This window comes from Eulemur rufifrons, chromosome 8 (assembly GCF_041146395.1).
Source record: "Eulemur rufifrons isolate Redbay chromosome 8, OSU_ERuf_1, whole genome shotgun sequence".
NCBI lineage: Eukaryota > Metazoa > Chordata > Mammalia > Primates > Lemuridae > Eulemur > Eulemur rufifrons.
The window spans coordinates 103,725,370-103,785,205 of record NC_090990.1 but is presented as its reverse complement, the minus strand read 5'-3'; the positions used below and the strand labels follow the sequence as shown (position 1 = coordinate 103,785,205).

General features: G+C 42.8%; 2 protein-coding genes and 1 non-coding gene across 8 annotated transcripts; 2 read left to right on the top strand and 1 right to left on the bottom strand.

Annotated features, from left to right (window-relative positions):
- Window positions 1-1,236: 1,236 nt before the first annotated feature.
- On the top strand, window positions 1,237-40,519 carry PIP5K1A (phosphatidylinositol-4-phosphate 5-kinase type 1 alpha). 5 transcript variants are annotated; one of them, XM_069480600.1, is made up of 16 exons: window positions 1,295-1,762; window positions 5,018-5,083; window positions 21,644-21,678; window positions 23,532-23,612; window positions 25,703-25,833; window positions 26,588-26,705; window positions 27,524-27,676; window positions 28,381-28,680; window positions 31,015-31,220; window positions 32,334-32,417; window positions 33,256-33,304; window positions 33,518-33,602; window positions 34,649-34,795; window positions 34,972-35,101; window positions 39,289-39,334; window positions 39,582-40,519. In XM_069480600.1, the coding sequence occupies exons 1-16, from the start codon at window positions 1,675-1,677 to the stop codon at window positions 39,582-39,584; spliced, it is 1,722 nt and encodes a 573-aa protein (XP_069336701.1). In that variant the 5' UTR covers window positions 1,295-1,674; the 3' UTR covers window positions 39,585-40,519. The 5 variants fall into 5 exon arrangements, with proteins under 5 accessions (XP_069336703.1, XP_069336702.1, XP_069336706.1 ...); XM_069480602.1 differs by lacking the exon at window positions 5,018-5,083 and having other exon boundaries at window positions 1,237-1,762; window positions 21,647-21,678; XM_069480601.1 differs by lacking the exon at window positions 5,018-5,083 and having other exon boundaries at window positions 1,237-1,762.
- Window positions 40,520-47,826: 7,307 nt separating this feature from the next.
- Window positions 47,827-57,742, top strand: PSMD4 (proteasome 26S subunit ubiquitin receptor, non-ATPase 4). 2 transcript variants are annotated; one of them, XM_069480607.1, is made up of 10 exons: window positions 47,827-47,899; window positions 53,768-53,908; window positions 54,609-54,723; window positions 55,089-55,175; window positions 55,420-55,488; window positions 55,642-55,857; window positions 56,258-56,366; window positions 56,564-56,695; window positions 56,772-56,839; window positions 57,439-57,742. In XM_069480607.1, exons 1-10 carry the CDS (start codon window positions 47,874-47,876, stop codon window positions 57,607-57,609), a joined length of 1,134 nt encoding a protein of 377 aa, XP_069336708.1. In that variant the 5' UTR covers window positions 47,827-47,873; the 3' UTR covers window positions 57,610-57,742. The 2 variants fall into 2 exon arrangements, with proteins under 2 accessions (XP_069336708.1, XP_069336707.1); XM_069480606.1 differs by having other exon boundaries at window positions 56,258-56,375; window positions 57,439-57,723.
- LOC138391151 (small nucleolar RNA SNORA70) lies at window positions 50,493-50,627 on the bottom strand. Its single transcript, XR_011234766.1, has one exon. It is a non-coding gene; the product is annotated as a small nucleolar RNA SNORA70 (small nucleolar RNA).
- Window positions 57,743-59,836: the final 2,094 nt, after the last annotated feature.

The following is a 59,836-nucleotide window of genomic DNA, read 5'->3' as shown; positions in this document are numbered from 1 at the left end:
CATTCCTCTTTATTTATTCATTCCACAAATTGGGCCCCTACTATGTACAAAGTCATGGGAGGAGGTGGAGATAACAAGAGTGAACTAACACAGTCCTTGCTCTCCAGAAGCTTATAGTCTGTTCAGAGACAGGTCTTCAGATCTCCACTAGGATTCACGACCTACAGGGTACTTTGTTAAAACCCAGGAGAATTAGTATGAAGACTAGAATGGCAGAAATTTCTCTGTGCGTCTCCATATCTCCATGCCCCTTGGAGCACAGATAGAAGGGCTTGGATGGCGGGAAGGTTGTGATATGGTCTCATGGCCTTCCGTGGTCCTGTTTTTGTTTTTTTGTTTGTTTTTGACAGAATCTCACTCTGTTGCCCCGGCCAGAGTGCAGGAGTGCAGCAGCGACATCGTAGCTCACTGCAACCTCAAACTCCTGGACTCAAGAGATCCTCCTACCTCAGCCTCCCGAATAGCTGGGACTAGCTGGGACTACAGGCAAGCGCCACTATGCCTGGCTAATTTTTCTTTTCTTTTCTTTTGTTATAGAGACAGGGTCTCACTCTTGCTTAGGCTGGTCTTTTATTATTATTATTATTTCAGCATTTTGTGGGGGTACAAAAGTTTAGGTTACATATCTCCTGCCCCGCCGGCTTAGGCTGGTCTTGAACTCCTGGCCTCAAGCAATCCTCAGGCCTGGGCCTCCCAAATTGCTAGCATTACAGGCGTGAGCCACAGCGCCCAGCCTATGTGCCCAGCATTGTGCTTAAGGCAAACAAAACATAGATCTTTTTCGAATGTCTTTAAGAGGAAGGTAACACATGCACGCATGTTAAACTAAATAGTAAACATGGCAGTAAAATCGGGAAAGGGCAGGAAGGAGTTTTTGGTGGCATATGATGATGTGTGATATTCGACAGCTTAACGTCCCTGACTTGACTCCAGTCCTTTAGTCCGAAGTTCTTTCCTGGGCTGTGAATTTGAGAGGACCGGCCCGGCCAATTCTTATGCCGAGTTCAGAGCTCTCAAAAATCCTTCCAAAGAGCCGAATCGAAGTTGACCTACCAAGCCACCGTAGGGGCTGTCAGCGGATTGGGGCGCGCACATCTTCAACCTGAGGATTAGGGCTTGATGGACCCGCCTCACGTGACCATCAGCGGCCTCCGGATTGGCTTTGCTTCTCTCCCTCCCCATTGAAGGGGTGGAAACCCTGAGAAGATGGTCGGGCGCGCACGCGCAGTGTCTGGATTTCCTTGGCCACCGGGAGTTGAGCGGAGGGGTTGGGCGAAACAGGCTGTGGCCAGACTGGAGGGGGAGGGGGTGGTTGCTCCTCCGGTACTTCTGATGCCTCGTTTTTCTTTTAGGTGTGGTTCGGTCCGGACGCAGGGTCCTAGCAGCCGGCTTGAGCTTACTCCTTTGTGAAAGCGGAAAGAAGCTACTGCGGAGAGCGGTTAAAGTTTCGAAGTGCGAGTGAGACGGGCGTTTTCCCCCATGCCAGGCGAATGGTGCGGCCCTGAGTTGGTCTAGGAGCCGGCTGGACGTGTCTGAGGGAGGCCCCTGAGGGGGCGGCGAGGTGGTCCGCAGAACGCCGGTTCTGTGAAAAGACGTGGGGAAGATTCGATTCCGAGAAGAGGAAGAGCCGGATTGAAAGGCAGCCAGGCCGCTGAGGGGGAGGGGGCTGCCAAGATGGCGTCGGCCTCCCCTGCGCCGTCGGCGGTCGCGGTCGGGTTTTCGTCTTCTGATCCTGGGGTCCCTTCCTGTGCCTCGACTTCAGGTAAGCCGGGCAGAGCGTGGGCAAAGGGCTGGTGAGGAATGTATGATGGGAGGAAGAGCGAGATCTGTGAGGGCACTTGTAGCTGGGAATGTCCTAGGGGTTGCCGGTAAGGAGGGCAGAGGGCGGGCTTTCAGATGGCAGAGATTTCTGAACTGGCAGGCTGAGTCTGAGGAAAGGATGAGTTTAACTGAGAAAAGAGAAGATGTCGAAAACGGTGGCTATCTTTGAGGAGACGTGGTTGTGGACCTTGAGGAGGAGGGATGGAGATTGAAGATGGGGTAGGAAGGAAATAGAAGAGAAACGGAAGGCAGTAGGGAAACTAAAGTAAATGGAGGCCTGATAAGTAGAGAGGAACTACTTGGTGTGAGAGGCAGGTAGAATCCAAATTGATTGTGGGTTAATTGGATTAAAATGTTGATGAGAAGCTATTGGACTTAAAAGGTATTGAAGAGTTACGGGATGCTTTGGTCCTGGGGAGTTAGGGAGTCGTGAGTTTTGTTGGGTAGTGGGAGTTGTTAAATCGTCGTTTTCCTTAGAGACTCCCCCTAACACGTCATTTCTTCTCACTTGGCACCCCACTCCCCAGACGCGCGTGCACTGACACACATACATACTTTCTCAAACTAACTCCTTTGGTGACTCCCATCTCTGGACAACCCAAATCTGGGAAGGAATGGGAAGTTTTGAAGAGATCCTGAAGAATGTAGGAAATGAGGCTCAAAAGACTCTAAAAACAGGCTAGGCGTGGTGGCTCAAGCCTGTAATCCCAGCGCTTTGGGGAGGCCGAGGCCCGAGGATCGCTTGAGGCCAGACCAGCTGAGCAACATAGGGAGACCCCCGTCCCTACAAAAAACAACAAACTTAGCCAGACGTGGTTCTGCGCCTGTAGTGCCAACTACTTTGGAGGCTGAAATAGGGGGATTGCTTGATTCCAGGAGTACCAGGTAACAGTGAGCTGTGCTGGCCTCACTGTACTCCAGCGTGGGCGACAGAGCAAGACCCTGTCTCTAGGAAAAGAAAAAAGAAAAAAAAGACAAGACCCTAAAAACAGATGGGAAGAAGATAGAATGGAGTCTTGAATTGCTGTAGAGACTGAGGAAAGTGATATTGGGAATTAGGGCTAAGTAAAAGAAAGATACGTGGGGGCTAGCTGTAAGTGCTGTAGGGGAATATTGCATAGTAATAGATGGACTGGAAGAATGCTTAGGCTGTATCAGGAGATTGGAACTTGGAGAAGGGAACCAGGTAATAGAGCTCAAAGTAGTTAAAAACTAATGAAGATTGAGGGAGGAAGGGCTGAGGAAGCCCACAAGAAAAGAAACAGATTGTGTGTAGGAGGGAAAATGTGTGTATGTTGGGAGGGGAGCGGGTGAGTCAGAAACTGTTCCAGAGCTTCCATCAGAAATTTCTGGTGTCCTACAGTAACTGTTGCCTCTACACTGTGAATAGGAGAGGCTGCCAGATGTTGGATGCTTTACTTGAGATTTTGACATTTCTTTAGGCCTTGGATTGCATCCTTACCATTTTGAATTGGCTAAATAGGGGACTCTACCTTTTACATTCCAGCTCAGGGAATACTTAGTCACTAGTATCTTCTTTATAAGCTGCAGTTTTGTTTACGTACATTTATTTTTAGTTTCTTGAGAGGTGAATTTTTCCTTTTCTATAAAAGCATTATGGGCTCAAAGCAATTCATGCTGCATTGTAAGCATGAAAAAGGATAAAGTAGAAGTTATAAGTTTTTTAATACAGTAGCTCCTTAATTTGAAACCTGCTCTTCCTCCCCGACCCAAAAAGAAGAATGGTTGTGTGTGGTCCTTAAGCAGATTTCTGAAGTCAGGTATTTGCTCTGTTAGAAGCCAGGTTAATCTTAAAAGCGATGTGTTTATATTCCAAAATCTGATTTAGCCACTATCTCATATAATTACCTGCCAGGTATACTGGTTTAGGACTAACAAGGAAATATTTCTTTGTTACTTATTGATACATCTTCCTCTTCTGTCCCTACTCCTATTTCAGATGGTGCTAATATCTTTTTTAGATGTTACTATTTGATATTTTTTAGGTTTTTTTTTTTTTTTGTCAGATCCTAGGGCTAGCAGTTAATACAGATTGTATGAATGTTTTTGTTTTAACCAGAAAGTCAAATATTAGGCTTCAGTGGACTTTACAGTTCCTTGACCCTATGTTTGTATGTGAAGTCGAGGTGTAAAAATCTCTTAAGTTAAAAATAAATGGCCTTGGATTCCTTATTTGTTTTTTTTTTAACTTTTGTTTCTCACAACCTTGTTCTCTGCTTCTTTGGCAAATATTGAAATAGTTGGATTAAGACAAATTCTGTTCATAAATATACCTAAAAACATTATGGAATTATTGTGTGCAGATACCAAAGTGTTGAATTTTTTGTATGTATCTGCATGTTTACTTAGGCTTGGGCTTAGTGAATTTAGTAGAATTTTTCCTTTCAGGGATATATTTTTGAAGAGTATAAGATGTTTGATTCTGATGCAAAAAAAGGCTGTTAAGAAAGGGTTTTATCTGTGATTGGAGGAAAGTCTTCCCTGTCTGGATGATACCAGGAGAATTAGAAAGTTGACAGGAATAAGTGATGGCTTATGATTTCCTAAATTCTTAAAGGCCTTCTAAGGCTGGCCTTGTAGAAATTCAATGTGTATGTGTGCTTCAACCATCCTAAAACCAATTTATTGTTCTTCAATGTTTAGCTCAACTCCACTTAAGTTTTGGTGAAACCCTGAAATTCTAAAGACAGGGTTCTCTGGCATGGTCAAAAAATTGATATAAAATAAGAATGTCATAGTTCAGGGACAGATGGACTGACATAGTTTTAGATTAGCCACTCATTACCTTTGGGGGCTCAATCTTTTGGCATTCAAATTGAGAAGGAGAGTTATTTAGAAGAGTTGTTCCCTGCTAATACTAAATCCCTGTCCAGATTGTTTTACCATTAAGCCAGAGCCAGTCTTTTATACTGCTGACAAGTGAAATACAGAGGCTAAAGCAAACCATAAGCTCTAAGAGATGTTTGACATCTTTTCCCACTGGAGTAATTACCATGTTTGGATTTGGGGGAGGCAATTATAAATTAATATCAGCTTACAGCAGCCATGATCATGTGCTTGTTCTTACACTTTAATTGTTAATAAAAGATGATGCAGTTTGCTGTCTAGTCTCAGCTGTTTGGTGTATAAAGAAAGTTGATTTGTTCCCTTCCATTCTCCCCCATCATTTGGACAGTGACACCACTTAATAATGAAATCAGCCCTGATGACATTCTGTTGACATTGCAACCATCTGTCACCGGTGAGTAGAGAGCCTGTTTCCCTATCTCTAGGTTAACTTCCTTTAGTCCATCAAGACCTTGAAATTCAGCTGTTTAGTGACCCTTTTACCACCATGAAGAGAGTAAAGAGTTTCTGTTTTGGAGACTTTGGAAGTTAGTGGAGGGCTTAGAAAGGAAAGTTACGATGCTAAGGTGTCCACTGCTCCCCTGGAATAAGAGCTGTGCTATAAAATCACGTGTGACTCTCCCAAGGAAAGAAGCCTTTGGAACCATAGATGATCATGAACTGTAGCTTCTGCTTCAGACCAGAACATTTTTGAAATTGTCACCCCTCACCTATATGACTTTATCAGGAACACAAATATTTGGAGGTAACTTTACCAGCTCCTTACCCGACTTTCCCCCCTGCCAAGTGCTGAGGGAAACCCCAGAGGATACAGGATTGAAGCATTTTTGCTTGGGACCTTTATAGTAGGGCCCCTCTCATTCCATGATTCTGGTGGCTTTGTTCTTCCCGTCAGAGCCCCACCAGTATAATGATAGGGGTTCCTGTTGGTGATTTTTTGGTTTGTGTTCTTTATATACAATGTAAGCCATTTATTTGTAGGCTCTGTGCTCTTTTCCAGTTCTTCCACTCTAGTGAAAGTAAAGCAATTTAGACCACTTTACTTGAGTGAGAAACTGCAATTTGGAAATGTAAAGATAGAACACAATGTAATGTAGTCAGAATATCACCAGATACCATTTTGGTTGATATTTTATAAGCAGGGAGAGAGTTTTCTGCTTGCTTGCTCTCCCATAGGGGGTCTTTGATCCACCCCCACCCTCCTTTTCTTTTGTTTCTTTGGTAGATTCTGCTGGAAAACTGACATCAGAATGTCATTGTTTCTGATTAACCATTTATTTCTGCTATGGCTGTTCAAGTATAATTAGCCTTATAGGTTATCTGGTATCTGATATTATTAATTGGTAATGTGTACTTACAAGTTAGCTTTGAGTATCAAAACAGTGTTTTGCTTCTTAATGTCAGTGGGCTCTTCTGGGTTGATAAAAACTCTTCTGATTAATACCTTTCTCAAATATGTGTTAATAGCTGCTAAGTATTTTATTGGCCTGTTTTTCTTTGATGATATAATAGAAACTATAGCCTATGAAGTGGACAACAGAGATAACACAAGACCAGCAGCAGAACTGAGGAGAGGGAAGGTAGTTATTTTATTCTTCAACCTGGACATTTTCTCTCCTAGAATTTTGAAGTATTTTTAATTGACATAAAGTATGCAACAAGAAGATCACTGTTGTCAGTTTCTTTTTCTCTCTTCCTTTTACTGGGTACTTCAGGAAATATGCTGTTTCCTGATAGCCAGGTCTAGGGAATCTCTGTTTTTATATGTTCCAAACCCAGTCCGTCACTGATTCTCAAAGACACAATGTTTGGACTAATGGTGTTTCCTAGAGGAAACCCCTTCCTAGCCCATTTCCCCTAATGTACCTCACTTCTCCACCCTTTCCCATCAAAAGAAAGTTAATTTCCACGTGTTCATCCTGTTTTGTTCATATGTCCTATGAGCTTTTATTCTTTTACTTGTTTTCTGTTTGAAGTGAACTTTTTTTCCCTCAATCCCTCCATCTTGTTAAACTCTGTCTCCAGTCATTTTTCTTTCACCTCCAGTGAAATTCCAATGTGTTTATTTGTAATGGCTGTATTTATTTTTTTTATTTTTTATATATATATTTTTTGAGACAGAGTCTCACTTTGTTGCCTGGGCTAGAGTGAGTGCCATGGCATCAGCCTAGCTCACAGCAACCTCAAACTCCTGGGCTTCAACGATCCTACTGCCTCAGCCTCCCGAGTAGCTGGGGCTATAGGCATGCGCCACCATGCCCGGCTAATTTTTTCTATATATATATTTTAGTTGGCCAGATAATTTCTTTCTATTTTTAGTAGAGACGGGGTCTCGCTCTTGCTCAGGCTGGTCTCGAACTCCTGAGCTCAAACAATCCACCTGCCTCGGCCTCCCAGAGTGCTAGGATTACAGGCGTGAGCCACCGCACCCGGCCCCATAATGGCTGTATTTAATATGTATTAATTTATAAACATCTGATTCGGAAACTCTCTCTGTTGTTGGGATCTGAGGAAGACTTAGGCAAAAAAGAGAGGAGGGTAGGTCCCTTCTAGGGAATACAATATATCTTATTATTATTTTCCTTGTGTACTTAACTAAGCAATATGGAATTAACCCAGAATAATCACTATCCCAAAGAATTAGTGATGTTGGTGGGAACTGGGCTCAGGGGAGATGAGCAAGGGAAGTTGAGGGGAGGGAATGGGAAAATGGGAAGAGGTTTTTTTTGTTTTCTTTTTCCCCCCTTTTTAGGATGTTTAAGATAGATAATTAGCTAGAGTATGTTGGCCTTTCTTTGCACAATGTAGTTAAACAAATATGGTAAACTTCAAGCTCTCATTGACAAGAACCTGTATAAAAGGGACCTGATGGTAGGGAAGTAACTTGGCCTTATTTCCTTTGGTGGGGGTTAAGTATATAAGGCAAATAATAATTGCCTATAAGTGCATTCTTGGGGCAATTAATGCTTATTATGATATCATTAAATATCATTAGGCTTTCTCTGCTGAAATATGAACATTCTAACCCACCAAAATTCATTGCTTTTTTTAAGGTAGATAGAGCCAGATTTGGAAATGGAATTGAGAGGTGGCAATCTGCCCCAAATCTCAAATGCCTCTTGGCCATGGGTGGGCTGGCTATTCAAGAGACCTAGGTCTTTTAAGGAAGGACTTGAATTTTCTTCCTAATTTCAAGCAAAGTTTTGGTGCCAAGGGATACATATTTTAGGCCTGAGAACCATGAAACTTGCTCTTATAGAACTAGAAGCAAAAGTTCCATAGAGGGAAATGTGGAGGTATTTTAATTTAACCCCCTCCCCATTTTCCAAATTAGGAAGCTGAGGTTCAGAGAGACTGTTACTAGTGGCAAAGATGTATACGTAAATGATATATATTATTGAGATGAATCTTTTTTTTTTTTTTTTTTTGAGACAGAGTCTCACTCTGTTGCCCAGGCTAGAGTGAGTGCCGTGGCGTCAGCCTAGCTCACAGCAACCTCAAACTCCTGAGCTCAAGGGATCCTCCTGTCTCAGCCTCCCGAGTAGCTGGGACTACAGGCATGTGCCACCATGCCCGGCTAATTTTTTCTGTATATATTTTTAGCTGTCTATATAATTTCTTTCCATTTTTAGTAGAGATAGGGTCTTGCTTTTGCTCAGGCTGGTCTCGAACTCCTGAGCTCAAACGATCCGCCCACTTTGGCCTCCCAGAGTGCTAGGCGTGAGCCACCGCGCCTGGCCTAAGATGAATCTTAATAATAATAAATTTGGGTCTCATTCCTTGCTATACTACTTTTAGTTAGCTATAGCTGAGGTGACCCCAGGAGTGGTAGACCAAACTGCTTTTCAGCTTTTGTTTCTAGGAAGATCTTTGCCTTTCTGACTTTTTCCTAGAAGATCCTTTAGGAAAAATTGACAACTTCTAGGAAACAAAATTTAACTTTTTCTCTGAGCTGTGGCTTGGTTTTCCTAATTGGCTTGGTTCAGTTATTATTGAAAGTGTAGTGATGGCACAATTTTTTTTTTCTTTTTTTTTTTAACACTGTTGCTTAGAGCTATGTCTCAGCAATACTTCTCAGAAGGCAGGCTGACATTTCAGAGTATTTTCATTTGGAGAACATATTGTGCCTCCCACCTGTGGAGTATAGTTAGAATGGTTTTCAGTATTCCAAGTTGAATAGGACCAGAGAGATTGCTTCAGATATTCCAGCAAACAACTGGGTTGATATTATTTTTGTTTTGTTTTGTTGTAGGGGGTTTTACTTTTGCTTTTTTCTTCCCCTTTAAAATCTCTTGCTGTCAGTCTTACCAACCAAGAGTCCACTAAGAGTTAGCATTTTGCTTCCCAAAAGCCTGCTTATCTTTTTGTCAAACTCCTGACCTCAAGCCTTCCTCCCGCCTCGGCCTCCCAGAGCACTAGGATTACAGGCATGAGCCACCACACTCCGCCTGCTTATCTCTTTGTTCTCTGTGTAGGAATTACTGGTATATTTATGTAGTAGTGTTGGTAGGTAATTGAATTGGATTTCTGAAATTGCTTCTCTATGACCTATTCAGGCAAAACTCCAGTTGTCTGAGGAATGCACATCCAGCCAGCCTCTAGCATCCCAAATTCTATGTGTACTTTAAACATTGAAGTCAGTCACACACTGCCTCTTAGTTTCTCATCTGGTAGGTGATGTCATCTTGTCTCCGACGGAAATGCTTCTGCTCTGAAAGCTCAGGGAGAGGCTCTGCTATTAAGGCCAACTCTGTTTTGTTGCACAGGCCAACTCTGTTTTGTTCCACAGGCTAGAGGGGGGAAACAAGTTGTTCATAGCTATTCATTGTCTGAAATATGTTTGTCAAATTATTTATTTTAATGCCAACCCATTCCCTTCTTTGAAGTTTACCTTTTTCACACTTCTCAGAATTATATTAATGGTTTTTCTTTTCCTTCCATTTTCTCCTTCCTCTCAATAGTGAATCTTAGTCTCCAGTGGCTTCAGTAGTAGCAAGTAAATTTATGGAGAATAACAGTGGTATTTTGCCAAGTGGCTAGAAACCAGCTCTTCCAGTACTTTATTCACCACAAACACAATTGCGGTGGGGCCAAAGACCAACATGGAATGCTTCCTTAAGACTAGTACAAAGTTACTCAGAAAAAATTTCTTTTTTTTTTTTTTTTTCCTTTTTCCCTTTACCCCACCGCAACAGACACGTACTCAGAAAAAATTTCTGTGACACAATGTGATGATTCAACTTTGTATTATAGCAAGAATTGCCTGGGTTGTTACCACTTTGGCATTTGACTTGACTGGTTATGGTGTTCTGAAATTATCTTAGTAATATTAGTGATTTCCCGGTTTATTTTCATAATTTACAGGCTAGATCTTTTTTTTTTTCTTTCACCAACAGCATTTCCAGAAGCAGATAGGCTAGATCTTTAAGATTTTTTAAGTCTTGGTATCCAGGAGATATGCTGAAACTGGATATCCTTGATTTATAGGAGACCATTAGTATTCTGAGGGATATAGTTCCCTTTCTTAGAGAGAACCTTTTATCATATGTGCTGATACAGATTTGTTTCAGGTTATATAGGCATCTCAAAGTAACATGTATTTGAGAAAGAGACTGTGAGAGTATGAGAATCATACTTATTTTTAGCTTGGGATTCTCAGCAGCATTCTAGGCATTTTCACATTTTTCCTTCTAGCTTATATTTGCAACAGCATAATATGATTATAATGAGCTTAAGTTAATGTGTGTATAGGGAGTGATGGTGATTTTTATGTGTGGGACTGTTAAGTTGTGGTTTACTGGGAAAAATGGGTTATAAAGCAAAGAAAATGACAGTAAGGCTATCCCTGTTTATCCCTTTTTAATTGTTAAATTGTATATGTATTAAAATAGTTATAGAAAGTTCATATAGCTAAGGAAAAATAGAAATGTTACAAAATTAACCTAATCTTGCTATCCAGAGGTTCTTATATATTTTTTTTTTTTTTTTTTTTTTTTTGGAGACAGAGTCTCACTCTGTTGCCCAGGCTAGAGTGAGTGCCGTGGCGTCAGCCTAGCTCACAGCAACCTCAAACTCCTGAGCTCAAGGGATCCTCCTGTCTCAGCCTCCCGAGTAGCTGGGACTACAGGCATGCACCACCATGCCCGGCTAATTTTTTCTATATATATTTTTAGCTGTCCATATAATTTCTTTCTATTTTTAGTAGAGATGGGGTCTCGCTCTTGCTCAGGCTGGTCTCGAACTCCTGAGCTCAAACGATCCGCCCACCTCGGCCTCCCAGAGTGCTAGGATTACAGGCGTGAGCCACCTCGCCCGGCCAGAGGTTCTTATATTTTAACGTTGTTGGCATACAGTCTAATGAACTTTTTTTATGTGTTTAAGTACATAAAAATGTATTGATAAAGATATCATACTATGTAATTTTCTTAAGCCACTGGATTTGTGGTACATACCATGTAATTTTTGACCTTTTTCCAGTCAACACTTTATTGTGACATCCTATCCAAAAATGTATATAAAAATAATGGTTATATGGTATTCCATTTTATGATTGTACAGTGATTTATACCACCAGTCCCCTCGTATTCATTTAGATTCTTTCCAGTAACAGTATCTATGCAATCATAGTTATATATGTAATGCTACGATGTATATACATCTTTGTCCACTTGACTATTTTCTTAGGATAAATTACTACTTTGGGATCAAATTTTAGATATTTTTTATTTTATACTTTTAGAGACAGGTCTCATTCTGTCACCCAGGCTGGAGTCCAGTGATGCTAATGTAGCTCACTGCAGCTTTGAACTTCTGGCCTCAAGTGATCCTCCTACCTCAACCTCCCAAAGCACTAGAATCATAGGTGTGAGTCACTGTGCCTGGCCTACATATTTATTTTTTAATTTTTAGTTTTTTTTTTTTTTGAAGCGGAGTCTTGCTCTGTGACCCAGGCTAGAGTGCAGTGTGTCATCGTAGCTCACTGCAACCTCAAATTTCTGGGCTAAAGCAATCCTCTTACCTCAGCTTCCTGAGTAGCTGGGACTACAGGCACGAGCTATCATGCCCGGCTAATTTTTCTATTTTTAGTAGAAACGGGGTCTCCTCTTGCTCAGGGTGGTCTTGAAATCCTGAGCTCAAGCAATCCTCCTGCCTTGGCCTCCCAGAGTGCTAGGATTACAGTTATAAGCCACCACGCCCAGCCCTATATATTTATTTTTAAAGCTTTTTGCTAGATAGTGCCAAATTGCCCTCAAGGTGTAGAAGACCACTGAACAAAATGTACATGCAGAAGCTTGCTTGCAGAGGAACCTTATAAGTGAAAAATTCTGGCAATCTGAATTCACTCCAGAGTGAAATGATTTGGGGGTACAAGTTTTGTGACCACTCCTGGAATTTTTGTGCCACAGCTTCTCCTTCTGTCATTTTTTGGACGTTTATCTCACATTTCACGGTATGATGCTAGGGATTGGACCAGGTCCAGTTCATAATTTTAAACTTTAGAGTTTTTATTAAAAATATGCTTATTCTGCCGTAAGAAATAGAACCCGAGAAGTAAGTGATAACTTTCTGTTTTTCCTCATTAGGTTTCAACTTTCTGTGCTGTGGGGTCAACCGTAAGAGAGGTAGATTTGTTGTGTATCTGTGCTGAAGAAGCATGAGCTCCTCGCAGTAACTGGCAGCCAGCTCCTCTTGCCCATAACAATTGTAGTCTTTTTGTAGTGGTAGTGCATGGTCTTCTTCTGAGAAGGCTGTGGACGTCCTGCAAGCATTATTTGACTATAGTTCCCATGTTCCTCTGCTTTGTTCGGAAAAGATGTTATCGTAACATACAGTTCTCACAGTTCTCCAGTATAATATGAATATTGACTACCTTTTGTCTCCCTCAAAATTTTCCTTTAACTTCATTTCCTTTTGTTTCAGTAAACTAGTCTCTCAGTCTTTTCCTTTTCTCTTTCTATTGTACCTCTCATTTACCCTGACCCTTCCCATCTTGTAGATGGGGTTTCATAATTCACAATGATGATGATAATTGCTAGTATTTATAGAGTGTTTACTATAAATTAAGTCTGTACATGACTTGTTTAATTTTCAGTCCCATGGGGTATGTGTTATTATTTCTACATTTTATAGGTAAGGATAACCAAGGCTTAGAGAACTTTTAAGCAAACTGTCCAAGGTTACCTAGTTTTCGTATATATTGGATCTAGTATTCAAACATAGCAAACTTAGGTGTTCTGATTTCAGAGCCCACATTCCTGCTCACTGTGCTGTTATTGCTCCCCTCACTAATTTGAAAGCCTGTGTCTGAACTAACTTGACTTTAATCCAGATTAAATATTTGTTGCTGAATGCATACTGTCTGAACCAGGAGTCTTTGGTGAACTTCTTTCTCACCTTGGCCTTCCTAAAAAAGCAAAAAAAATTCTGAGCTCCTCAGTGCATAGTATGTGGAATAATTGATCATTCTTTCAGAAACTATTTTAAAAGTTAATGTGGACTTTTGCCAAGGATTAACTAAATCTGTGGTCAATTCTAAGATCCCTAAGACAAAACAAACTTTTGGGTTTGCTTATGGGAAGTATTCTTTTTGTCCATTTCAAATTCAGTATTCACAGCCTTATGCTTTTGATCAGAGCAAGTCATGGTCCTACATAACACCCCCCAAAAACTGATAGTCTGGCCAGGCCCGGTGGCTCACGCCTGTAATCCTAGCACTCTGAGAGGCCGAGGTGGGCAGATTGTTTGAGCTCAGGAGTTCGAGACCAGCCTGAGCAAGATCCAGACTCCGTTTCTACTAAAAAAAATACAAAGAAATTATCTGGACAACTAAAAATATGTCAAAAAAATGAGCTGGGCATGGTGGCGCATGCCTATAGTCCCAGCTACTTGGGCGGCTGAGGCAGAAGGATTGCTTGAGCCCAGGAGTTTGAGGTTGCTGTGAGCTAGGCTGACACCACGGTACTCTAGCCTGGGCAACAAAGTGAGACTCTGTCTCAACAACAACAACAACAAAAAACTAATAGTCTGAGATGAATGGAGTTTTTTCCCCCCCTATTTAAATTAATGCTTATTACAAAGACAAAAAAGTACTTTCTACTACTAGTAAGGACTATAGTATCTATAAAATCCAAACTACTCCTTCAGGTATCACATTTGAAGGACAGTTTGTGCTCCTAGAATACTGGCATTGTCTGAGTTAGAACAAAGATAATCTCAGTAAAAGAAATGAAAGATTGGCAGGGTGTGGTCGTTCAGGCCTATAATCCTAGCACTCTAGGAGGCTGAGGCGGGAGGATTGCTTGAGCTCACGAGTTCAGATCAGCCTGAGCAAGAGCGAGACCCCATCCATCTCTACTAAAGATAGAAAAACTAGCTGGGCGTAGTGGCGTGTACCTGTAATCCCAGCTACTTGGGGGGCTGAGACAGAAGGATCGCTTGAGCCCAGGAGTTTGAGAGTTTGAGGTTGTGGTGAGCTACAAAGGCACCACTGCACTGTAGCCCAGGCAACATAGCGAGACTCTGTCTCAAAAAAAAGGTACTGTCTTACTATTTTTGCTAGTGTTATTGATAACTATTGCCAGAGAAGCAGAGTAGTGTTACTTTATGGAGAGAAATTGAAGGAGGACTATACATTTAATCCTTTATCAGTGAAAATGAAAGACAAGGATACTTCAAGGGAAGAACATATGTGTTCATATTGTCCATTAGTAAATCTAAGATTTATTTGGTTTGTTAGAGCATTCTAGTTCCCTTGGTGCTTCCTTGTCGCAGCAATACTGAACAGGAAATGAAAAACAGAAGATTTAGAAGAAAGAGAGTTGAACTGGGGATAGGAATATGGGTTCCAATTCTGACTCTGTCACTGCCTTTGCTTGGTGATTTTGAGTACATCCCCTAACCTCTGTTCCTCTTTGCTCTTATTTATAAAAAAGAGGATTAGACTAAAAATCTCAAAGGTCCTTTCTGAATTGTGAATCAATAATATAAATGGTTATTGATTTTTTAGCTTGAAAAGTGGCAGGAGCTTCATTTGTGCCTCAAGGAGCTAAGTTCTCAACTCGGTCTGTTTAAAAATCAACTTTCATTAACAGCTATAGAGTTCAGCTAGACTGAGCATGCCCTGGCCAGAATTTTAAAATTATTTCCCAAAGTGAGTACACCCTTGCTCTTGGAGGTCTTTTGCATTCTTCTTACTGCAGAGGAACTGGGGTTCTAAATTACCAAGGTTGGCTCTGTATCATCTATTGACCCATTCAAAACCAAATTATTTTGAAACTTTTTTTTTAATGCAGACTATTTGTTGTGGCTTTATTTTTTGCTTCTAATAAAGCAACATTAGCTAGTTTTTTAGAATGCTTTCTGGCCTAGGGCCTGTTAATACAGTTGGAATCTCACAGTCATGGAAGAAACAAACTCTATGGACATAAATTAGGAAGTTAATGTAATACAAAAATAATTTCATTGTTAGAAGTTTATCCTTGTGGCAGCTTACTTTTGCCTGAGAATATCTTTCAAAAAGAAGCCAGCTCAGATGAAGAAGCTTGCTTTATTTTATTCTGTGGTATTTTTTCTTTAACTTTTTTTTTTTTTTTTTTTTTTCTTTTGAGACAGAGTCTCACTCTGTTGCCCAGGCTAGAGTGCCGTGGCGTCAGCCTTGCTCACAGCAACTTCAAACTCCTTGGCTCAAGCAGTCCTCCTGCCTCAGCCTCCCGAGTAGCTGGGACTGTAGGCATGGGCCAGCATGTCCGGCCAATTTTTTCTATATACATTTTTAACTGTCTATATAATTTCTTTTTTTAGTAGAGACGGGGTCTCGCTCTTGCTCAGGCTGGTCTCGAACTCCTGAGCTCAAACGATCCACATGCCTTGGCCTCCCAGAGTGCTAGGATTACAGGCATGAGCCACCGTGCCCGGCCTTCCTTAACTTTTTATTGTAAAAATTTTTCAGGTATACACAAAGTAGAATAGTATAATAAACCTCCATGTACCCATCACTAGGTTCAGCAGCAACATTTTTGCCAATCTTGTTGCATCTATACCTTCCCATTTCTGTACTTCTGTCCCCTGGAATATTTTAAAGCAAGCCTAGTCTCCGTGTGATTTCATCCATTTTTTTTTTTTTTTTTTTTTGAGACAGAGTCTCACTCTGTTGCCCAGGCTAGAGTGAGTGCCGTGGCGTCAGCCTAGCTCACAGCAACCTCAAACTCCTGAGCTCAAGCGATCCTCCTGTCTCAGCCTCCCGAGTAGCTGGGACTACAGGCATGCGCCACCATGCCCGGCTAATTTTTTCTATATATATATTTAGCTGTCCATATAATTTCTTTCTATTTTTAGTAGAGGTGGGGTCTCGCTCTTGCTCAGGCTGGTCTCGAACTCCTGAGCTCAAACGATCCGCCCACCTCGGCCTCCCAGAGTGCTAGGATTACAGGCGTGAGCCACCGCGCCCGGCCGATTTCATCCATTAATACTTCAGAATGTATTTCTACAGATAAGCAGTAGGGGTGAGGGAGTATAACATAACCACAGTAGTATTGTCACATCTCTAAAATAATTATTTAGTTTCTCTTCTCAAGGCTCCTTTTTCTGAAATGGCTTTTTACAGGTTTTTTCCTCCTCTAATCAGGCATCCAAATAAGTTTCACACATTATATTTGGTGGATATGTCTCTCTTAAGTCCTTGATTAAAATAGTTCCCACTCCCAGTCGTATTGTTTTGAGGGCCAAATGAGATATATTTGTAAGCTTTCAAAGTGTTTTGCAAATATAAGTTGTTTGGTCATGGGAGAGAAACAACCTTTCTAAAAATCTGTCAGCATTGCAGTTTAGTGTTATAGTCAGCATTAAGGAGAAAAATGAGAGTATAGTGATGGAGGAAAAAGCAGAAATAATTTGGCATTGAACTGGGGCTGAAATGTATTAAAATTGAGCCAGCGAGGAGAAGCTGGCCTACGACCTTCTTTGTAGCATTGATAGCCAAGCTATCAGCCTGTATACCCACCCTTGGGTAACAGGCTCTCATGTGGTTCATGCTACATTTCCAAGTGTGGACTAATAATGTAGACATTTAAATAATGATCCTTCAGAGTTTTGACTTAGATGGGGAAAGACAGATCCCAAAACCCACAGAAGACTTTTCTCCTAAGGAAGAGTAAATGTTAATTTTGAAACTGTCCTATGCTCAGTTTCTCCACCTGAAAAGATAATGACATATGTGGATCATAGATATGGATTATAAAATAATAATATATACCTACAATATTTTTCACAGAGATGCCAGAAATTATTATTTTTTTTGAGACAGAGTCTCGCTCTGTTGCCCAGGCTAGAGTGCCGTGGTGTCAGCCTAGCTCACAGCAACCTCAAACTCCTGGGCTCAAGCAATCCTACTGCCTCAGCCTCCCGAGTAGCTGGGACTACAGGCATGTGCCACCATGCCCGGCTAATTTTTCTATATATTTTTAGTTGTCCAGCTAATTTCTTTCTATTTTTAGTAGAGATGGGGTCTTGCTTTTGCTCAGGCTGGTCTCGAACTCCTGAGCTCAGACGATCCTCCCGCCTTGGCCTCCCAGAGTGCTAAGATTACATGCATGAGACACCGTGCCCAGCCCGAAAAATTTTTTGAATGATATTCTGATCTTAGGGTGGGTGCGGTGGCTCACACCTGGAATCAATCCTAGCACTCTGGGAGGCCAAGGCGGGAGGATCGCTTGAGGTCAGGAGTTTGAGACCAGCCTGAGCAAGAGTGAGACCCCGTCTCTACTAAAAACAGAAAAAATTAGCCAGGCATGGTGGCACACGCCTGTAGTCCTAGCTACTTGGGAGGCTGAGGCAGGAGGATCGCTTGAGCCCAGGATTTTGAGGTTGCTGTGAGCTAGGCTGATGCCATGGCATTCTAGCTGGGCAACAGAGGCAGACTTTGTCTCAAAAAAAAAAATTTGTGATCTTATTTATAGGGTGGTTTTCTTGTGTTTTTTTTCTTTCATTTGTCTTCCTCCTTCTCCTCTCCCTCTTCTCATTCCCACCTCTTTTCCTCTTCCTCCTCCTCCTCCTCCTCCTCCTCCTCCTCCTCCTCCTTCTCTCCTGATAGAAGAGAAGGCTTGGTTATGAGGTGAACAAGTGCAGTGCTGGTGACTCTGCAGTTTCAAGGACTTCCTCAGTAAATGAATTCTCATTGACAGAGCCTTGGGCCAAATGGTCAAGCCTCGGCAGATGGTATCTGGTTCCTTGTACTGTCACTCTGCTCTTCACTGGGTTTCTGGACCAAGCTGAGTGTTTCACCAACAATGGTAAAATTCTCTAGGTATTTTTCTCTTCTCTTCCATTCTTTGGTAGGTTAGATATCTCATTTGTGCCATCCACTAGAGGCAAAACTTCAGGCAAAGAAGAAAGTAAGTCTTGTGTCCTGATTCCCTTCTTCCCTGTGTCACTTGGTCTGAATGTTATTACTTAGACCCCAGTATCTTTTTTTTTTCCTGCTTCAGCTGTCTGTGCTCTTGGAATTAATTTTGTACTTGTAGATAGCTAAGCAACTGGCTCCAAAATTCCACTGAGTCAAGTCCTTCCATTTTCATTCTAGGTTCTTTGTAAGAGTGTAGCAGCCCTAAAGCTACATGTTTGTGTGATAAAACTAGGAAAGGTAGCAAAGTAGAACTTCTTAGAGAGTAAAGAAGACTCAAACCCACTCTTTTCCTTGAAATCACTTATCTGCTTTTTTCTCCATTGTTAAACTTTGTCCAGTGACTTTTTGCATACAGAGGAGCTTATTTTCTAGTTGATTAACGGCCAGACTAGGACTGGATGCTGGCTCTTCTTGGTTCTATCAAGTCCCCTCCAAACCCTTTCCTCTGGGGTAAAAGAGGAGGGATTAGGCCAAGCACTGACCAAAGAGTCTAGAACCAGTGTTTGCTTCCTCAACTGAAAGCATACAGGTTTCCTCATTGAGAATCACGGATTCTATGGGTACAAGTATGCACACACATATGGGTATGTTAGGGGACAGGACAGCATAGCTGAGGGGTTTGGCAGGAGCCAAGTACTTTGAGATGCTAATTAGAATTTCATGAAGGTCTAGGTAATTGAACATTAAACCTTGCTGTGGGCCCAACTTTGCTCTTGCAAAAAATAACATGTAACAACATATTTGTCTAGTTAATTTACATTCTATAAAGTATTTTGATTTAGTTTATCTCATTTAATCTTTACATAAGCCTTATATTATAGGTTCCTCTTCCTTTTAGTTAAATACAGGAAACAATTTGCCTGCTGTAACAGGTGGACCAAGTCTTCTGATTTTTAAATAGCTCGGCATTTTGACTATCAGCCTAAAAGGTTGTAAGATGTAAGAGGTTTGACTTTTTGTTGGTGAACAACCTTAAGTTCTGCAGTAAGTTATCAGCAGTTTTAACCATAAATTTGAGTTCTCCTGGCTTATTGTTCCTTGAAAGCTTTAATTTAGGGTGTCAGTTGTAATTTATTATACTTAGTCATTCACCCAGCTAAAGTTGAATCTGATTGAAGAGGAATCATCCTAGAAAAGGTATAGATTTTTGGGCTCTGCTGGAGAGAAGTATCAGTGAAAATTGGTCTGTTTTTCCAATTTTCTAGGTTATTTTCTGCAGCATATCTTCCTAACAGCTATATGACATTGCTCATGCCTCCTTTTTTGAGAAGAGAAATGAAAACCGTCTTACCCATTTTTTGCTACCCTCCCTATGAGGAAGGAAATTTTGCTGCTCTGCTGACTGGTACCATAGACACATAGTGCTTTCTACCGCTAAGAGCTATTACAGTCTATGAGCCCAGCTATTACATATTCTGAAATTCAGGGGGCCCTTGATCATTTTTGTTTTAATCATAATTAGAGCTTTACCTGACTGTTCTTAATCCTGTGTGTCTTTATTGCTGCCTCACCATTAATTCATATATGCGGACTGGCATCTTCCTACTCAGATATTAACGTATATTGTTGAAGATCCATTCCGTTCAGACTCTTCTTTTTAATATTCTTTACCTAATCTTTATTCCTTTGAATTCTTTTTAACTAGTCAAAGTGATATTTCAGTAGTCCTTGAAGATAAAAGCCAATCTTCTCCAATATGAGGGCAAGAAAGTCTGTCTTTCTGATTATGTGATCATGTGTTTCTAGTGTGATCATGAGTGAGGGTTATGGGATTGCAAACCCTTAAGAGTTGATTTAACCTTTTAGAGTAGATTTTCTATAGATATAACAATTTAGTCACTTTCTAAACATACTTCCTATTTATTCTTTTACATATATATATATTTATTTATTTATTTATTTGAGATAAGGTCTTCTTGCTCTGTTGCCTGGGTGTGAGGGCAGTGGTATCATCATAGCTCACTGCAACCTCAAACTCTTGGATGCAAATGATCCTCTTGTTTCAACCTCCTCAGTAGCTGGAACTACAGGCATGCACCACGTGCAGCTAATTTTTCTATTTTTTGTGGAGATGGGATCTCACTGTGTTACTCAGGCTAGTCTTGAACTCCTGGCTTTAAGTGATCCTCCCACTATGGCCTCCCAAAGTGCTAGGATTACAGGCATGAACCACCACGCCCAGCCTAAACATACTTATTCTTGAAGTCTTTCCTAAATTTAAGTGGATAAAAGTCATAAATAATACTTGTGAGATTTAGCCACAGACATATTTTATACATCTGCACTGAATAAATATTTAATAAGTAAACTTTAAATGCCAACGAATTCCTGTCAAGTTTATAGCAGAATTTCAAAATGGGGATGTGGGAATACAGGATCAGCTTCTTCCTGCACTGAATACTTCTTCATTATTTTTTGACAATGCATTTTCTTATCCTTAGCTCTTCATTTCCATAGACCAACTCTTTCTCCTGAAATAATTAATACAGGAGCAAAGTGCCATGGATATGCTCTAAAAATTCTTACCCTTTTAGCTCTAAAAGAAAAAATTATCAGTCAAGCTCCAGTGTCTCCAATGAGTCTTGGGTATGTCTCGTTGCCCTTTCTGTTTCTTTTTCTTTTTTTTTTTTTTGTGGAGATAAGAGTCTGGCTCTAACACCCCTGCTAGAGTGCAGTGGCATGATCATAGTTCACTGCAACCTCAAACTCTTGCTTCAGCCTCCCTAGTAGCTGGGACTAGAGGTGTGTACCACCATGCCTGGCTACTTTTTTCTTTAGGGTCTTGTTCTTGCTCTTGCTCAGGCTGATCTTACACTCCTGAGCTCAGGGGATCCTCCTGCCTTGGCCTCTCAGAGTGCTAGGATTACAGTTGTGAGCCACTGTGCCTGCTCCCCCCTCCCTCCCCATCCACCTTTCAACCATGGTATCAGTGAGCCCCTCTGACTCTGATGGTTAATTGTATTAAGAATAGTTATTGGCCAGGTGCAATGGCTCACGCCTGTAATCCTACAACTCTGGGAGGCTAAGGCAGGTGGATTGCTTGAGCTCAGGAGTTTAAGATCAGCTGGAGCAAGACCAAGACCCTGTCTCTATTAAAAATAGAAAACTTAACCCGACATAGTGGCAGACACCTATAGTCGCAGCTACTCAGGAGGCTGAGGCAAGAGGATAACTTGAGCCCAGGAGTTTGAGGTTGCAATGAACCATGATGACACCACTGTACTCTACCTGGGGCAACAGAGTGAGACTCTGTCTCAAAAAAAAAAAAAAAAAAAAAAAAAATAGTTATATTTCCCAGAGAAAATACGAATACTTGAGTAAGAAGAGGGGTAAAACAAGAATGGAATATACATAAGGCCTCTGTGAGTATGGAGGAGTAGGAGGAAGGGACATTTAAAATCACTATCTGGTAAGGATCTGGTATCACAGAGGCAGGAATTTATGCTCATGTTTAGTTTGACTCATACCCTGATTTTTTTCATTGTGTTTGATAGAGATTGTGTGTGTGTGTTTGTGTGTACATGCTTATGATTGTATTTTATTTATTTATTTTAGCAGCATCTGGAATTAAGAGACCCACGGCATCTGAGGTGAGTTTCATATTGATACAATGGTTACTAAGACTTTAATCTGGGATAGAAAGATACCTATTTATGACATCTTTATTTTTTTCCTACTTAGGTCTTAGTATATGGACAAGATACTTACCTCTTTGGTAGGCTAGAAATTATACAGCTCTACTTTTGTTGTAGTTTATTATGAATATTAACAATATCTCACATTTATTGAACATTTTTTATGTATCAAAGGCAATGTGTACCAAAGAGTAAATACTGTCCCTAAGTGCCCTTTATAGATAGATATTTCTATTTAATCCTGCTAACAATCCCAGTGAATTAAGTACTGTTGTTATCCATGTTTTACAGATCAAAAAAGTGAAGGTTATACAGTTAATAAGTGGGATTACTGGGATTAAAACTAGGCAGTCTGACACTAAAGCTCACTGTCTTTGATTTGCTGTTACTGCCTCCTAGTCGCCATAATTTCCAAAGTTTCTCTTTTGTGCTCAGAATATCTTCAGCTTGCTTAACTTTCTTCCTATGGAGTATTTCCTAATCTTTCTCACTTCTTAAATCTCTCCTGGTTTTTGTGGCAAGGGCCTCAGAATGCTGGCCCTTTCAGCCTGGAACTTCAGGCTATTCTTTCAGAACATCTTCCAAGATCTGTCAGGTGATGTACTGAGGATTTTCTGGTACTAAGGGCCTTTGCAAGAATAATAGAATTTGAATATCTGGTCTTAAGATTATGACATCCTATTTCTAATAGTATTTTTTGCCTCCTGGCTTATTAACTTAATGAGTATGGACATTCATGAAGAGTATCTTCATGTCTGTTGTGCCGGCATCTTGGCTCTTGGGAATAGCCTTCTAGACTCTGCTTTACCGATCTTACTCCTCTGTTATTTCAGGGGCTGTCGTGTAGGTTGAAAACAATGTTATGTCATGTTCTCAAAAATCTTTTCAAGAAACTGAAGTCTTTATCTCAGAGAAGCCATCTTAATGCCTCAGCCTTTTAATTCCTGGGATAAAGAATTAGTTGGATTTGCCAGTGGCTAAATCATTTCTGCTAGTGAATTCAGTTTGAGCAAATAGCATTGAGGTTGGGTTGAGGATTAGAGGGATAGTAATTTCTTCAAGGAAGCTGGTAAAAAAAAGAACGCGTCTGTGGAACTTCACTTCTAACCTGCCTTGCTTTTGTAAACTGAGGGGTTTATCCTTTTTTCTGTGGTTGCTATTCCCTACTTCCCCTGTTTCTACTTTTCTTTTTGTTTATTTGATGTTTGAGACATGGGATCTCTGTTGCCCAGGCTATAGTACAGTGGCATCATCATAGCTCACTGTAGCCTCAGACTCCTGGGCTCAAGCAATCCTCCTGCCTCAGACTCTTGAGTAGCTGGGACTATAGACATGCGCCACCACATCTGGCTAATTTTTTTATTTTTTTGTAGAGACAGGGTCTCACTATTGCACAGGCGGGTGTCGAACTCCTGGGCTCAAGCAGTCTTCCCACCTCTGCCTCTCAAAGTGCTAGGATTACAGACATGAGCCACCATGCTTAGCCTCTGCTTTTCTTTAATGCAGCATATCTTCCTAACAGCTAGATGTTAGTTATTTTTATTTTCTCTGTCATTTTTCTGAGGAGCAAAGATGAAATGTATGTCCCTTGGAGTTTTCTTCTGTAGTCTTTTAGGTAGTTAATTCATTGGGAAGCAACATTAGCTGTGTGTTTGCATGGGGTGGGTCTTCTGAAGATTTTATAAAACGTTCTGGATCTAGAAAGGGTATGTTGAGTGTTTTGGTTTATTTTGTTTTGTTATACCTTCATGGTAGCTATTTGGTATATTACATGGGAATCATACTAATCATTACTCTTCTTCTTCTAGGTGCTTTATACCTCTGGCATGCCCATCAAGAAAATAGGCCACCGGGGTGTTGATTCCTCAGGAGAGACAACATATAAAAAGGTGTGTCTGGATGGAAACTTCTCATTTTACTTCAGCAACCTCAGCACTGTCCGTTTGATATTACTCTTCACATCCTATCCTATTTTTTGATATTCTGAGTCTTTGCACATCGTACAACTTGGACTTTAGAATTTATTTTACAAAGGGTGAATTGTCTCCTGTTTGTATATTTATGTTTAAATGAGAATGTTTTTAATGAACAAATCCGGTCTTGTTTGCTATTTCACTGAGCTGAAGAAACTGGGTTTTCCTGTTAGGTATAAACATGTAAATAGGTCCTGAAGGCCATTCTTACCTTGCCACAGGGAACCATGTATCTTGAAGTCTTTTCTATCTTTCCTCCATTGCTGGATATGCATGAATTGAAGGCCAGATTCCAGCCTGGTGATACAGGCAGCAGGTCAAATGTTTTTTTCTTTCTCTCTCTTCTCTTTTCCTTTCCCTTCCTTCCTTTTCTTTCTTTCTTTTTTTTTTTTTTTTAACTTAAGATTGTCATTTCAACTGGTGAATAGTGCCTAGAACACCTGCTTTTTTGAGCTCTAGGTATCAAATGGACGTGAAAGGTAGTAGTGATAGCCAAGAACAGGAGATCGAACTGGTGAAGGGGAAACAGGAAGGAAGCATCCTGGATCCTGGGGTGATCCCAGTTCTTCAGTTTGGACTAATTTGGAGATGTTTAGGCTTCCCAAGGAACAGTGTTCAACCTCCCATTTAGCATCTGTACTTTATCAGATATAGATCATAAAGATTTCTTGGAGTCCTGTTTCTGGCCCATGTAAATTTTGTGTCTGTTCTCTGCCTTTATTTCATTGTCTCAAGTAGCAGAGATGGACTAACTCACATTCTTACGGACCTGACTATCCCCAAAATGGGTTGTGAGGCCCACATCAATTCAAGAAACATTTATTGAGCTCTTTTTATGTGTTGAACATTGAGATAAAAAGATGAGTTTATAATCTAATTGGGGAGGCAAACACTTTAAATACTTAATATAATTTTTAATGCCCACTGAGGACTAAGTAGAAATATGAGTAATGTCTGGTGGAAGTTGGGGATAAGGGAGATAATTTAGAGTAAAGCTGTCCAATAGAAGTTTCTATGGTGAAATATGCTATATCTGTGCTATCCAATATGCTAGCCACTAGCCACATTTGATCTGTGGCTACTAAGACCAAGGAAGTGGTTTTTATTTCATTTTAATTAACTTAAGTTTAAATAGTCATGTGTGACTAGTGGCTACTGTATTGGGCAGCACAAATCTAGATGATGTAATATTTTCCTGTGGGATTAGAATCCTGGATTGTAAGAGTAGGGCTCTAGTATTTGTATTTTAACCATATTACAATAATTCTAAATTCTTTTTTCAGAAATAATTTGAATCTTTCATGCTTTCTTCTTCAATTAGCAGTTCTTTTTGCCATTCTATTGTCCTTGAGACACTAGTCAGACCCTTCCTTAGAGCAGCTATCCCCAACCTTTTTGGCACAAGGGACAGGTTTCATGGAAGACAATTTCTCCATGGAAGTCAGGGGAGGGGTGGTGGTGCGTGTAGTGGAGCTCTGCAGCCTGGTCCCTGACAGGCCACAGACTGGTACCAGGTTGGGGACCACAGCCTTATAGGACTCAAGCTTTTGTAGCCAGGTAGTCAAATCAGAATATTGTTTGATTTTAGTTACATTCTATATGAGATAAATGTTTGGAGGGCCCCAGATATATTCTGGGGGCAGGAATTTTAGGAATGAGAACTAAGATTATTGTTTCAATACAATGTATCTTCCAAATATAGATACAGAACTTTTGTTTAGGCAGGCTGATAGAAAGGAACACATTGCCTAGCTGAGGCTGGCTCAGATAGTCCCACCTTTGCTACTCTGTGTATTCACTGTCCTTGCAATCTTTGCCAAGCCTAATTGCAAAGTAAAGCACAAGGAATGGATAAGCTAGATAGTCCCAGTTTAGTCTGAATAGTAGTTCAGACTAAAGGGCATTTGCTTTCAAGTGCTCCTTCTAGCTCCTCCATTCTGAGTTTTTATTTTTATAGTCAGATTTAATACTAGGAACTTTCCTCTCATTTCTTTTCTGTTTCTTAGACAACCTCATCAGCCTTGAAAGGTGCCATCCAGTTGGGCATTACTCACACTGTGGGAAGCCTGAGTACCAAACCTGAGCGAGATGTCCTCATGCAAGATTTCTACGTAGTGGAGAGTATCTTTTTCCCCAGGTACCGAGGTTAATGTTCAATGGAACGCCGTGGAAAATCTGGCTTCTTCATAGCAACCCAGGGCAATTTTTGTGGTTCTGGTCTGACTAATCCTTAACCTGGTCCTAATCAGGGTGATAGGTGCTGGAGAGTTTGGAGAGCAGGTGCTATCCTCTAGATCAGTGGTCCCCAACCTTTTTGGCACCAGGGACCGGTTTCATGGAGGACAATTTTTCCACAGATGGCAGCTGGGGGAGCTCAGGCAGTGATGTAGTGGGGAGCAGCTATAAATATAGATGAAACTTCGCTCACTGCCTAGTCGCTCCTGCGTGTGCTGCCCGCCCTACACCCCCAGAGTTGCTAAGTTTCGTGGAAGACAATTTTTCCACAGACTGGGGTGGGGAGCCTTGAGGGCGGCAGAGCTCTGTGGCCCACTCCCTAACAGGCCACCAACCGCTACCAGTCCACAGCCTGAGGGTTGGGGACCGCAGCTCTAGATGCTTCCGTGAGCCATACTTCTGGACTGTGGAGTGATCCCTAAAAAACAGCCTAATGCATTGGGTAGTAGGAAGTATGATCCCCTATGCCCATGTCTTGTTCTCCGTGTTGTGCCTTTGTCCCACTAAGTAACTCATCTAAGCCCTCTGGTTGTCTCAGGATGGAAGTACACCCCCCCGGCCCGCCCCTGCCCCTGTGACTCTGAGTGTCTTCTTAGGGAAGACTCCCTAGATGATAGGGACTGGGAAGTTATATCTTTTTCTATTTAACCTCACAGTGAAGGAAGCAACCTAACGCCTGCTCATCACTACAATGACTTTCGTTTCAAGACGTATGCACCTGTTGCCTTCCGCTATTTTCGGGAGCTATTTGGCATCCGGCCTGATGATTATTTGGTAAGCTTCTGGATCTCAGGACCCTGAAACTCCAATATCAAAGGGATATTTCATTTTTCCCCCCTTTTTTTTTTTTTTTGAGACAGAGTCTTGCTCTGTTGCCGAGGCTAGAGTGCCATGACGTCAGCCTAGCTCCCAGCAACCTCAAACTCCTGGGCTCAAGCAATCCTCCTGCCTCAGCCTCTCAAGTAGCTGGGACTACGGGCATGCACCACCATGCCCAGCTTATTTTTCTATATATATTTTTAGCTGTCCATATAATTTCTTTCTATTTTTAGTAGAGACGGGGTCTCGCTCTTGCTCAGGCTGGTCTCGAACTCCTGAGCTCAAACAATCCACCCTCCTCGGCCACCCAGAGTGCTGGGATTACAGGCGTGAGTCACCAAACAAACAGGGTTTGCTCTTTTGCCCCAGCTGGAGTGCAGTGGCACAATCATAGCTCACAGTAACCCAGACTCTTGGGCTCAGGTGATCCTTCTGCCTCAGCCTCCTGAGGAGCCAGGACTATAGGCGTGCACCACCACTGGATAATTTTTTTTTTCCTATTTTTTTGTGGAGACCGGGTCTTGCTATGTTGCCCAGGCTGGTCTCAAACTCCTGGGCTCAAGCAATCCTCCTGCCTTGGCCACCCAAAGTGCTAGGATTACAGGTGTAAGCCACTGCACCAGCCAGAGGGATATTTCCAAAAGAAGAGGCCTTCTCTCCCCACAGCCTCACTCTAGTTTTTTTTCAGCACAGAATTGCATCTGTAATTGATTTCTCTGTTGGGCAGGCCCTGGTGTGTCTGGATATCTTACTCTTTTCTCTCTTTGCCGTAGTACTCCCTCTGCAGTGAACCACTGATTGAACTCTGCAGCTCTGGAGCTAGTGGTTCCCTCTTCTATGTGTCCAGTGATGATGAATTCATTATTAAGACGGTCCAACATAAAGAGGCAGAGTTTCTGCAGAAGCTGCTTCCAGGATACTACATGGTAAGGGGGAAAGGAGCACTGGCTGAGTGTGCTGCCTACTCCTGGACAAGGCTGGGGAAGGGGAAGCTACCTTAACGGGGCAAAACAATGTCATTGCTTCTGTCTTAAGAATGTAGTTCATTTTTGTGCTTTTTACCCTGTTTTGCCTCTCTGTGGTTAAAAAGAGTTTTGTTTATCTGTTCTAGTTAAAATGTTATTTGGCTTAGACTATCCTGCCCAGAGGCAAGATTCAAGATGTTTTTGTTTTCTGTTCTTTAGTCCAGTTCCTAGTTTGGGAAATGAAGTGAGTACTTTCTTAATATTACTCTATACAGTCTCACTCTGATAGCTCTTGGAAGTTCTGGAAAAGTTAGGGAACTCTCTTTGTCTCCCATAATACTCCCAAGAATATACTGTATACCAAGGGCTAAGTAAGGGTATAGCCTTCTGTTAAATCTCTCTGAAGGAATATATCAGTCATATGTTTGGTATCCTGACTGATTATTATATCAGAGGGTCTGTGGTTCAGCTTGGTGGTGATCTCATCATTGAAATAGATGCATTAGGAAATTTTAAACAAATATGATGTGGGTTTATGGGCAGACAGATTGTGTCTGAATCCCACGTAGGAGAGAAAGGGAGGATGGGTGGCAACTTTTGTCCTTGAGTTTCACTGAAAAATAGCTAACTTGTTCTCCTACAACTTTTTACTTTTGTGCTCTCAGAACCTCAACCAGAACCCTCGGACTTTGTTGCCTAAATTTTATGGACTGTACTGTGTGCAGGCAGGTGGCAAGAACATTCGAATTGTGGTGATGAACAATCTCTTACCCCGGTCAGTCAAAATGCATATCAAATATGACCTCAAGGGCTCAACCTACAAACGACGGGCTTCCCAAAAAGAGCGAGAGAAGCCTCTCCCCACCTTTAAAGACCTGGACTTCTTACAAGACATCCCTGATGGTCTTTTTTTGGATGCTGACATGTATAATGCTCTTTGTAAGACCCTGCAGCGTGACTGTTTGGTGAGTTTGTCATATTTCCCTCTCAAGTACCATAAATCTCAATCACCAAAACAGCTTGGTTGTTCTTCGGTATTAAGTCTGTGGGAGATGGGACTCTGTTCCTTAGCTCCATATGTCCCAGACTTTATTTAAAATAACCTTTAATTAGCTCATTGCCATACCTTTGCATTTTTACTTTATTCCATTTATCCTCCCACTGGGCTTTCTTTCCTTCTCTAGCTAGCCTGTGCCTCATAGCCAAATGTTCTGCTGATTTTCATACCAGCACCATTATCCCTCTGGTCCTTGCCTGCCAAATCCAAATTTACATTTTGGAAGCTAAGTGCTACTGAAGAAAATCACACAACTGTGTATACTGGCATTTCTACAGATGTATGATATCCATCCCCACCTGGGCCTTTAGTATTGCTGTTCTGTCCATTTCCTGTTGCTCTCAACAGGGATTTCAGATGTTTGACACTCTCTTAAAACCATTTCTTTTTTTCTTTCTTTCTTTCTTTCTTTTCTTTTTGTTTTTCTTCCAAAATCTCTTCTGGAATCTTAAAACCATTTCTAACTCCCATCTCCTCACCTTTGTTTCTCAACAAACTGCCTTTGTATCCTATTTAATCCCTTTATGGTACCCCCATCACCAATTTATAAATGTATCTACACTTAAAAATCCTTAATCTCCTTTCTTCTCAGCTTGCTAGTTTATTTCAAGTCAGTCCTTTTTCTGTTCTAGATCCATTTCCTCCTGCTTCTTTAGGACCTCATTCACCACTTCCTTCCTCTCCCTCCTCTAGCTTTAGTCCCTCCTGGCTCTTTTCTTTCCATATACAGGCAAGCTAGTCCTTTCTATCTTAAGTTTAGGAGGATTTTTTTCAATGCCTTTGACTAATTGATGGTTCCATTTCTCCTTTTTCTTTCTCATCTCTTATTCCTCCCTCAACCCTTTGTGTCCTGGCTTTTGCTCTCACCACTTCAAAAGAACTACTCTCCCCAACGACCAGCTAGATGCCAAATAGAGAGTACTTCTCAGTCTTTCCTTGAATTTCTGCAGCATTTGACAGTTGACTATTTCCACTTTTCTTAACATATTTTCTTTTGAGTTTTGTGACACCTTTCCCTACTGTTTTTTCTGCATCTCTGCTTTTTTTTTCCCCCCCAAACTGCTTTCGTGGGATTATCTTCCTCTACTTAGAGCATAATGTTATCCATCTTTTTAACCTTGTTTGCTCACTCTGCATCTCTCTTTAGGATAATGCCTATTTCAGTTTGTCTCCTTTGATTGCAAGGAATGGAGACTTTTCAGCCATTGGGGCCATAGGTTTTTCAGACTGCACATAAGAGTCAATGCCAGACTCACTTTATCCCCTATTCCACCCACCTACCAAGACATACTTAGTTGAGCTACACTGCCAAAGTGAGCTACTGGAACTTACAGGAGTATACCCTTTGCCACCTTGTTCTCAGGTGCAGAAGGGGTTGAGAACAATAGGATGTGTAGTCCTTGGACCTTAATATGACCCATCACATCATTGTCTTAGATATCATTTCTTGACCTTCTCTATACTCCTCTGTCATATAAATACTTCTATTGTACATAGTAGACTATACTGCATTTATTTTACATTTGTATCACTTTCTAAATTTATAATATCCTCGAGGACAGAAACTCTTTCTCAGGTGTCTTTATATCCTTATAAGCAGGCACAGTGCCTACACATGGTGGGTATTCAATAAATGTTGAACTGAATTGGAGCTGGTCATACAAGATCCTGCAACAGATCTACTCTTTCACAAAGTATACTTTTACTGGACCCTTATTGTGGATTCTTTGTAGCACAAATATGCATTCCTTGTTCCCTTGAGAATGTAGTGTTCTTTTCATGAAAAGATTCATGAAAAGAACAAAGAGGGTTTTATGGGTTAGCCCTGTGGTCCCCAACCCCTAGTACCAGTGCATGGCCTGTTGGGGACCAGGCTGCAGAGGTCTGCCAAACCTCCCCCTCCCCACCATTACCGCATCCTCGCCCCAGTCCATGGAAAAAGAGTCTTCCATAAAACTGGTCCCTGGTGCCAAAAAGGTTGGCGACCACTGGGCTGGGCAGTGGGACATGAAAAAATAACTTGTATTTACTCAAATGAGAGCCAGCTAAGGGGATGTAAATAAAGACTGACCAAAGAAGATTAACATACTCTTGTCTAAGAAGTGGGAGGAGCAAAAGATAATCCTATGATTAGCCCTAGAGGTTTACCATCAACAACAATTAGATCATGAAAGCTGTCAGATCCTTAAAAATATCCTTATATTCCGCCAAGGCTCAGATCATGTTTTTTTCCTTCCATTAGGTGCTGCAGAGCTTCAAGATAATGGACTATAGTCTCTTGATGTCAATCCACAACATAGATCATGCACAACGAGAGGCCCTAAGCTGTGAAACACAATACTTGGTTGACACTCGCAGACCAGCCCCCCAAAAGGCTCTCTATTCTACGGCCATGGAATCCATCCAGGGCGAGGCTCGACGGGGTGGCACCATGGAGACCGATGACCAGTGAGTGGGCTCAGGGGCACCAGGAAGGAGAACATAGGCTCATAGCACCTTTTGTTGAGGAAGGGACCCCACTCCTGGAAAGAAGGAGTGGAGTGGTATTAATTCAGCAGTTATGTCAGCAACATTAATGCTTATAGAGCTATAGAATGAACTCTTAAGAATATAAAAGGAAAGGAAGATGTCTTTAATTTGGGGTTTGTAATACATCTGGGAAGGAGATGTATTTTTAGGATGAAAAGGCTTAAAAATTTATACTCAGTCTTAGATATGTCTGCAAATTATATTAGAATATCAGAAACTATTTATTTTATTTATTTATTTATTTTTTTTTGAGACAGAGTCTCACTCTGTTGCCCAGGCTAGAGTGAGTGCCGTGGCGTCAGCCTAGCTCACAGCAACCTCAAACTCCTGAGCTCAAAGGATCCTCCTGTCTCAGCCTCCCGAGTAGCTGGGACTACAGGCATGCACCACCATGCCCGGCTAATTTTTTCTATATATATTTTTTAGCTGTCCATATAATGTCTTTCTATTTTTAGTAGAGATGGGGTCTCGCTCTTGCTCAGGCTGGTCTCGAACTCCTGAGCTCAAACGATCCGCCCACCTCGGCCTCCAGAGTGCTAGGATTACAGGCATGAGCCACCGCGCCCGGCCCAGAAACAATTTATTATAGACTTCTTTGTAAGGCGTCTCTCTACATCATGTATCTAGTAAACATAGTTAATGAAATATCATAAATGTCTTAGGTGGTTTCATTTTTAAGGTTCCTATAATATGATTCTCAAGAAGAGTGTCTTAGTGGGCACAAATTAAGGTATGAAAGTACTGAGGAAGTTTAGAGGTAATTCGGGGAGCATTCCCAAAATTGCTGAGTAGTGGTGACTAGATTCTCTTTGGGGTGGGAGAGTTAGGCAAATATTTGGAGAAAATGAGATTATAATACTTACTCCAGAGTGGTTCCTGGGATTGGAGGAAGAGTCTCACTCTCTCCAAATTCATGGAGGATGAAACAGTTAAAGTTTAGGTCTTTTCCATATCCTGATTTGACTCAAGGTTGGGAGAAGCCTCTACCAACTCTGGCCAACAAATTTTCTTTTCTCTTTTTGTCTTCCCCAGTATGGGTGGCATCCCTGCCCGGAATAGTAAAGGAGAAAGGCTCCTGCTTTATATTGGCATCATTGACATTCTGCAGTCTTACAGGTGAGGAGCATATGGATCCCAAATTAGGAGACAGTGGCATGCAGATAGCCACTCATATTTTTCTTTTAGATGGGTTGGTCACCAAGTTCTTCCTGAAGCAAGAACAGTGAGTTGCAGTCTGGCTTCTTACCTCATTGGTTTTCCAGTGTTTTATTTCCTTGGTTTTTGCCTCTCTCCCTAGCTTTCATACCCCGTTATCTCCCCACATGTAATGTATGCCTTCTGTGGAAAGCTGAGTCAGTCCTTGGAAGCACCAGGGTGGAATATGCCATCTGTCTGGCTCTTTGTGAAAAACCTGTGAGATGAGTCATGCTCCACATTGGGATATAGCTGGAAACATGTTCCCCTTTTTCACAGAGGAAAAACAAGAGGGTAGCTGTGTTCTATAAAAAGTATTAGCCTATGGAACTAAGAGATAGTGAAGTAATAATGATGAGGGAGGAGCTTGAAATGTTAGACCCCACTTTTGTTCCTGTAAGGTTTCAGGTACTAATGAGGACTGGATGATACCTGATTTACTGGTTCAGAGTATTATCCAATTTTAACTACCCATCTCCAGGTCTCCTTTTATAATAAATATTCTTGTTTGTGATTTGGCACAGAAATATAAACTACCCTTTTCCCATGGGGGAATAATTGACTTACCTAGAAACAATATTGGTCTCCATGCTGAACAAGCACTGCCTGTTCTTTGGAAAGCCAGTGTACCCCAGTGGATGTGCTTTCCTGGCTTCTGTCTTTTTTGGGTTTTCTATTACCATTGCCCCTCCTTAAGTAGAAAACTATTAAGGTCATTCATTGAAAAACTATGAGTGTGATACAAAATTTTTCTTGGCAGGTTTGTTAAGAAGTTGGAGCATTCTTGGAAAGCCCTGGTACATGATGGGGTGAGTAGCAATAGCTAGATGCTCTTCTCCCCACTTCTGCATCTGCCACTTGTGATTTGCACCCTCAATTTCTTCCACTTATTTATTTCATTTGTAGATTTTACCCTTCTGCTAGAGTCTCAGTCTAGAGGGAAATGGCCCTTGGACTAGAGTTGGTCCTTTTGCTGGGCCTCCCTCTCTCTTAACTCTGTAGCCATCTCTTCTGCTTTGTAGGACACCGTATCGGTACATCGCCCAGGCTTCTATGCTGAACGGTTTCAGCGCTTCATGTGCAACACAGTGTTCAAGAAGATTCCCTGTAAGTGATTTCTACCAAATGACACCCCTCCCCAATGGCTCCCTTACTCCAAGAGTTAGGGGGCAGGACACTTCTGTCAGAGAGCTGCCAGGGCCAGAGGCCTCTCCTTCTCTACCTACCCCCCTCCAGAGCTGCTTTTCATCCTCATGTCAGGCACTCTGTCTGTCCAGTTGTTTCCAAGTTGCCGCTTTTCCCCGGCTCTCCCTACATGTGTCGTGGAGGTGAGGGCCATTTCTGGGGAATTGGTGGGATTGCAAAAAAATGTGTAGTTGTGCATGTAGGATCCATGTTCATAGGCTAAGATAGGCAGAGCCAGACTTGTATGTACAGAGATAGGTGAGGATATTATCAGTGTTCTATTTTCCATGTGTATCCCAAGTGCCAAGGAGTTCTCAGACCTTGGAGAAGTGATTTCTGCTTAGCAGGTGTCCTTAGTCCTTTCCCTCAACTTTCTTGGTTGGGAAGGGCCAATGTTTTTTTTTTTGTTTTTTCTTTTTCTTTTTTTTTTACAAATCTAAAATGCTGCTTCCAGTCTCCTCATCATAGGCATCCAGAGTCCCTTAGTGAGGCAAAGAGGACCGAGGCATACCGGACAGTCTTAAGGGACACGAAAAAATCATTTTAGTCTTTTTAAAATGGTTAATAAACAATTGTAAATTATCACAGTGCTGCTTGCATGAGTGCTGAGAAGATGTAGAGTGAAAGAGTCTTTGTCAGGTTTTACTGGAGTATACCATTAAAGAACAAGGGAATTATGGAATGGAGGACATTTTATCAGGTGGAAGCAAAGCCATCAGGGTTGCTTGTTGGAGGGGGGAGATGTGTGTATATCACCTTTCCTCTAGGTTTTCTGCTTCTTTCCAAAGTGAAACCCCATCCTCTCAGTAGTAGTTCATAGAGCCCACCTTTGTTGACATTAACCTTTCCTCTCACTTTTCAGAAGAACAATTTTGGGTGTGTGTTGGGGACACTAGCAGTTTGTATCTGTGTCTTGGTGATGGTTTCTGAGGTGGGTGCTAAGGAGGCTCTCTCTTTCCCTTTTGAAGTGAAGCCCTCTCCTTCCAAAAAGTTTCGGTCTGGCTCATCTTTCTCTCGGCGAGCAGGCCCCAGCGGCAACTCCTGCATTACTTACCAGCCATCGGTCTCTGGGGAACACAAGGCACAAGTGACAACAAAGGCGGAAGTGGAGCCAGGTCAGCGCTAGGGCTGGGGTCCCCAAGTGACTGGGTACTCCCTGCCTGTCTTCCTTCTGAGCCCTTACCTTGTCTGGCCAGGACCTCTCCTCCCCATTTCCATGCAGGAAAAGCCAAGTTGCTACTTATTTTTCCTTGCATTTTCCCCACCCCATCTTTTCCTCTCTTTTTTCCAGGCGTTCACATTGGTCGTCCTGATGTTTTACCTCAGACTCCACCTTTGGAGGAAATAAGTGAGGGCTCGCCTATTCCTGACCCCGGTTTCTCACCTATAGTTCGAGAAACATTGCAAATGCTAACTACAAGGTTGGTTTCTTGGCCCCTTTCTTCATGTAATCTTATCTCTCTCTTCAGGTCCTTGGAAAGCTCCATAATTCTCTTTTTCAAGGGATCATTGTCTTTTGCTCTTCACTAACATATTGTACAGATTCATTTCCTAAGAGCTCGTCTTTAGCTATATGGAAAAGTGTGTCAACATCTTTGCATCTTTAGAGGGTGGGGGTAAGCCTCTGTGTGCAGACTTTTCTGGTATTCAAGCAAATATCCAGACTAACCCATCATCTTTTGATGAGTTAAGTGAGAATTTTCAGTTTAGGATTTAAGGCTGGAAAGATTCCTGGGTGGTAAAAACAATGAACATCAATCTTTCAAGAGTCTGAGTGTAGGAAGATCATGACGTAATTTTGTTACCTAGTATATTATCTATTGCATCATAATAAATTACTCCAAAACTTAGTGGCTTAAAATAACAAACTGCCTCCATTGTTTGTTTATATAATAGTTTCTGTGGGTCAGGAATCCAGGCACAGCTTAGCTGGGTCCTCTGGCTCAAGGTTTACCACAAGGTAGCAGTCATGCTGTTGGCCAGGGCTAGGTTCTTGTCTGAAGGCTCAAATGGGAAGGTTCATTTCTAAACTCACTTATGTGGTTACCAGCATGATTCAGTTCCTTATGGGTTGCCAAACTGTGAAGGCCTTAGTTCCTTGCTGGCTGTTGGTTGGGTGCTTCTCTCAGTTCTTTGCTACATGGGCCTCTCCATAGGACAGTTCAGAATATGGCAGCTAGTTTCCCTCATAGTGAGCAAGAGATCATGTGCCTAAGCAGAAGCCATAGTCGTTCTGAAACCTAATCTTAGAATTGACGTTCTGTTAACCTGTGCTGCACTCTATTCACTAAATGTAGCCCATACTCAAGAGGGAGGAATTATCCAAGGGCAGGGATCAATGAAGGCCATCAGGCTAGGTGTGGTAGCTCACACCTATAATCCTAGCATTCTGGGAGGCTGAAGTGGGAGGATTGCTTGAGGTCAGGAGTTTGAGACCAGCCTGAGCAAGAGTAAGACCTGTCTCCACTAAAAATAGAAAAATTAGCCAAGCGTTTTGGCGCACACCTATAGTCCCAGCTACTCAGGAGGCTAAGTCAGGGGGATTGCTTGAGCCCAGGAATTTGGGGGTACAGTGAGTTATGATGATGTTACTGCACTTTACCCGGGGCAACAGAGCAAGACTCTGTCTAAAAAAAAGGTGGGAGGGGGACATCTTAGAAACTGCCTGTCATAGTCTGCTTTCTGGCCCCCAGTGATTCACATCACTCTGTGCAAAATATCCAAGGTCTCCAAAAGTCTCATCCCATTATAGCATTGGCTCAGAGTCCAGAATTCTGTTACCTAAATTAGGTCCAGGTTTGGATGAGCTCCCTAGGTGTAATTCCTTAAGCACAGCTCCTCGTGTACTGTTCCTCTCAATTTGTGAAACTGAAGAGACAAGCTATCTGCTCCCCACATGCCCCGCATACAGTGGTAATGGGTATTAGATAACCACTGTACACATTCCTATACAAAAAGGGGGAAATAGGAGGCACAGAGAAGTCACTGATTTCATTAGCTATTCCAAAATCCAGGAAGTGTTGGAGTTTCTTTGATCAGGCCCCAAAGCAAAGGAATAATTCTCTATAGCTCTTGTCTCCACTCTCTGGACTCTTGGTTTTGTCTTCTGAGTCTTCCTTTTTCATGAAAGCTAGAATGTGTTTGCAACTGAGTAGTTTTCTTAGCCTGCTTCTTTCCAGTAGAATTTTGGATCCACTGGTTTCTTTTCACTTCACACTGTTTCTGTCCCACTTGGTCCAAGCTGGTTTGTTTCTGCTGATTTCGATTTTGTAGAGGCTGGGCATGATGTCTCGCACCTATAATCTAACATTTTAGTAAGCTGAGGCAGAAGGATTGCTTGAGGCTAGGAGTTCACAACTAGCCTGAGCAACATAGTGAGACCTGTCTTTACAAAAAAAAAAAAAAAATAGAAAAATTAGCTGGGCATGGTGGCGGACATCTATAGTCCCAGCTGCTCAGAAGGCTGAGACAGGAAGATCACTTGAGCCTGGGATTTCCAGGTTGTAGTGAGCTATGCTGAAAAGATTCTGTGGGCCTCCTGTGAATTTCCTTGGGATTCATACCATTAGAAAAAAGCCACGCTCACGAATATCTTAATGAGCTTTAAGCTGCTTAGAGACCCTATTTTTCAGTTGAGAGGATCTGTGAAACATACCCTTAATCCTTTTTTTTTTTTTTTTTTTTTTTTTTTGAGACAGAGTCTTGCTTTGTTGCCCGGGCTAGAGTGAGTGCCGTGGCGTCAGCCTAGCTCACAGCAACCTCAAACTCATGGACTCAAGTGAGGATCTCCTGCCTTGGCCTCTCAAAGCACTAGAATTACAGGTGTGAGCTACTATGCCCGGCCACCTAACTTTTTGTTTAATAGTCCTTCCCTTAATTCCTTAATTTGTTTCTCTTCTTTTATATTTTACGATACGCATCGAGAAGAAACCAGGAGGCATCATTAGGACTTTGCTTGGAAATCTCCTTAGTTAGATCACCCAATACATTAGTAGGCATATACTCTAATTTTTACGTAACTACATATGTCTTTTTTTTTTTTTTTTTTTTTTTTTGAGACAGGGTCTCACTCTGTCACCCAGGGTAGAGTGCAGTGGCGTGATCATAGCTCACTGCAACCTCAGACTCCTGGGCTTAAACAATCTTCCTGTCTCAGCCTCGATTAGCTGGGACTATAGCCGTGCATCACCATGCCTGGCTAATTTTTGTATTTTTTGTAGAGATGGGGTCTTGCTCTTGATCAGGCTGGTCTCTAACTCCTGACCTCAAGCAATCCTCCCGCCTTGACCTCCCAAAGTGTTACGATTACAGGCATGAGTCACTGGGCCTGGCCTTACGGATGAAATTGTTGCTAAACTTTGTGCTCCTATATTGCAAGGATTTCCTTTTCTTCAATTTCCAGTGAAGTTTTTCCTCACTTTCTTTTAAACTGTCACAGGCAACCCTCTTTAAGTCCAAAATTCTACATATTGGGCATATTCAGGACACTAAGTTTTCACTAAAACTCCCTAAAGCCATTCCCACATTTTAGATTTTTGTTACAATAGCATCTTATTTCCAGGTATAAAAATCCGTATTATCTATTATAAAACAAATTACCCCAGAACTTAGCAACTGAAAACAATAAACATTTACTAGTCAGTTTCTGTGGCTTGGGTGAATGCCTTTGGCTCAGGGTCTCTCAGGAGGTTCTAGTCAGGCTGTCAGACTGAAAGCTCACCTGGCAGAGGATCAACTTCTAAGTTCACGTATATGATTGTTGGCAGGATTCTGTGCCTTGAAGGCTGTTGGACTCAGGGCTCAGTTCCCCACTGGCTGTTGGCCAGTGGTAATCCTTCAGTTTCTTGTCACATTGCTCCATCCATAGGGCAGCTCACAGCATAGCAGCTGACTTCCCTCAGATCAAGCAAATGAGGGAACATGTGTCCAGGAACCTTTTTGTAACGTAGTCTCAGAATTGACATTCCATTCCATATGCTGCATTCTCTAAGTGCAGTCCATACTCAAGAGGAGAGAATTAGATGAGGGCACAAATATCAGGAGGCAGGGATTATCAAGGGTAATCTTAGAGGCTGCCTACCACCCCTGGAGATTGACAAAAAGGGTACTAGGGGCCGGGCTCAGTGGCTCACGCACTTTGGGAGGCCAGGTAGGAGGATCACTTGAGGCCAGGAGTTCGAGACCATCCTGGGTAATAATATAGCAAGACCTCGTCTCTACAAAATATATATAAAAAAAAAAAAAGAATTAGCCAGTATACCTGTAGTCCTAGCTACTCAGGAGGCTGAGGTGTGGGGGTCTCACTTGACTTAATGGCTGCAGTGAGCTGTGGTCGGGCCACTGCACTCCAGCCTGGGTGACAGAGCAAGACTCTGTCTCAGAAAAGAAAAGGGAAAATATTTTATGGTTTTCAAGAAACTAAATAGTTAATTAAAATAATGTGCTTCTAAATCTAGTAGCTGCTTAGTCTCTTCTTTCTGAATCCTAAATTGATTCTGAAGTGAAATACAGAGAAGCAAAAGGTAAGATTTGGCTTGAGAGGAGAATTCTTTTTTATCTTCTAATTCTTTTCCTCTCTGCCTCCTTTTTTTTTTTCTTCTCCTGTTAGTACAACCTTGGAAAAACTTGAAGTTGCAGAATCAGAGTTCAGCCATGTGAGTGTCTGGGATGTGGGGGAGGTAAATGCTTTGAAGGGAATAAAGAGAATCACTGAAGAAATGGAGCAAGAAGTTAAATCTTGCTTTTTTGAAAATTTTGTGCTTTTGGTACCTTATAGTTGGAAGCTAAGGCTGAAATAGAAGAAAACTTAACTTTGCCAGCCAGGTTGAAATTAACCTGAATTTCATTCCTACCTTATCTCATACTCCACATCCTTAACTTTACACTCCTTTCCTTTTTCAGTGAGCAGAAAACCTCAGAAGACCTGGAATAAGATTCTACTATCTCTGTGATCCAAGATGTCAGTCCTTGCTTCAGCAATGCTGAATTTTCTTCTTGGTCATCAAAAAAGGAGATAATGGAAATGCGTGGAGCTCTCCATCACTTTTCTGAAGAAAAACCTCTTCTCCTTCCCCTTCCTCATGAATGGGCATCAGTGCCTTGGACAGTTGAAGACAGCAGCATCCCTTCCACTCTAGAGTTGGGTGGCATGAATTTTCAACTGGCTAACCTTGGCTTCTACAACTGAATATTTTTTCAAACCCCCATTCTTTATGCTGGAAGTAGAGTTGCAAGACTTGACGGTTTTCTTCCTCCTCATCTACCTTTCACCAGGAGCTGGACTCTTAGTTTCCTCAGGATAGACTAGCTGGCACATTATCCCCACTTTAGTCTTTCTCTCTGGTACCTGAAAGAAGACCCCTTTAAACTTCGTAAAGGTTTTTTTGTGGGGGAGTATGGGTGTTTAACCACCTCCCAGCCTTCTTTTTTTTTTTTTTTTTTTTTTTTCCTTAAAAAAGGAAAAGAACAAACATTACACAATTTCAAGCTAGTTTCAGATCAAAACTCTAGAAGTGTTGAAGAGATGCCTATGACCTATTCATAGGGTTCTCTCAGAAGGGATCTGGTGTTTATGAAGCAGAAGTGTGGTGGTTGCCAGGAGCAGCTCCTCTTTAACAAATCCTCTCTTGATGAATTTCTTGCAGGCTGAAGGAATGGAGAGAGGAGACATGGGGTAATCTTTATCCCTTTTGTTAAAATGGTAGAGCAGTCATTGGGCTGAGATATCAGAGCCCTTCCTAGGCAGGACCCTACTCAACTGCCAGGCCATAATGATTATTACTATTTTGCAATTTGAAATATATGCTGGTTGTTTTTCTAAATATGAAGACTTAATCAAATGAATTTTAGATCATTCTCCAAAGGAGATTTTGCTCTTCCCATCTTTTCCAGCAGTGTTCTGCTGTTCATGGAGCTAAGGTGGAGAGGGGGACACCTGTGTCTGTTTAACAGGCAGTCCATATCTATGAGGCTAGAGAATATTTTCTTAAATTCATGGAGAGCCAGCAGACTTTTGCCTTGGTGAGGTCATTGCTGTGCCACATGTCCTGTCCCCTGTCTTCAAGCAGGGAAGTTGGAAATGGGGGCTACATAAGCTTTCCCCTCCCCATCTCCAAGAGTTATGGTCCTCCATCCTATCCTTCCGCTCTTGTCAGGGGAAGAAGGGGGCCTGGTGTCTCAGGCAGATTGTTGAATTCCCATACTATCCCTTCCCCACCCCACCCTACCTTGATAGTAGGTTAGCCCATACCCCAAATAACTGTCTATATTAGACACCCCCAGCCAGTTTCTGGCTGCCTGTCTTTGCTGCCATGTTCTTTTTTACAAGAAAGAAAGAATTCTTGCTATTTTTTTTTTCGTAATTTACTATTTATGATGTATTTAAGTGTTTTATTCAGGACAGAGTTCTGTAAGGGGTGGGAGGGAATATTTGAGGGAGGGCTGGGTCTTAGGGAAAGGAATGGGGAATCAGCATTTTTATGAGGTGTCACTATTTGCCTCTAGTTTGTATTGTTCAGAAATGGCGAATGCAGTATAAGTGATAAATATCTGGTTTTAATGTATTAAACTTTAATCAGTTATTTAGATCTCTTATTCTTGATTTTTTTATATACTACCTGCTCCACCCTCCTACTCCACCACCCAGGCTTAGTTTTGTACATGTTGCTCTGAACAAAATCTGTATCCTTTCCCATTTTCCTCACTCCAGCTTCAGTCCATGGCTTCATTCCCTATTTTTCAGCCACCCACCATCTTTTTTTTTTTTTTTAATTTTATTATTTCAGCATATTGTGGGGGTATAAAAGTTTAGGTTACGTATGTTGCCCTTGCCGCCCCTCCCCCAGTCAGAGCTTCAAATGTGTCCATCCGCTAGACAGTGTGCATCACACTCATTATTTATGTATACACCCATCCCCTCCCCCACCCCACATGTGCCCGACGCCCGATTAATGTTACTCCTGAATGTGCTCTTAGGTGATGACACCCACCATCTTAACAACTTAACAGGGAAAAGCTGTGAGTGACTACGAAGGGAATTACTATAGGTCTCTGGCCTAGGTTGCAGCCCAATTAAACTGAGGGATTTGGAGATCCAAAGCTCAAAGTTTACTCAGGTTTAGGAGGAAAGGAGAGAGACACTGGGAAAAGCAAGTCTGAGGTCAGGATTCTTTCCCTTTTCTTCCCCTGACCTGGCCCTATAGTGTTACTCTTAGAAAATCATAGACTGCTTCCCCCAGCTCTGTGTTTTCCTCTTCCATGAGGATGAGCTTAGGCTCTTTTATTTTGATAGGAAACTGGACAAAAAAGGGTGGGAGGAGAGCTCTTTCTAAGGCATGAAGGTGAGGAAGCTTTGGAGAGAAGCAAGTTAACTAAACATTGTTCCTTTCCATACCACTATTCTCTATCTTGTTAAGATCATTCTATAAATATTTTATGTAGCAGCTGATGGGCAATGCACAGGGGAGTTGGAGGTCAAAAGAAGTAGTTGTCCTTCAAGAGTTTCTAGTGTCCAGGAGGAACATACATGTGATACAGCCAAGGATTTAAGTTCTCTGGAAGAGTGGTACAGAACATAAAAACGGAAGGAAATTAGAGGTTACTGTGTGCTAAAAGTTGTGGAAAGTTTTACTTCAGCACAAGGACATAGAAGCATGAGAATGGTCTGTTTTAGAGAACAAGGAAGAGACCGTGGTGAGAATATTGGAGTAGGCGTGGATGGAGGCAACATTGGAAACCTTGATTGCTAGGCTGAGAAATTTTTACTTTAAACTGTAGGCAATGGGGAACCATGAAATATTTTTGCCCCTAAGTAGGATATGATACAAAATAATTCAGAGACAGGCCAGGCATATTGGCTAATGCCTATAATTCCAGCACTTTGTAAGGCTGAGGCAGGAGGATCGCTTGAGACCAGCCTGGGCAACATAGTGAAACTTCCTCTCTACAAAAAATTTAAAAATTAGTCAGGCATGGTGGTTCCTGCCTGTAGTCTTAGCTACTCAGGAGGCTGCGGCAGGAGTATGGCTTGAATCCAGGAGTTCGAAGTTGTGAGCCATGATCCAGCCATTGTACTCGCTGGGTGATAGCGAAACCCTGTCTCTAAAAAAAAAAAAAAAAAAAAAATTCAGGGACTAATCTGTTAAAGCTCTATCAGAATGGGTAGAAAAAGCAGACAGGTTGGACTAATAATTAAAGTGTAAGGTCATGTGGCTCTAGGGTGATAGTGACAACAATTGGAAAGGAAGGGAGAATATTGAGATGGTAAGAGAAAAACAACTTTAGGATAGAACGAGTAATTGGAAGAGGAATAGGGAATTTTCAAAGGTTTGAATTTGATTTGAGCCCACAGGGTCAGCCCTACTTTGGACTGGATAAGGAGAAAACTTTTTTCCCTAAAGGAATTGGACCTGAGCATGTAGGCATAAATGATCTTTCTGTTACCCTGACCTTGTCATTCCCTCTTCAATGTACTCAACTGCTGAATGAGTGGAGCAAATACACTCTTAGGATCAAAGGGTCCCTCTAGCGGTGCACAGCAGCTAGTGCTTAATCTACAGCTGTATGCCGTAATTTATATTCAGATATTAATGCAAGTCGGGCCTATGAGTGTAAAACTTCCTCTAAAACTAAAAAGGAAATGAAAATGATAAGGTTGGAAATCCTCATCTGGGCCAATGTTTTACTCCCAAGCACGTCAATCTTAGCTATTCTGAAAGATAGTTAATCAGAGATGGAGTCTCACATTTGCCAGTTAAAATAGATTCCAGATTAAACCCTTTATGCATTGGTTTCTCAAGGACATGAAAATCAGGTCAATATCATCTCTAAAATTGTTTTTTTGTGGGCCGGGTGTGTTAGCTCACCCCTGTAATTTCAGCATGCTGGGAGGCTGAGGCAGGATGGTCACTTGAGGTCAGGAGTTCAAAACTAGCCTGAGCAAGAGCGAGACCCTGTGTCTACTGAAAATAGAAAAGCTAGGTGTGGTGGCATGCCCCTGTAGTCCTAGTTACTTGGGAGGCTGAGGCAGGAGGATCACTTGAGCCCACGAGTTTGAGGTTGCAGTGAGCTGTGATGATGCCACTGCACTCTAGCCGGGGTGACAGAGTGAGATTCTGTTTCAAAAAAATAAAAATAAATAAAATTGGTTTTTTAAAGTCCATCATAAAGGATCTGCTTGCTGTTTCCAATTTCTCTTTTCCACTCCTTTTTCTTTTTCTTTTTTATTATGGAGACTTCCAAGCCAAAAGTAGAATAGTATGGTGAACTGCCTGCCATGTATGCATAGCCCAGCTTCAATAATTATCAACATAAGTAACTCCAATCTGTTTCGTCTATACTTCCTACCCTACCCCCACTTTCTCTTTGCACCTCCAAAGGATTATGATAAAATATAATAAATCCCAGACTTTATATGCTTTCATCCACAAATACTTTAATTTACAACTCTTAAGAGATAAGGACTCTTTTTTTAAAAAAGAACTGTAACCCTGTTGTCATGCCTAAAAAATTAATTCCTTAATAGGAAATATCTGATCAGTGTTTAAAGTTACACAATTGTCTTCTTACAATGAATTTTTACAGAGTGTTTTTTATCCCATTCTCTCTTGAACTCCAAGTTTTTGCCCCCACTATCCAACCAAAGCATCTCGTTAAGGTCACCGATGACCTCCATGCTGCTCAGTCCTTATCTTATTTGACATGTCAGCAGCATCTGACAGTTTATTACTTCCTCCTTGAAACACTTTCTTCTTAGCTTCTGGGATGCAACTTTTTCCTGGTTGTCCTCACCAAGGGACTGCTCCATCTCCATCCTCTCTTTTGTTTCCCCTTTTTCTCTCTAACTTCTAAATGTTGAAGTATGAGGTCTTGATCATAGGACCCTTCTCTTCTTAGTCTACGGTCACTCACCCGCCAATTTCTATCTCTTTTCTGGACTGCAAACTCAGATAACCATATCCACCTGCTTACTGGACATTGTCATTTAGGTGTCTAATAGGCACCTAAAACCTGATACACACCAAGCTGCATTTCTGGTTCCTGCCCCTTCTCACCCATCACAGGAAATAGTGACTCCATTCTTCTAGTTGCTTAGACCAACAACTCTGGTGTTTTCCTTGGTGCTTATATTCTCCACGAAATTCTTTGGCATATTCTGTCAGCTTCGTATCGTACTTTTACAGTATACTCAAAATCCAACCATATGTCACCACTTTGACCTCTTGTTACCATCCTAGAATAAGCCACCATCGTATTATCTGATCACTGAAGTAATCCCTAATGATTTCTCTTCTGCACTTTTTCACTCCCAATCTGTTCTCAGCACAGCAGCCAGAATGATTCTGTTAAAATAATAAGTCAGATCCTATCAATTTTCTCTTGAAAACTGTCCAATACCTCATTTTCTCACTCAGTAAAAAAAAGAGTCTTTAAAATGGCCTATGAGGCTGTACATAATCTAGCCTCTCTACTCTCTGCCTCTCTGGCCTCATTTTTCCCTTTATTCCAGCCTCTACTGGCCTCCTTGCTCTTTTTTTTTTTTTTTTTTTTTTTTTTTAATGAAGGGGTGGGAGGTCGTGAGGAGGGGTGTTCAGTTGCCTTGTTTGTTTTTATTGAGACAGAGTCTTACTTTGCCACCCTGGAGAGAGTGCAGTGGTGTCATCATAGCTCACCGCAACCTCTGACTCCTGGGCTCTGAGCAATCCTTCTGCCTGAGCCTCCCGGGTAGCTGGGACTACAGGTGCTCGCCGCAATGCCTGGCTGAGTTTCTCCGCCCTGCTCTATCTTTTTGGTAGCGATGAGGTCTCACTCTTGCTCAGGCTAGACCCTGAACTCCTGATCTCAAGCAATCTTCCCGCCTTGGCCTCCCAAAGTGCTAGGATTATAGGCATGAGCCACCGTGCCCTGCCTGGCCTCCTTGTTAAGTACACTTTTGCCTCAAAGCATTTGCACTTGCCGTTTCTCCAGGTATCCTGTTCAAGTGTAAGTCTTCTCTAATATTCTATTTATGTAAAATAATAACCTCACCCACCATGGTTTTGTTTTTCACCTGATTTATTTTTCTCCACGGTACTTTACCATTATTTGGAGAGATCTCTCTCTCCCTTTCTCTCTCTCTCTGTCCCTATCTCAAAATAAAAAATTATATATATATATATATATATATATATATACACACACACACACACACACACACACACATACTGGTTTATTGTCTGCCTTGTTCCATAGAATGTAAGCTCCAAGAGGACAGGAATTCTTTTTGTTCCCTTCTAAGTGCCCAGAATAGTGCCTTACCCAAAGGCAAATAAATGAATTGATTTTGTTTAAAAAGTGTTGTAACCAAAAACTGGTCACAATCTATCAAGTATCTGACTAAAGGTGAGAAAGTGACGCCTCTCTGCACAGATATCATTGATCATGTTTTCCCAGAACAGTAATGCCGTTATTCATTCAGTTCCTAGTCATTTGTTTGAGTTGAATGTCTGTCTTTGGAATTATTTTTTTTACATTTAGAAGAATACTAACTTACAGTTATTCCTTATGTTCAACTTGGTTTTGGAGTTGCATTAGCCTAATTAACCCAGAGCATATTTTTGTTGATGAATCTTTTATGAAATACTCTTCTTTTGAACTGATTTCAGTTATTTGTTCATTTCTGTTTCGTACAATATTATTATAGCTACACATGCTTTCTTTTCTTTCCTTTCCTTTCTTTCTTTTTTTTTTTTTTTTTTTTTTTGAGACAGAGTCTTGCTCTTTTGCCTGGGCTAGAGTGTCATGGCATCAGCCTAGCTCCCAGCAACCTCAAACTCCTGGGCTCAAGCAATCCTCCTGCCTCAGCCTCTCAAGTAACTGGGACTACAGGTGCACACCATCACACTTGGCTAATTTTTTTTTCTATTTTTAGTTACCCAGCTAATTTTTTTCTATTTTTAGTAGATACGGGGTCTTACTCTTGCTCAGGCTGATCTTGAACTGACCTCGAGTGATTTTCCAGCCTTGGCCTCCCAAAGTGCTAGGATTACAGGTGTGAGCCACCGTGCCCAGCCTACATGCTTTCTTTTATTACAATTTCCTGATGTTCCAATGTTTTTTTCACCCTTTATTTTCACCTTTTATGGTCATTTAGTTTGAAGTGTTGCTGTGAGGTTTCTGTTTACATTGCATAGCTGTTTTTCTAAAAAACAATTTTTATCTTGTTTTTTAAATATTTTGGTTGTTATGTTTGAACTTGTCGCTATTTTTTTTTCCTATGCTTTCTTATTTTTCCCTCTTTCCTGTCTGTGGGTATACTGATAGATTTTTTTTTTCTTCTAAGGATATGAAATTTTACTCCTGTACAAACTGTGATAGTTACCAATAATTTTTTAAGATATTAATTAAAACTTCACTAACGTCTAGGTAATATCTACAACACTCCTCTATCCCATCTCCAAGTATGCTGTTCTGTAGCCACGCATGATCCTTCCCTCTCCCTCTCCCTTCCCCAAATAGAGATCTGGGATTTCCAGGTGTGTGTGTGTGTGTGTGTGTGTGTGTGTAAAGTAATCCAAAGTATTTTTAAATGTTACTCTTGATTAACAAACCAAAATGGTTTACTGGTCTATTCTTTGGGAGATTAGTTAAAATAATTGATTTGTCCGATCTTTTTTGGGCTCCTACCATGTGTCAGGCTCTGTACTGGGCTTAGGGAATTGCAAAGATTAGGACACTTGTCCTTCCCTTAATTAAGTGGGGGAGATAGATATGCAAAGAAATTCAGTTCAGGGGTATGAGGGCTTGTAGCAGTAGTTAGATTAACAAAGTGCTATGGGGAACTGAGGGCTCTAGAACGTTCTTAGTGATCCCACCACTGATTAAAAATGACGATGCTGGATCAGACACAGACACAGCACTTTGAAAGGTTCTTCCATATTTTCTCTGAGATCCGGCCAGCGGGGACCCCACTGAGATCTAGAGCTGGAATGGCAGGGAATGTGGAGGTGAGGCCTTTCTTATGTGGTACTAGCCTCTACCCACGCCCCCAAATCCCATTTATTTCGGCAGCGCCTACAACTCCCAGAACGCAACGCGGAGGATGGGGCGGAACCAACTGGCTGCGCCGAGGTCTGTGATTGGTTACAACGCTGGGCCAATTGGAGGAGTTGTTATTAGGCAGTCTCGGAGAACGGGTCAGCGGAGGAAGGTGGCAAGATGGTGTTGGAAAGCACTATGGTTTGGTGAGCAATTAGCTCGGGACCCGTGGGAGCGGGACTGCGTCCAGCGTGCGTGTAGCTCCGCGGCCGGGCGAACCTGGGCTTGGGGCGGGGGGCTCATGAGCGAGATGCGGCCTTGGGCCCGGAGGGAAGGAGCCCGATCGACTCCCTGAGTCATACCAGGGCGAGGAGAGGCGGACAGGTCCGGGTTACCCCCAACCCGCGGACAGCATTGACCGGGCGATCCCTGCTGTCTTTCTCTATTCCAGAGTCATCTTCTCTCGATTAGCCCCAGGTCTGTCTTTACCCAGAGTCCTGTTTCTCCCACTCATCGTGATAGTCTTTTGCTCTCCTTTCTTGTCAAAATAATGGATATTAGGAAGAAGATTATAAACCCCTTCCTCTTCCCCATTCACTCGTCTCTAACCCCATTACCTTTCCCTGTATCATCTTCAAAGGTACAGTTTATAGATTGCTTTCTATGTGTCAGACGTTGTGTTTGCTATATGTCATTTAAACCTCACGGCAACACTTTAAGATAAAACATCCCTCCATTTTACAGTTGAGAATACTGTATAAGTCTCATGAGAATAAGTCTCAGCTATTTTAAGTGACTTGCCCAAAGTTACACAGCTAGTTAAGTGGTGGATCAAGATTTAAAACCCAAGGCTGTCTGACACGAAAGCTCTTATCCGATGAGCTAGGTCTCTTCGTCAGTCTCAGACTTGGGCTGAGTACCTGTTATGAGTCACATTAGAAGCCTAGGACATAAACTTTTGCAAGATTTCAAGAGTTCCTTCTAAGTGTGACCGTAGTACAGACAGAATAGTACATGAACACATACAAATTGCCGGTTGGATGAAACAAACACCTAAGAGGTTTCTTCTTTTTTCTTTTTTGGAGGAGGATAGCATTGCCAGATAAAATACAGGATTCCCAGTTAAATTTGAATTTCAAATGAACAATGGATAATTTTTAGTGTAAAAAATGACTATAAATATGTCCCAAGCATTGCATGGGACATACTTACACTAAAAAGTTGTTTATCTGAAATTCAAATTTAACTGGGAATCTTACATTTTTATTTTCTAACTCTGGTAATCTCTGGGAGAGAAAGAATATGGTAGAGTAGAAAGAGGGCAGGATTTGGAATCCAAAAACCTCTGTTTTCTGGTACTTACAGCTGCGTGTTCTTGTGAATGTTAGTAAATCTCTCACTTTTATCTATATAATGGGTATAGTAGTAACATCAACCTCCCTTATAGCACAGGCAAGTGAAATGTATGTGATCGTGCTTTGTAAACTGTAGAGCACTGTACATATATTAGTTGCCATGGTACTTGGGGAGTCCTCAAGAAAAAATTTAAGAGGGGCCTTGAAAGGATAGACACATGCTAAGAAGGAGAGGGGTAGGGGGAAGCGTATATACAAGGCTGTGAATTGTAAACACCCAGCATATTAGGGAGTAGGGAATAGAAACTAGTGTGTGTGGGTTTTGGGGGAGTTTTTTTGTTTTAATTATTTAAGACCTGTATTACTAGCTCAACAGTTTGTTGACTTTTTTAAAAAAATCAAGTTGTAAACTTTTATTACAAATTCAAAATGGAATTCTTAAAAATCTCAACTTGACTAGATATGAAACAATTTAAAAACCTTTAAAGGCATATTGAGAAGACCCAAGCTTTTTAAAAAAACATGTTATTATCAAAAAAGATGTCTTTAGGTAAAAATAATAAAAACCTCATGCTGCATAGATAATGCAGATAGTTTTAGTTATCTGATCAATGGGCAAAAAGCAAGCACTTAAGGTCTTCAGCTCCAATCTTTTATTCATTTCTTTTTGCTGGAATTTCATGTTCATTTCTTCTTGTTGGATGACTAAACCGGTTGATAGTGGAGAATGTAAGCCGGCTTTAACTCAGCCCCACCCTACTCAGCCCTGGGAGCAGATGAATTCTCAGCTGGTGGATCGGTTGTTTTTGTCTCTTTGCCACTTTGCCATCTTGTGGTTTAGGGTTTTCTGGGCGTAATTGAAGTTACCGACTTGAGGTGACTGCTGACCTTGGGTCTCATCTCCTTAATTTTCTTTATTTTCATTGCCGTCCTTTCTGGGCTGTCTTTGGTGAGGAGGGCCCCTGCGGAATCATGGTCTGTAACCCCGGTACATATACTGTCTTACCGGGGTCTACCTTGTTCTCCTGCACCGTGGTTGTCAGCACCCTCCATCACTTCTCCCTGAGCAGGAGGGTTGGGATACTGTGGTGGATGCCCATAGGGTCTCCGCATGTATTAAGATGGTAACCTTTGCCGGCAGTAGGGCTGTCATTGATGGGCCTAGCCTTCAGGAGCACTCTCTGGTCCCTCATTCTTTTGCCCACTCTCACTATTTTGGTAATTCTGGTAATTGCATGGAGGACCCCTGCAGTGTGGATAGCATCTGTACTGGTTAGGGTCTGCTGCATATTTACTGCCTTGAACTGGAACTCCACCAGGACCTGTAACATTTGCTGCCTCCGCACCCTTTTCTCCTGGGGCTTTCCAAAGGCACCGCTTATACCTGTCTGGAGCCTAGACTGGGGACAGCACAAGGTCAGACATATGAGTATATATCAGAAGGGACTGTCTCCAGGGTCCCTTAGAGCAACCCATACAAGCAACAGGCTGCATAGACTACCAAGGAGGCTGCTGTTTGCAGCCATTGCACACTGGGCCCCCATGAGGAAAGGAGCACGGTCTGCTTAATTGGCTGCAGGTGCGATGACCTTCTTGTCCTCGCCAGCAGGCGCCACCAATGTGAGGCCACCTGGGCCACCGCTCCCTGCACCGCTGCCCATGGTGCCAGGTTTGATGTGGGCAGCGCTGAGGGCAGGGGCAGCGGGCAGCTGCTGGGTCTCAGCCTCACTGCTCATGGTTGCGGTGATGGTGACTGGGGCCGGCCGCAGCAGCTGTGGCTGCTCGGGGCTCTCTGGGGTCTGCTCACTGCTCCGGCTACCTGTGGAACTCTTCTTTGTTGTTGTTGAAACAGGCTGGTCTTAGAATTCCTGGCCTAAAGCAGTCCTCCAGCCTTGGCCTCCCGAAGTGCTAGGATTACAGGCGGGAGCCACCGCGCCCGGCCATAGTGTGACTTTTAATGCAGGCTGAGTATCCCTTCTCCACAGTGCTTGGAACCAGAAGTATCTCACTTCTCAGGTCTTTTTAGATTTTGGAATATTGGCATTACCCGGAGGATATCATGCAGGCCTTTTGACATTTTCAACAATATTTTTATACCACAGAACAGAGAATAAGCAAAAAAATCACAGTGAATAATGCACGTAGGTCTTGGCCTCCGTGCGGGGGCGTCATGGGGAAGCTGTTGTTAGTGCAACCAGCCTGCCCAGTGCCATTTTATTACCTTTTGTGGGTGTGCTTGTGTGGGGGAATCTGGGCATGATCAGAAAAAAGACAGTATATCGCAACTAAAGAGAGCTTGGAAGGTCTTTTTTCCCATTGGAGATACTGAATAAACTGTTGTGCACCTTTGTTTAGACTTCAGCCTGTCATGTGAGGTCAGGTATGGAGTTTTCTACCTGTGGCATCATGTTGGCACTCAAAAGTTTCTGATTTGGGAGCATTTCGGATTTCAGATCTTCTGATTAGCGATACTCTATCCACATTTCCTTTTCTACTTGTTTTCTAGTAGCTTCTCAATTACCTCTCTGCCATTTTTGGTTTGTATTTATTGCCAGACAGAACATACTAAAGAAAAAAAATTGCCCCCAAACCCATATTTTACTTGCCAATAGAAATGCGAGATCTTGGCCGGGCGCGGTGGCTCACGCCTGTAATCCCAGCACTCTGGGAGGCCAAGGCCAAGGATCACTTGAGGTCAGGAGTTTGAGACCAGCCTGAGCAAGAGTGAGACCCCCATCTCTACTAAAAATAGAAAGAAATTATCTAGACAACTAAAAATATATAGAAAAATTAGCTGGAAATAGTCGACACATGTCTGTAGTCCCAATTACTTGGGAGGCTGAGGCAGGAGGATCACTTGAGCCCAGGAGTTTGAGGTTGCTGTGAGCTAGGCTGACGCCACGGCACTCTAGCCCGAGCAACAGAGCAAGACTCTGTCTCAAAAAAAAAACAAAGGAATGAGATTTCTTGTCTAGGGCACTGCTTCCTTCCATTAGGATAGATAGAATCATTGACTGTTAGAGCTTTCAGGGACCTCTGGTTGTCAAGAATTGATCCTCTCCAGGGGCTTAATAACTGCTTCGTTTACCTCCCCTCTTTTGGTCTCTGGAAAGCTGGAGATTGTATTTCATGTCTGGATATGTTTATTTTATTTTATTATTTTTTTAAATTTTTAGTCAGTGGTTAAGTAACCACTTTATTTTTATTTATTTTTTTAATATCTGGATACTTTTTTTTTTTTGAGACGGAGTCTCGCTCTGTTGGCCGGGCTAGAGTGCCGTGGCGTCAGCCTAGCTCACAGCAACCTCAAACTCTTGGGCTCAAGCAATCCTCCTGCCTCAGCCTCCCGAGTAGCTGGGACTACAGGCCTGCGCCAGCATGTCCGGCTGATTTTTTTTCTATTTTTGTAGAGATGGGGTCTTGCTCTTTCTGAGGCTGGTCTCAAACTCCTGACCTCAAGCAGTCCTCCTGCGTTGGCCTCCCAGAGTGCTAGGATTACAGGCGTGAGCCACCACACTCAGCCTGGATACTTTTTTTTTTTTTGTTGTTGAGACAGAGTCTCACTTTGTTGCCCAGGCTAGGGTGAGTGCCGTGGCGTCAGCTTAGCTCACAGCAACCTCAGACTCCTCGGCTTAAGCGATCCTACTGCCTCAGCCTCCCGAGTAGCTGGGACTACAGGCATGCGCCACTATGCCCGGCTAATTTTTTCTATATAGATTTTTAGTTGTTCATATAATGTCTTTCTATTTTTAGTCGAGACGGGGTCTCGCTCTTGCTCAGGCTGGTCTCGAACTCCTGACCTCGAGCGATCCACCCGCCTCGGCCTCCCAGAGTGCTAGGATTACAGGCGTGAGCCACCGCGCCCAGCCCCAGGCTGGTCTTGAACTCCTCCTGCCTCGGCCTCCCTGAGTGCTGGTATTATAGGCATGAACCATCATGCCCAGCTTATAAATATTTTTAAGTTATCTTCTTTGTTTCCTGTATTTGGACTACTCCCATTTAATGACAGACTTGGAATATTTATCTATGACAATGCTTAGTAACACTTAAATGTAGCTTATAAAAAGTTACATTTTTATATGTTGTGTACGGCAGTAGATCACCACGTTTGATGCTTATCAGAGTTGCTTATGGAGATTTTTAAAAGTTTAGGCCGGGCGCGGTGGCTCATGCCTGTAATCCTAGCACTCTGGGAGGCTGAGGCGGGTGGATCGCTCAAGGTCAGGAGTTCGAGACCAGCCTGAGCAAGACCCCGTCTCTACTAAAAATAGAAAGACATTATATGGACAACTAAAAATCTATATAGAAAAAATTAGCCGGGCATGGTGGCGCATGCCTGTAGTCCCAGCTACTCGGGAGGCTGAGGCAGTAGGATCGCTTAAGCCGAGGAGTCTGAGGTTGCTGTGAGCTAAGCTGACGCCATGGCACTCACTCTAGCCTGGGCAACAAAGTGAGACTCTGTCTCAACAAAAAAAAAAAAAAGTTTTCCTACTCTGCTCATTCTGAGTCAGTAAGTCTGGGCTAAGAATCAGTCATCTGTATATTTAAAAAGAAAAGTTTCAGGTGATTTTGTGTTCCACAAAGACGGAGAGCTGCTTTTGTACACCATGGTATACCTCACACGAGTAGTGTCGAAGGGGGTCCCTGGAACTGGGGAGAAGATTTCAGAGAGATTCTCCAACATTTCTTCTCTTTCCTTCTTGAACCCTAACCTGACAGTGTGGACAACAGTGAGTATATGCGGAACGGGGACTTCTTACCCACCCGGCTGCAGGCTCAGCAGGATGCTGTCAACATAGTATGTCACTCAAAGACCCGCAGCAACCCTGAGAACAACGTGGGCCTCATCACACTGGCCAAGTATGGGGGACAGAGGAGGAGGGGCCTTGGTAGGTGGGCGGTTGATTTCTCTCATGTGACTTGCTGGTACATGTTGCATGCCACATGTTACATGCTTTTGTAGATTCCGTGAGGTTGCTTTTGCCCCTTACCTTCCTAGACTACATTCTTCACTAGTCAGTGTAAATGTAAATAATATTATAACTTGTTTTTAATATTAACCTGAGTTTAGTTATGAAGCTAAATCTCCTGGGGTGAAATTTCCCAGTGTATTTTAAAGTCAACGAGAAGTAATTTTGGATCAGAGCCCCTGGGCATATGTCACGCATCCTGTTACCCCAGAAGTGATTTGTTTTAAGACCTGATAATCTTCAAATGAGTAACCTCCCACTCCAGTGTACATGCTGTTTGCTGGGACATGGGTCTGGAAATGGAAAGGGTGGAAGAGATACAAAGTAGCGTCCGATTATGGAGGATTGTCAGGGCCCAGAGCAAGGAAGATGAGAGAAGTTAGGGGAAAATATTGGAAGGTAGAGGGCAAATTCTTACAAAACCAATCACTTGGCATTTCTGTGCTTGGTATCTGCTAAACACTAGACGTTTGATTTAGAAGAATAGAAATTGGTTATTATCCAGGTCTCTAAAGAGCAGGTGAGTCAGACACAGTTGGGAGGTACTTGTGCTGACCTGAACCCACTGAAATGCTTTTCCCACATGCCAGTGACTGTGAAGTGCTGACCACACTCACCCCTGACACGGGCCGCATCCTGTCCAAGCTCCACACTGTGCAACCCAAGGGCAAGATCACCTTCTGTACTGGCATCCGTGTGGCCCATGTGAGTCCTACTGGGTGCCCTTGATTGTTCCTCCCTGCTCTGAGGTTCTGTCTCCAACATGTTCATTTCTGCCGTGGAATCTTGAGCTAGAACCAGAGTAGGAAAAGCGAAAGGACCTAGGGAAAGCTAACTTAGAGTAGCGAGGATGTGGTGGGATGAATCCTAGAACTGTTGAGGACTGTGAAAGGAAAAATCCCTAGAACTAAGAATTAACCCCTGTTCTTTATCCACAAAGAGAAACAGCTAGAAAGGGGGTGTTCAGTCTTGTGTGATGGTAGACACGAGGTACACAGAAACTATAAGAAATGAGAATAGTGACAGAGGAAAGAGCTGGTTGACAGTGAGAACTTCTCTTCCTTTGCAAGCTGGCTCTGAAGCACCGACAAGGCAAGAATCACAAGATGCGCATCATTGCCTTCGTGGGAAGCCCGGTGGAGGACAATGAGAAGGATGTGAGTCCAACAGACAGCTGGGGAACGCGGGCAGCCCATGTTTGGGAATGAGATCTTTTAGCCCTTAGGAGAAGCTGGCAGAGGCATTGGGCTCTTCACTTGGGGGAAAAGTGGACATGCAGAATTCAGTGTTTCTGTTGGGGGGTCTTGGGGAGGTCAGTGGATTTCTGTATGGTTTTATGAGGGCGTCCCTTCCCCCTCAAGTATGGAACAAATTTCTTGATTTTTCTCCCCTTTATCCCAGCTGGTGAAACTGGCTAAACGCCTTAAGAAGGAGAAAGTAAATGTTGACATTATCAATTTTGGGGAAGAGGTAAGTAGGAACTGATTGGGGGGCACTGACTTGGGTGTAAACAGAGCAGTCCTTACCCAGAAGAGGACCCATACTGCGGGAGAGTAGCACAGAAATGGCAAAGACTGGGGAGCAAGGCGTGAAGGAGGGCATCGTGTGTTCTTGCTTCCCCAGGAAGTGAACACGGAAAAGCTGACAGCCTTTGTAAACACATTGAATGGCAAAGACGGAACCGGTTCTCATCTGGTGACAGTGCCTCCTGGGCCCAGCTTGGCTGATGCTCTTATCAGTTCTCCAATTTTGGCTGGTGAAGGTGGTGCCATGCTGGGTCTTGGAGCCAGTGACTTTGAATTTGGAGTGGATCCCAGTGCTGATCCTGAGCTGGCCCTGGTGAGGAAACGCTGACCCCAGGGAGAGCCCAGGGGTCCTTCCTTGTTCTCTACTGACACACCCATGATAGAGCTTCAGTGGTGCTGGACAGTCCTAAACACTCCCTTAGTACTCACTCATTTTCCAAGATCTGATTTCACTCCCTCTTCCCCATAATTCTGTCTGATCTCTACGGGTACCGATGTCTGACTTTCTCGTTTGCTTCTCCTGATTAAAACCCCAGGCTTCTTCCAAAATCCTTCCCTTTCTCCCATACCACTGCTTATCCCTCCAGCTTTTTTCCCCTATGAAAACTCAGGAGCTACCTGTTTGTGCTCCTTTCCCATACCCAGATGACTTCCCCTGCTCCCAGGAGGAGGGAGGACAGGGGAACGTCTGCTCTTGTCCTGCCCTTTGCTAGGCCCTTCGCGTTTCCATGGAAGAGCAGCGGCAGCGGCAGGAGGAGGAGGCCCGGCGGGCAGCTGCAGCTTCTGCTGCTGAGGCCGGGATTGCTACGCCTGGGGCTGAAGGTGAAAGAGGTGGAATCTGAAGTCCTGGGGCTACAGGGTGCTAAATGTTGAAAGCTGAGTGCAGATGGTGCAGGGGGCTGGGGAGGTGTAGCAGCGTAGGGGTGCATGGGGGGGGCTGGGCTGAGGGAATGGCTTTGGGGGTGGGTCTGTGTGGGTGTGGTACCAGTTCTATCCTGCCCCTCTCTTCCTTTTTGCAGACTCAGATGATGCCCTGCTGAAGATGACCATCAGCCAACAGGAATTTGGCCGCACCGGGCTCCCTGACCTAAGCAGCATGACAGAGGAAGAGCAGATCGCTTATGCTATGCAGATGTCCCTGCAGGGAGCAGGTGAGCCAGGGCCTGGGTGGTGGTGCGGAGGGTGGGGGAGGAAATGGAACTGAACAGACTGACCTCTTTTCCTCAGAGTTTGGCCAGGCGGACTCAGCAGACATCGATGCCAGCTCAGCCATGGACACATCTGAGCCAGCCAAGGTGAGGGCCAACCCTGCCCCCATCGTGTTTAAAATCCACTCGTATTGCGATCCTCAGCCCTCTGGGGCTGGGACCATTGCTCCCCCAGGGCTTCAGCGATGGGTCCTGTGAGGAGCAGAAGGAAACACGTGGATATGAATTTCTTATATGTAGACCTTGCTAAGGTAACAGAGTGCTGGTGGGCAGAGTGGGAGAAATGTCCTAATGTTCTGTGCGTTTCCTTCCTTGCTGAAGGGAGCAGTCTGGACAGTTCTCTAGGATTTCATCTTCCTGGAGGGTGAAAAGAGGGTCTGGGAAGAAGATAGAGGAGGGCTGGTATGTGATAACCGAAACCTAGATGAGATGGCATCCGTTTTACCCTCTGAGTTCAATTAGCAAAATTCTCAGGCTTCTTGATTTAGTCAGTAATAAATGTTCGCATTCCTACCACGTGTGGGATTTTGCTGACTTGTCCTTTCCTTCCCTCGGCCAGAGGTGCCCCCACCCCCACACAGTCAGGAGAGGGGGCTCAGGCCGCATGCAGCCTGCTCCCGTCCCCCACACCTGCTTGCTTTCCACTGGCCCGCACCCTGCCCTGAGCCAATGCTGTCTTTTTTCAGGAAGAGGATGACTATGACGTGATGCAGGACCCCGAGTTCCTTCAGAGTGTCCTAGAGAACCTTCCAGGCGTGGATCCCAACAATGAAGCCATTCGAAATGCTATGGGCTCCCTGGCCTCCCAGGCCACCAAGGATGGCAAGAAGGACAAAAAGGAAGAGGAAAAGAAGTGAGACTGTAGGGAAAGGGTAGCTGAGCCTGCTCAAGAGACTGCCTGGGGGCGGGATGTGGGTTTAGATGTGTGCTGTCTGTAACCATTACAACCTAAATAAAGCTTGGCAACTTTTTTTTCTTTTTTTCTTCAAATAGTCTTAGTTTTGAGTCTGAGAGAGGAGAGGAGTGCATGGCCCGAGCTTCCCTATTAATTCTCTAAGTCTTCCTTCCTGGTCTCCAAATCCTTCCTCGCAGCTCCATGGTGACAGTCCCTCCTCAGTTCCTCCTGCCCAGGGGCTTCCTCGCTTTCTCATTAAGAGAAGCTTTGCCAAGAGCCCACTTTGTGTTGGGTGCTGGGGCCACAGAGGTGAATAGAAAACAGTACTGGGGAGCCACCATCTTCCAGTAATTCGCCAAAATGACAAACACAAAGGGAAAGAGGAGAGGCACCCGATACATGTTCTCTAGGCCTTTTAGAAAACGTGGAGTTGTTCCTTTGGCCACATACATGCGAATCTACAAGAAAGGTGATATTGTAGTCTACAATATCAAGGGAATGGTTACTGTTGAAAAAGGCACGCCCCACAAATGTTACCATGGCAAAACTGGAAGAGTCTACAATGTTACCCAGCATGGTGCTGGACTTGTTGTAAACAAACAAGGGCAAGATTCTTGTCAAGAGGATTGATGTGCGTATTGAGCAATTAAGCGCTCTAAGAGCCGAGATAGCTTCCTGAAGTACGTGAAGGGAAATGATCAGGAAAAGAAGGAAGCCAGAGAGAAAGGTACCTGGGTTCAACTGAAGCGCCAGCCTGCTCCACCCAGAGAAGCACACTGTGAGGTAATGGAAAGGAGCCGCCGGAACCTGTTCCCTATGAATTCATGGCATAACAGGTGTCTCACGCCTTATGAGAAGCAATGGAAAGGACCTTGGGCTGCTGGGACCTGTTCCTTACAGATTCATGGCATAACAGGCATAGCACACATTGTCAGAAGCAAAAGAAAGGACCTTGAGCTGCTTCAATCTACTCCCTATGAATTCATGTCATAGGAGACAAACCTAATAAAAGCCGCTGGACTGTAAAAAAAAAAAAAAAAGAGAAAACAGTACTGATCCTTGGGGACTCAGAGATTAGGGAAGAGCGATTCCATATGTCTGATAAGTGCCGAAAGAGGCATGAACAAAACACTTGGGAACAGGGAGGAGAAAGAGCGAAACTCTGGCAGCCTCTGGGAAGGCTCCTGGAGGTAACATTTGAGGCCCGCACATTTGAGGGACTGAGTAGCTCAGAGACTGGCTCAAGCAGCAGGAGATAGAGATGGAAAAGCAGGCAACACTGAGACACCAAGGACCAGGAATCCTTTGGGCTGACTTTCACAGGTGGGTCTGTGAAGCCACAGCGTGAGACAGCGCATCTTCATGGAACACCAAACTGCGAAGGTTTTCTCGTGGGTTATAGGAGTAGAATGCAAAATTCGCATGATCCCCTCCACTTTATTATGTTAAAAGAGGTAATTGATATTTGACACATACAAAGAAAACACTTAACCTATATCTAAATCATGAAACAACAAAATGAACATAAGAGAAGCCACCGAATTGAAGAGCTGGAGTATTCCTCGTGCCTTGCCACGTACCTGCGTGTCTTCTTGAACCCGCCCCTCTTCATCCCCCTCAGAGGTGACTGTTACCCTGAATTTTGTATTTATTGTTTCCTTTTTTTCCCTTCACAGTTTTTTCATGTACATATAGATTCCTAACCAGAATATGTTCAGTATTGCTTGTTTTTGAGCTTTATAGGAAATGGTTTTATAATACCGTAAGACTTCTGGGACTCGCTCTTTTTTTTTTTTTTTTTTTTTTTGAGACAGAGTCTTGCTGCTCTGTTGCCTGGGCTAGAGTGAGTGCCGTGGCATCAGCCTAGCTCACAGCAACCTCAAACTCCTGGGCTCAAGCAATCCTCCTGCCTCGGCCTCCCGAGTAGCTGGGACTACAGGCATGCACCACCATGCCCGGCTAATTTTTTCTATATATATTTTTAGTTGGCCAGATAATTTGTTTCTATTTTTTGGTAGAGATGGGGTCTCGCTCTTGCTCAGACTGGTCTCGAACTCCTGACCTCAAGCGATCCACCCGCCTCGGCCTCCCAGAGTGCTAGGATTACAGGCGTGAGCCACTGCAGCTGGCTGCTTCTTTTTTTTTTTTTTTTTTTTTTTTTTGAGAGACAGGGTCTTACTCTGTCACCC

Coding starts and splice junctions, on each gene's coding strand:
- PIP5K1A (XM_069480600.1), top strand. CDS start 1,675: ATGGCGTCGGCCTCCCCTGCGCCGTCGGCGGTCGCGGTCGGGTTTTCG. Junction 5,084..21,643: donor ATTGCAACCATCTGTCACCG/GTGAGTAGAGAG, acceptor TATTTATTTTAG/CAGCATCTGGAATTAAGAGA. Junction 33,305..33,517: donor AAGCCCTGGTACATGATGGG/GTGAGTAGCAAT, acceptor TCTGCTTTGTAG/GACACCGTATCGGTACATCG.
- PSMD4 (XM_069480606.1), top strand. CDS start 47,874: ATGGTGTTGGAAAGCACTATGGTTTG. Junction 53,909..54,608: donor GGCCTCATCACACTGGCCAA/GTATGGGGGACA, acceptor CCCACATGCCAG/TGACTGTGAAGTGCTGACCA. Junction 54,724..55,088: donor CTGGCATCCGTGTGGCCCAT/GTGAGTCCTACT, acceptor TTCCTTTGCAAG/CTGGCTCTGAAGCACCGACA.